Below are 61,562 nucleotides of genomic sequence, written 5' to 3'. Positions count from 1 at the left end.
AAAATAGGTCATTGTGAGAGATGAAAAACAGGCCTGTGAGAAACACAGACTGAGAAAAACAGCCTGAGGAAGAGATAAAAGTTAGCAGGGGGACTGGAGGCCCTCTGAGCTAAGGAATGCCTCAAACACTCACAAGACGAAACTATAGTCACGAGGAGGATAGTGTGGAGGTTGAAGCTGATAAGGCTGCCCGAATAACAGAAGATACAGCTGGAGGAGGCAGCCCTGTGGAGACAGGATGGTTCTGCTCTGGTGCATCTGGTCAAATTTGAAGGACCATCTGTCCAGTGAATAAACTTTGCTTCATTATCCACGAAATGCATATTAAAGTTAACACCCCTCAATATGCTAACAAAGACTAACATCATCATGCTAATTACATCATCCCATGAAACACCTTACCCCTCCCCATACATGGGATACGTAGGTATGTGGGTCGACCTAGGGGATGGACCCAAGGAGAGTGTGTATAAACCGAGGGGTAGGAAAGGGGGGGGGGGGGGCCCAGAGAGTGAAGTGACACGAAGAAGAGGGATGCCTCCTGGAACCCTCACTGGCGGGATTGATGCAGAAACCCAGACTGGTGATCTCTATTCCCTCTATCTCCCTCCTTTCCTTTTTCCCCTTTTTCCTGCACTACCATTAAGAAATGCAAGGCATACTGTATTGCTTGCCACAACTCGCTGTATACTTAGCCAATTATCACGTGTCCAATTAGTACACTGCGGGTAGTTAATAAATGTTTGGACTTTGAGACTTGTCTCACCATTGTCCGCTCCATTGGGGATTTACGAATCTGAGTCACTTGTCTCCGTCATCTGAGAGGGACGTGACAGTCATTTGACTACTTTGATTAATCACACTATGAGACAGTTTATTCTTCCTCTGCTGAACAAGACAAAAACTTCTCTCAAGAGGTAGTACTAACTCCACTGATTTATGATTTTGTGGTATCAATTAGATGAGATACTCATTAAATTCTTCATCCATTTGTTACAATGAACATACAGATTCTCAAATACACAAATAAAACACTAGACAGTAACTTTATAGAAAGATGCATATATATGCATGTAGTTTAGTCAGTACATAACTACAGCCATAAAGTACATACATTCATTGGAGTATTGATACATATGTAAGTCTTGTAGTTAGTGCAAATGCCCATATTTTACCTCAAATTTACTGCTAGAAAAAAACGGTTCCAATAACCATACATGGTGATGCTAACTGAAAGTAACAATAGAGCTAAATCAATAAAAAGCTATAGGTGTTGATACTTCAGTGACGACATCTGTGATGTGAGACTTAGAATTTCTAACCCGCTCACTTCTTCAATGGCTCCAGAAAATTCTTGCACCATTCACAAAAATACATTCCATAAGTGATAGAAATGGCTGAAATTATGTATTTTCATAAAGTTTCTATATTAGTGAAATAATAGCCTTCCACAATTCTTGGGGCGTAGGGAGGAACCAACTAGTTTTTTTCCTTTTTTAGGAAAACTTTATCTTCTTAAATGTCTCCTATACCTTAAATAGTACTTTCCTCTTTAAATAGGTTGCGATTAAATAAAGTATCAGTATACTTTATGTAGAACACATTTCAAAAATAATATGAATCTTGAACATTCCTTTTTCAATAAAGTGCAAAGATGAAATATTAAATTTCTCTCAAAAATAGCAAATATAATTAAAAGATGAATCCAGTTACACAGTATTAATGCATCTTTTTCTTGGCTTTGTGCTTCTTGTACTTTTGGTCATGCTCTCTTTGCCTCATTTTGTCATCCTCAATACTACTGTCACTGTCACAACTTTGCCGTTCCCTCTTTCTTTTAGAGGTGCTTTCATCCACCTGGTGCACTTCACAGTCACTTGAATGTGGCAGGGACAATTCAAAAGAACTCTGTGTGGACTTAAAATTTGCAGCTTGATTCTGATAGGGAGAAAAGGATAAATTTGAAGGCAGTGGTGAAGTCATCTGATAGTAAGGAAACTGTTGACCCACTGGACTCTGTAGTGTGTACTGCTGTGCTAAAAAATAGTTCATCTAGAGAAACAGAAACTTGAGTTAACACTGTAAAGAGCAAGTTCTGAAGAGTTTAATTTTGCATTATGGCTTACACAATGAAAACACTCATAATTTCTAAAATAACACAGAACGCTTGAGAATAAAGCTTATATATTTTATTATATCAACTAGTTGGGAAAAGTAGACAATTTTTTCATTGCAAAGTTAGAACAGAGACATAATCTGATTTAATATTAATCTGCCAGTTAGTCCTTGTGTAAGGTAATCAAATGTGACATTCCTTGCAGTGCCTACTGTTAATGTAAAGACATGCACATCTGCAATTTTTTTTAACCTGGTTTAACTAATTTTACAGTTAATGCGGAACAAGGTGTTCCAACAAGGCATAGTGAATCGACAGATCAAAGCACTTGGAAAAATGCAGTAAGTGCCCAGCTTATTGATACAGTCCCTAACGTATTCCAAGAGTCCCTCTCATACAAAATGCACAGCCCAAATACAGAAATCGAATTACAAGAGTCAGAAAAGAGCGGCTTTCTACTGACTGGCAGTAACAAGAAAAATGATGGGGAGCGTGTCCAAGTGTATGTGTGGGCAGACTCCAAGTGAGTAACCTGCCTGGCTCACCCCAATAAGGATGAGGTAGATGTGTGAAGGTGTTGTACATGTGATGAGATCACTTCCTGCTGGAGCTGCAACAAACTATCATTGGAGACTTACTGCAATACTATCCCTAGTAGCAAGCACAAAACGGGATTAAGTTGGTTGTGTGTGCTGCTCTGCTGTGTTTGGTCTCTCGGTGTTTACCTACTGCATTGTGACTGAGGAGGGAGTTCAGGGGTGAGCATAGTAGGGGAGATGGTACACTCCTAAGCCTTCCAACCACAAAGTCTGTGCAAGCACCAGCTCTTCTGAGGGCACAGCCTGGGAAGAGGGGAGGCAGACCACCACCACATTTCTGCTGCAGGGAACAGATGCTCTCTATTTTCCTGCTTAGACTGCAGGTAGCAAGAGTAACCCATGCAGACTTCACCCCTTCTACAGTTACAAAGGGCTGGCCGTTCCCCAGTCAGACTGGGTGGCAGCAGTCCTGTCCACAGTTGGTACCTCACATTAAATGCTGGGTTTCTTCAGTTCTACCGATCTATACTCATCAGATTCAGAAGCTCCATATGTTTGGTGATTAGGGTTTGGTCCACAGGTTGTCATCCGAAGAGACCAGTTCCCTTGCCTTGTGGAGTATCTCAGACAAAAGAGATTAGGACAAGAATGGCGCAGTGCACCAGAGGCTGTTAAAAGGGGAGTGCAGTATGGGTTCTCACTGCCTACTGCCATGAAAGTAAATCATGACTGTGAGAACTGCAGGGGCATGTAAAGGTTCAGGCCAGAAACCCTCAAACTGTTGCCCTAACTTGGGCAGTGGTGGTCTGTTGGGTGAGTTTTAGGTTTGGTTTTAGGACATTTCAAACTTCTGCTGGACATTTCTGAATCGAGTAAAAGAGCTAAGAGGTTCCCTGACTGAATTAGCTGTATATGAAGAAGCCATAGCTTGCATGGTAGTAATTTTACTAGGTTAGCTTGTCTCACCAAGGGGATTTGATTTGGAACACGGTACAGGAGAGAGTTCTGTCTGCAGACTTTTACATTTTTGGCCTCCCTAAGCTATATACCTTTAAGACAATCCTGCAGTAAGAAAATAGTTTGGTTTTGTAGATCCCCTGTTCTTATAGTACCCTTAAGTGCTAAAATAAACAGACCTAAACCGTCAAAGTTAGCAGCCTAAACCACATTTTGAGACATAAGCACTGATGTTTGCAGAAATGCAGAATACATTCAACTTCATAAAAAAGCTCCCAAATTTTTAACTTTTAACACAAACTCACCATTTTTTGAAAGCCTGAGTATTCATGAGGTAAACTATTGTTCATTGGAAAAGAAATAACAGGAAATGGAGGATTTCCATAAGGCTCTTGATACCTAAGAAAAACAAGCAAAAGTACAGAGACTAGACATCCACCACATACTGTTTAACAGAGTGCTGAGACTTAACTCTTGGGCTATAATGAGAAGATCCAAGAATTAACAAGTGGACTTCCATCAAAAACCTGATAGAACAAGGAAAATACACCCAAAGGCTCCATTAGAGTAGTCCTCACATGTACTTAAGTGCTGATGCAAAAGAGTTCTGGATTCCACCATGGGAGGTTAGGTTCCACAGAGAGTACTGTCACATTTGTAAATAAAAAATGTTGAAACATTGAAAACTACTGGATCTGGGGTGTCCCAATTTCCATTATAACAGGTTTATACCTATGCATTCATATGCGCATGACACTGCTTGTACATATACACACAAAAAATACAGATATAAACTTAGTGGGGTTTCAAAAGCTTATCTCCATTGTCAGATTTTTTCTCCCTAACAACTGCAAACATTGTTAGTATAAACACCGTATTTCAGTATTTTCTCATAGTCCTTTATCTTGCAGAAACAACTAAAGAATAGAAAATTCAAGCTAACTGAACCTCTGGCAAGCTAAACAAACATTAAAATTAACTACAGTCCATTACAAGTCATCACTAGGGATGCAATTAAAGCATGCAACAGCTGTTTTAATGAAAAGCCTAAAGATTGCTCTACCACATGAACTAATTTTCTTAAGATTTTTTAAAAATGATAATCATACAGTTCATTCACAAGTGATCTTTGTTACCTATATGAAGGTGAATATAAGTCAATATAGTTCTCAAAACCATGTGTAGGGCTGTTTAGTTCTGATGAGTGAGAACTCCCTGTAAATAAGACAAAAGCATAATGACTATTCAGTTACAACTGTTCAATTAAGTTAAAAAACACAAAAGTGTTCTGTGTCACCCGTAGTGTGCTAGTATATCTAAGGCAGTATATAAAAGTAAGGTGCTATTTTATGGCAGATAATCTATAGCATAATTTTACCGCTTGAAAACATTCATTTATCATTTATTCACTTACAGAAGCATAAATCAGGGCTGCTGGAGTAATCAAGAACAGAATAATTCCCATTCAGTTACAGACACGGGAGATGCTTCTGATTTTAAGAACCTCAGCCATTCTGCTTAAGCCCAGCAACTGCTCTGTACAGCCTTTGAAATAAGGAGTGTCACAGTGCATAGTGGGAACACGAGTCCTTAATGTTTGGGTTGCAAATGCTGCCTGACCATTATCTTCCTAGGTGGTTTGTTTTCATAAACATAAAATGATGTCACTCTGACTTGACTATATTCTTCGAACTACAATCCCTTCCACTTAAAACAACAGCTCTGATAACTGTGGCTTTAGTATAAAAACTATCAAACAGCTTGATAGTTGGGGCACTTACTGAATCAACTTTTCCTGCCAGACTGCAAGTTAAAGTCACACCCTGATTCCTAAATGTAATCTGGCATGAAAACCTGCGTTGCTATGTTTTCCACAGTGTGGTCTGAGCTGGCTTGCAAGTTACGCTGTTCTGATCCAACCTACTGTATTCTCTTAGTAAACAAAAAATACAAAGACTGAATCCTTCCCTATGCAAAAGCCACAAGAAATTTTTGTTTCCTAAAGAAAATGGACTGTAATTTGTTCCAACTATAAATCGCCATCTTTGTAAAAGACTGTAGGATTCAGAAACAGTCATTGGAAAAAAAAAACAAACATTTACAAAGACTTAACCATTAAGACTATTAAACGTACCAAACCGATACTGCACTTTAATTGGTCTTCCATACAAACGGATTCCATTCAGCAAAGCTATTGCATAAGGCACTGATTCTTTATGCTTAAAGCAGACAAATCCAAAAGACTTAGGTTTTCCTTCCTTGTCCTTACAAACCGTCACTTTGGTTAATGGTCCAGCCTGAAAGAAATTTGTATTATTTTCTCACAGATATTAACAGAGATTGACACTTCATTCTGCTTTGAGTATTTCATAATGATGTATATTTTGCCATAGTCAGAAACAGTGTAAGTTTCTCAGTATAAGAATCTCTACTTAATTTTGAAAATGTCTCTCCACATTCCCCAAGCTCAAATTCTAAGCCTTCTACAAACAAAAATCAGCTCTACAAACATTAAAAGGGAACCAAGCATCAGTCCATGGGTGATGTTTAATCCTTAATACAGATTTTTTTATTATTTTAAAAATACAATAGCTGCTGCAAGGTGGAAGACAGTTACTGACTCCATAGCAAAAGTTATCTTATGCATGTACAGCTGCTAATACAATTATAACAGAGGTTTTTTTCACAGCTAACATAACTAAGTGAACTGATAAGATCAGCTATGTAAAAGTGACCTACTACACTCATATGCTTCTATTTTACTCTTGCTGAAATTCCTAAAATGGGCAGCATCAACACTGTGGGAAAGCAAATGTGAATAGAGAGTAGCGCTTCTAGAACCACCACAAAACAATTTTCTGTACTGCCTAACCCTCATCAGAACCGTGTGGCAAGGAATCAAGAGACCTCATCAGAGGTCCTATCACCTCAAGATAACATACTGTGTTTCTGCCCCCCCCCCCCCCAAAAAACCCCCAAACTCCACCAACAAAACAAAACACCAAACCACACCCTTTGGCTCAAATATCTTCACTGAAAAGTTCTATCTCAGCCTACGTGAACCATTTTAATCCTTGTATAGTACTTATAGAACCAAATTAAAGCAGTGATATTCTATGAATACTGGCTCCATTTTCAAAGAGAAGGGTCTCTTTTCAAAGAAATGAAACTGCCATTTTCGTAATAGATATCAGATGATGAATTTTCTCTACACAAGACAGAATCCGTGTATTAGTCACCACATTAACAGTTTCTCATCAAAACAAACTCTGTCTGTACAGCTGATTTAGCAGAGTGAAAAGAAGTGGCCAACAACAGTCTTCTGCCATAGCTCAGGAGTGTTAAGGATGCAACAAAACTTTAGGAGGATGTAATAAACCAGATGAGCAATGAAGTGAACATAAGTTACAAAAAAATCCATCAGTAAAAAGAAAATTACTGAATGTCTAAATTACTCTAGTAGATGGAAAATTCATTGTTCTGACTCAAAAAATATCACTCATTGGTAGAACTGGCTGCCACTACTACTACTGATGCAATATGTACTTTTCAGTAAAAGTTGCTCAGAAGTCATCACCAGCTTCACGTAAACCCAAGTTAACTTGTAACAGCTTCACAGCAATTAAACTGCATAAACAGTTATACATTCAAAATAAACACACAGCATATGCTCAGATGAAGAAAATAAGCCATAGAAAGTAATCTACTTGATTATTCTGCATTTTCAACAATTACTGTCAAACAGTAAATCTGCAATTTGTCTGCTGTGAGCATTTAGTGATGATGTGGAGCCATCTCCCTTATTATACCCTTCATGTTGTCAGACTGAACATATTGAGGACTGTCACCTGTGATAATAATGTCTGATTGCTGTATGCTTTTGCCAGCTGTATATAAACTAATCCTCAATTAAATAAGATGCTTTTGCTGAAAAATGAAACACACACACCCCCCCAACCCTGGTAAAAGGTAGGGAAGTCATATAGACAAACACAAAGGATCAAAAAGAATGTACCATTTTTTATTATTGATGCGAAGGGAGATCAGGCTACACAGCAATAGATACTACCTATGTTGTCCTGTACAGAGAATCTTCAAAATGTTGATCTCGTCTTTCCAAGTATCTTGAAGTTTGCTGCGGGTAGTTGTTTGGGGTTTGGTTTGGTTTTTGCCGGTTTTTTGTTTTTAGAGAAGGGATTTCAGTGAGATCTTGAACATGTTTATTTCTGCTTGACTTGGCTCCTTAAGGCATTTTTGTTGTTGTTCTGCACTACACTGTGGTTTTTAAAAAAATTACATATACTGAGTCTTCTGATTATTATTTGTCTAATGAGAAGGATCTGGTTCTTCAAGAACTAGAAGCAACAAACTCAAGTCCTTTGAAGAGCAGTCTTTTAAATATGTAGTCTTCCTGTTCACAAATAAAAATATTAATAGTTTAGAAGTAATAATAGGAACTTGCTTGTAATTTGATGGGGGAAAAGCTACAGGTTAGGAGTGCATCTTTAGGACTATGCCATAGCAGGAATATTGAACTGTATGCTTTCCAAGAAAGGACAATACTGCAGTAAGAAGCAGACGCTGTTGCAGTAAGAGAAAGAGAAACCTGAGTGAGAACGAGATGAAGATAAGGAAAAATGTAAGTAAGTATTATTGGGATGACCTAAAAACCCAGATAAAAGTCAGCAGTTGGATGACTGCTGCAAATTACGCAGAAGGGTCATGCAAAACTGCATTCTGAGAGTGTCTGCTTATTTTTATCACTTTTGTACCTGAATTTGGATGGTATTACTCATGTCCCCTGGTAAGATAAGCTTTCTTAACTTAATATTTACAGTTAAACAGCCAACTGCTGCTTAGTATTGGAAACAGGTAGGAATACTGCATAGAAAATAAAGAGGAAAAAAAGCAGAAACAACTGTTTCTTAGCTAATTTTAGGCAAAAGTTAAAAACTGAAAGTTAGGAAGAGATGGGAACAGCTAAAAACCCAAAGGGCTAGAATATACCAAACAAAAAGGCCTTTCAGTGCAAATGGGGTAGCATGCTTATGTCTTGCCTAGTTAACAAGACAAATATCAGATTAATCAGTGGAATAAAACTGGTGAGTAGAAATAGTTCTGATTAGCAAATGAAACAGCAAGAGAACAGATGATTCTGTGCACCTCTTTTTTTTGCACTCTTTAATTTTGCAAACTCTCCAGAATGAAACAAGGTTCATTCTGAGACTGGGGAGAATTAGTGGATCGGTAGAAGCACTTTATCACCATGCTGTCAGCTAAACCGTCCAGAGACTGGGACCATTTAGCTTGACAGAGGCCGACTGAATCACGCCAGGAGGAAAAAAAGACAAAACCACAGAACAAACACACCATAAACAAATCCAGCAAAAGTCCATTATCAGCACCTGTTGTCAACCATCTTGAAATTTGATGCTTACATTAGTGATAGAATGCTCCCTCCTCTCCATAGCCTCCCCCCTCTTTTCCTTACTACTTTCAGGTTAAACCTAGCTTAGCCAGAGATGCTGTCAATGTGAGATCAAAACTGAAGCCAAGTCAGTGTCTTCACATTTTCTTTCTTTGCTGTTTTCTTTCCTCCTCGGCATACCTTATTTCCAAAGAAAGAGAATTAAGCTCAGGTTTGAAACAGGTCCAGCTACTCAGTGTTTTCCCACCACCTCCCTGAGAATCCCACTGATGGAATTTTTAATACCTTCCCAAGCATTAAAACATGACCCATTTCGAGATAAAGGTCATTTATAGGTGGAAATGTCTGGCAATGGAGCCCCACCTGCAGATCATGTCTATTGCCTCCCACACTCTGTTAAGTTTCAACGTCGCCCAACACATCTTCAGGTTTTCACTAATTTTTCTTAACCAAATTATTGATCAAAAACGTATTGCTCAGGATATATTAAAAAAAAGTGTAAAAAATATTTTTCGGGGATTTTGAAAGCATCTGCAAATTATTTAACTTCCTCACGAACTTGGGCCCATCTGCGGCACCGGGAGGGAGGAGACAAAGCCGAGGAAGGGGAGACGGGCGGGACAGGGACCGCTCCCGACCGCGCCGCGGGTCACGGGGCCGCGGCCGCAGGACGGAAAAGGCCCCCGTGGCCCGCCCTACGCCCCGGCCAGCAGGCGGCAGGCCCGGGCCGCCGCACCCCGCCCCGGGCCCCGCCGGCGGCGCCTTTGCGCCTTCCGGCCGCTCGCAGCGCCTCGCCCCGGCCCGGGCCCGCGGAGAAGGCAGCGGCCGCCGCGCCCGGCTGGGGCCCGCCGAGGCCTCCGCCCCGCGGCCCCGCCCCGCCCCCGGGGCCCGCCCGCCACCTGCAGGAAGAGCTCGTAGAGGATCTCCTCCCGCACGCGGCTCTCCAGGTTCCCCACGAACAGCGTCCGGTCCGCCTCCTCGGACCGCCCCGGCGGCGACATGGCGGCACCGCCACCGCCGCCGCCGGGTCCCACCGCGGGAGGGGGTGGGGAAGCGCCCCCGCTGCCGTAAAGCGCCGTGCCGTGCCGTGCCGTGCCGTGAGGGGTCGGGGGAGAGCGGAATGCGGCTCGGCTCGGCGCGGCGCGGCGGTTGCGGGTCCCGCTGGCGGCAAGACCCGCGTTTCGTTTCGCAGCGTGTTTGGGAGGCGCTGCCCGTGCGGTGAGTGGGTACCCGGCGGGACAGGCGCCCGCTCGTGCCGTTGTTCTGTGGGGAACTTCCACGTTTTAAGACGCTTCATTTTTTTTTTCTTTCGCGGGCTTCCCCCCGAGGACCGGAGGAAAGCTTTCCCCCTCGGGCCTACCCGTGGAAGCGTGTTGCCCAGAGACCTGACCTCGGGAAGAAGCGTGTGTGCCCCTGGGTGCGTGGATGCCTCGCGTCCGTGTGGAACGGCCGGCGAGCGGGGGAGAGCTGGCGGGAGGCGGCGGAACCTCCCGGGGCAGAGCTGTCGGGGTGCCCCTCGGCCGGGCCTTGCGCGGCGGGAGGCTGCGGCAGCCGCTGGGCAGGGCCCGGTGACGCGCTGCAGAAACCTTCAAGACCCTCAAGTGTTTCGGTCACCAGCATGATAACGCGTCGCGGTAGTTGCTAATAAAATACGTGTGTGAAGTGTTGGATGTCGCACCTTTCTCAAGATTTAAGAACTGGAATATGATTGCTATTTATCGAACATATATAAAATTATCCATGTTCCTTTTCTGGGTTAAGTGAAGGTGGCCCGTCCACCTCACTGAAGACTGGTGATTAGTGTCTTTTAGCAGGATAGATGATGCATCATGCCTCCGCGTTCCTTGTCATCCCTACATACTATCCATACCCTGTTGTGTCTCACTCGCCCTTTTGGCATCCCTGGGGGCTCTCCCCTTAGATAGACAGAAAGAAATAATCAGTTTATTTACAATTCATTAGTTCATACAGTTACAATTCATTAATTCATTAAGATCTTGAAATAGTTTAACGAATACCGGGTCTGGTTTGTGTAACTCATTTTGTTCATCTTTCAGCAGTGGATCCTGGAATGCTACCCAGTCTTTGTTTTTGGCTTCGTCCACCAACGTTTCACATAGTTGCTTATGTTTCTTAATCCTAGTGTCTTGTACCCAGTAATATGCAAGCAGGTCTGACAATGCTGACAAGATTTAATCTGAGTCTCTTGTCTGCCCCTTGCCAAAAATTCTCTTGTGGGGTAAACAGCTCTTAGCTGTAACGTCGTGATGAGCTTTCTGTGGGGAATCCCTCTATAATATTCAATCCAGTTGTTACTGATTTTATCCTTCTCAAAGTTGGAAGTTCTATGGCTCTGGGATAATAACTTGGTCCAAGTCACAAATTCCTGTTTTCGCCAGTTACAGGGCCTCGAAAAGATGACTCTTGGAGCGGGTACCTCCCATTCCGAGAAAGGTTCCTCACCGCCTGCTTCCTCCAAAATCACCATGACTGCTCTAGGGTCCCAAATAGATGGAATTTTGTCATTACCTCCTCTTGCTGCAAACTATAATCTTTGATATTCTGTCTCAATACCTTCTTGCCTAACGACCATTCCTATTGTCTCTTCTGAAGACTGCGCAGTTCTGTATAGTCTTTGAGCCTGTAAGCTAGGGATCAATCCTGAGACACTGGTAATACCCAGGCCTCCGTCCCGAGAGCTGGAATGTAGGATGGCATCACAGGTACATCCCCCTAGGTGCAACTGTTCCTTGACAGCAACTCAAATTAAGGGTTTCCAGGTACGTAGATTTTACATTGGCCCGGTCTGCTAAGTCAGTCAATTGTGGAACAGTATATCCTTTCAAGATGTCAGCTTTCTGAAATGGCTTCAGTGAAGCCTTCCCAATCCGTTGTAACCACCCCTTCACTTTTTCCAGTAGTTGTGGTGTCAATATTCCAGTCCATGGGTCAATACCTAGGCTCAGGTACTTTTCAGAGCTACCATGTTCAATCATATTGAGGGGAGTGCTGTTAATCGTCCATGAAGGACAGTCATTGATCATATATGAATTTTCCATAGGTTTGATGTAAAAGCCATGGTGCTTCTCCCCCTTGTGTCTTGACACCAGTTAGGTTACAACAGACCTCCAAAATTCCAGTATTTGTCTGCATTCCTTCCCATGATCTGCTTAGCAGTACCAAGTCATCTGCAAAAGCCGTAGTTGTTATATTTTTTGAGCAATGTTGGAACCCACATCCTTCCTCCTCGAAGTTACGCAGCAGGGGGTCCACAGATAAGTTAAATAAAATTGGAGACATTGGATCACCCTGTTCTACACCAGTCCAAATCCCAGTGTGAGCCAACTGTTCATTCTTCAGGTCAATACAGCTGTATTTAATACCAAAGTTGCACTTGCGTTATAACCTGCTGTTGCATGGTTGCTGCAAACAGGTTTCAAGCACATACACACATTTAACATTCCGTATGTATTTTTCAAGTGTTATTTTAGAAAGCATCACATTTTCAGAAGTCATCCTGATGACAGCAATGTGAAAAATATTAAAGAATTTTTCTTTCTCAAGTGTATATGGTGTGCTTTGCCTCAGTGCCCATTATTTTCTAATGGATCCTTACTTAGTGTCTTGTCAAGTCTATTTAGAAAGGGATTAGCAATTTACAGGAATTACAAGCCTCAGTGTAGAATACATAATGAGTCTTACATTTCTTCCAGCCAGTCAGGGTTTTTCCTTTTGTCATTTCTAGACAGCTTTTATTCAGTTAAACATGTTGAATTGCAAGGTGTGATTTCATCTTCCCTGATAGGGAGCAGGGCTATTAAACTAGCGGTTAGAGAGGAATTTTTCTGGGGAACTGGCTTGATTCGTAAGAGAAATGAGAATTGTTATGAGAAAGGGATTACGAAATCCTTGGGGGTAGAGAGAAGCTTAGAAGGGGAAATACATGTGACTGCAGTTGAGGATATCAAGTTTTGAGTAAGAATTTGATCTTAATCTTGAAAACCATGCTGTAATGTTTTTAGCTGAGGCTTTTGGGGGTAAACTGAATTGTAAAAGTGCCATTCAGTTACCTGTTAATCATAGTAATCTTAGACTGTAAAAAAATGAAGTTTTTATGTATTTTTTTAAACTTGCATACTTGGCCAGTTTTGTGGGGTTTTTAATAGCTGGCAGACTGTGGGCTCCCCCAAAAGCATCAGGGTTTGTTCAGGAGGTACTACTCCGAGGGTCCTGAGCACTGTGGGCGACAGTCAAAGTCCTGAAGAGGCAGTGCTGTCTTCCTCCACTGGTTTGCCTAAGGCACTTTTGGAACAGTTAACTCTGAATTTCAGTGCGAGAAGAAGTATAGCAGTGTGAGAAAAGCAGTGGACAGAACAATATGCGGTGAAGTGGGATGGGCAGTAGCTGAACTTTGAGGGTCTCACATCTGTGACTGTACCTGAAACTCAGAGTCATGTTGAAGGATTTACCTGTTAGTGGGATGTCAGTAGAAACTACAGTGTAAACAGTAACAGTAGTTAAGATTTATTCATTTCTAAGTGGTGTAAGTGCCACTGTTGGTGAACAAAGTCCCCTTGTCATAATGACAGAGGTGAGTCCAACAGGCACTAGTTCAACATCCTGATTGATTCCACATACTCTCTGGGAGTTGATTTAGTAAGTGAGTCTTTTCCTGAGACTGATTTCAGAGGGCTTTAAAACTGTTTCATGGGTTTTTATATCAACATGGGTGGCACTGTACTTTACTTACATGTGAGCTGGGCTTGGTTTTCAGTTCAAGGGGGAACTTAAAATTTCCTTCCTTTTCCCATTCATGTGTAAAAGAACAAGTGTTAGCAATTTATTCACAACTAGTGGCATTAGGTATATGTAAAGGTACATATGTAAGATTTCCCGCTAACATCAGGTGACTGGCTCTTGGATAAGCATGGTAGGTGTTTCACTAGGGCTATTACTGATTTGTTTCTAGTGGCATTGAGTTCTCCGTGCTTTAACTTGTATATGAATGCGTACTGTATACTGAGTGCATGCTGAGGCTGACTAACTGGTGGTTGCTTGGTGCACTAAGCTTTTTGTTGTAACAATAATCTATATTAAAAAGTAGGGAGGGGAAAGAGCCAAACTGACACTATGTCATTACTTGTTCTGAGTAATATGTAATATCAGTAGGGCTGTGCTTTTATAATAGTAGTTGGACAAAGTGTCAAAGATTTGAGATGAAGAGGGAGTGCAAAGGAATAACAAGAGCTGCCGTAGTGAACTTTACTTGGAGTAGGGTGACTAATTGAATAAATTGATGCAAAAAAGTAATAAAAGGTCACTGGTTAAGCTGAGTCAATTTTTATACGAGTAGACATACTGCATCGTCTTCTTGCTGCATTCAAAATGGAAAAGCCTTTGAAGAGACCTCCTAAAGGCCATCTGCTACAGAAGCTCATGTAGCACAGCTTTGTTGAGCTGCTCAGAATCATAAAGTCGGCTGAAGAGACCGATCACGTAAAAGTAAGTAAGAAAACAGACACACACACTCTCTTAACTGTTGTGGAAGGAAAAGAAGGAGACCTAGACCTTACGTTTAGAAGCACTGTGAAGGATACGCTATGCAAAAAACCATTTCTGGGATGTGTCTGCTTCATATTTGAGTGGTTATGGTATGTTTTTCTTTCTCCTGCAGTGGAAGTAGTTGGGGGCCAGATAGAGGCAAACTGAGCATCCAGACTTCTCACTTGAATAATACAGAGTTTATCTGCCTCTTTGCCTCACCACAAACTCCAAGAAACTGAAGTTTGTGCTCTTGTATATACCCAGTTAATTGGTTTTTAAATAAATCAACTGCACAAAAATAAATGTTTCTTCATCTGTTTTGTAGTTGGGGACACAGAGGGAATGAACTTAAGTGACATACCCAAAACCCAACAGGTCAGTGTCTGGGTGAGATCTGTGGGGCTCTGAGCTCCATCTCTCTCCTATATAACTGCTTTCACAGACCTCCTCTGGATTTAGGTTAGAGAATGACTCCTTGGGAAAAGCTCAGAAGATAATTTTGTACAAAATAATCCATGGAGGTGCAGTTCTCAGAATTATTTTCAAGTGCTTACAGAGAAATTCTTCTGTCACCAGAATGACTTTTTGTTCTAAGTTTCTTTTGCACATCTCAGTGCCTAACTGCAGTTGAGTGACACACTTAAAAAAAGAAATGTGGTGGGTCTCTAATGTGATTTACCTCTAGTTACTCTGTTTCCTAAATTCCACGTGTGTAACAGGGTTATCAGTAATATATAACATATCTGCTGATAGCTAAAGAGAGAGGGAAATAGATGAAAAACCAGTCCCAACCCTTAGAGACCAGAAACCACCTTACCTACTGAAGTCATTCAATAGGAGGAGTCATGAATTGCAGAAGCTTGAATACAGCTTTGCTTTCTGCTTCCTACTCTACATGTCACTTACTTCATTAGTGGCATTCAATTAGTTAGAACTCTAGCATACTGTACTTGATTTGCCACTTGTCTGTGGATATTACATATTGCTTTTCTCCATTTCAACATGCTGAAATTGTGTTTCTTCATCTGTTTGATATACTGGGTGGAATCAGGTAAGAACCATTAGCTTATTCTTTGTGATGTAGTCTCTCTGCTTTATTCAAGCATTAAAAATGAGTATTCCTTCATTTAAATTGGCCAAAAGATTAAATCTTGTGAATTATGCCTAATGGAGCAGACAACTAGTAAGGAGAATTTGATCACTTTGAAACTGAGATGTAAGTTTTCATTTTAAAGTAAATAGAACAAAGCCTGATACTTTATCTCTGCTTGTACTTTGCACAGAGACACACACAGGTATGTGCACTTTGTACGAAGTAGAAAGGTAATTGTGAACTAGTTTTAACGTATTAACGTAAGTTTATTGCGTATTGCTGATTTGATAGGTTGACAGGTTTTCCAGTTACGCCTTAAATAGTAAAATTTAGTTGTAAAAAAATCAGTGTGCACTTAAGATTTTCTCCTTTTCAACCACAGAAGATAGATACAACACTTACAAACGTACACGGGAAAGTTAAAATTGTATGTTGACTGAGTCAAACTGCGTATGTAACTGCATAACACCTAACTGTATGTTCTGACTGTACAGAAAAGTGTATGTGAGTACTCCCACAAGTGTGCATGAAGGGCAGCTGGGTATTCCTTCCAGTAATCAGTCAGAAATAGGAGTTTGAAAAAACTTCCCTTAATGACTCCTCGCTAAAGAATTCAAAGTACGAAATCTATTTATAGTATTTACTAATTCCACAGTAAAGAAATATTCTTTTCTCTATTTACTTTTCAAAGAATAATTGCTGTCATTTCACAGTCATAAGTAAATGAGTTGTTTCCCTTTGAAATTTCCCAGCTAGAAAATAGGTTTCATCAGTTAAAATAATTTCCTTGTGACAGATTTCTTACTCCCATGAACCAGACTGTGTCTCTGTTTTATGTCACTGTCATTCCACTGACTTTAGAAAAATTAATTCTTATTTCTGCCAATCAAATGATGAGAAATCAAAACATAAACTGATATGGAGGAACGCTTCAACATTTACAACATCTTAGCATGAATCTTTTCTATGTTAGAAATGTAGGAGTGAATTATAAGGATCAATGATTAAACTTGGATTTAAGAACAGTATTAGGCAAAAATGAGAGTTTCGTGTTCTAGCTTTGAATCTGAATAGCAAAAATGTAATCAAGTGGCTGTTATTGTTTAGCTTTGTACATGATGTTTGTGTAATAGAATTTCTATTCTAGTTTTATTGTCATATATCATTATATGAAATCTAGAGATTAAATGTGACACATTCTATTAGCATCTCAGTATCATGTCACATGTATGACATTTTACCAGGTTCTTGAATACTGTTTTCATTAAATTCAAGGCAACTGCAGCTGAACAGCTCTTAATTTCGGAACTACTTCTTGGATAAGTCTCAGCAATGAAACTGAGTTGCCTTCCTGTATCACTAGTTAGTTAATAACCTGTCCAGTAATCGCACTAAAAGTTACATTATTCAGTGTCTAAATGAGGAGAACTCTGATACTTATTTTGAAATATAGGTAATTCTGACTTTTCCCACATGTAATAATTGTAGCTATTGTCATCTATGATAAGGTGATGTTGGGCATGAAACTTTGGACAATTTGAAACAGGAAGTTTCAGGCCATTTCTAACACTCTGTAACTTCAACCTTGCTCTGCTTTGCAAATATCTATTATTTTTTGTGATGTCCAGTCCAGAAGTAACTGGTCTAGTCATCGCAGGCCTAGGCGTGATTGGTCTAGTTGCCTAAGTGAGTTAGTGTCTTTACCACATCTTTGCTGCGTCTTAAGTGCTGTAATTCACATTGTTTAGCTTTGTTTAGATCTGCACTATAGTATCAAATAATTTTTCAGATACCTTGTAACTCCCAAGCACTTGCCCTTCACAGCTTTATATACTGGTGAGGGCCCTGCGGATGCGGTGGATTCAGTTCTACCTGCTAGCTGCTTGTTGGGAAAAAGAGAAGAGCTAGAACTGCCTTTCCTATAAGCCAAAAATTCTGAGAAATTCAAGTTACATTTTTTATTAGTTTTTAGGAACTGAGTAGGCACTATTCTTCCTATTTTTGCTTCCTAGAAGTTGACTGAGTTTTGTTTTACAAAGTTCTTACTGACAGGAAAATTGAGAATGGTGCCGTCAATATCAGACAAAAGCCTTGTGTAAAGTAGCGTAACCCACTAGAAGTCAAGAGGCGGGCCCAAATTTCTTTGGCCATAAGCCAGCTGACACCATGGCGAAGGTGAAGATACCATACAGAAGAACTGTGACAGGCGTCAGCGTTGTACCCAGAATCCTGAAGTGGCTTATCCACACAATGTGACCTCAGCAGCCAAAGGATACTTTTTAAAGCATTAACTTTTGATGTGGATAAGCACATGGGAAAAATCAGGTCTTTTTAGACCCTTTTGAAAATCTCCATCCTCTTGTTGATCCTGGCTGATCTACAGCTTAACCTTGTATACCATAACTGTCCGAGTATAAAAAAGGTAAATACCACTGTTTTTCTTGTGCCATTATGTACATTGACGTCACAGGTTCTTATTTTTTCAAACTCAGGACAAGATCCTTTGTTTTTTCTTTCTCTGTTCCTTGGTAAGGGTGTCCTTATAGTGATCCAAAACTAGGGAAGGGTTCTGGGTCATCCCATACTGTCAGGCAACTGTTTCTTATTGCTAGATCAAACAATAAGGCCTAAGGATTGGCAACTTTGACACCCTGGCCAAAAGAGGAAGAAACAACCACAATGGTCTTCCTGTTTATACAACACACACTAGTTGTGAAAAAATTCTGACAACCTAAATTTGATGGTTAAACAAAGGATCTTATCAATGCTGACTACTAATTTGTATTTGTTATGGAGAAAATATATTCTTCATGAACAATTAATTTGGTATTTGAAGGGTTCAGAGGAGCACAGTGGTGTCTGTGGAGTCATTAGTTAAACTGTGGCTCCTCGTTGTTCAGTGCATGTTCTGACACCTCATTCCAAAGGTCTGGCGTGAAGAAAATGAAAGTTCTTCCATTTTAGTGGAAAAATGTGGAAAGAAAAGCGAAGAGGTGGTATTTCAGGTGGTGTAACACATCAGATGACTGTCTGATATTTTAATCTTTTTCAGATGAGGTGAAAAAATGTCCTGAATTTACAGATCTTAATATAGGCAATGCTTTGTCTGGAACAGAACTCCAAGTGCAGCTACTGCTATACACAAGGGGAAATCCATATTGTTCCGAGAGACTCATTGAACACAATGTTACTGCATCTGAGTACCTTAATACCTCCAAGAAAATTGTCTTTGTTATTCATGGCTTCAGACCAACAGGATCTCCACCAGTATGGCTAGGTGACATAAAGGAGCTTTTACTGTCTTCAGAGGATATTAATCTCATCATAGTTGACTGGAATCGTGGTGCTACAACTGTGAATTACGTAACTGCTGTTGAAAACTGCAGAAAAGTTGCAGAAATACTGAAGAACTATGTTGACCAGATGCTGGTAAGGCAGAGACTTGCACCTGTTCTGAATAAGTTTAAATAGCATAGTTTGAGTGGGAATGGATATTTAAAATATATCTAAAAAGAAGCCCAGTGAACAATATCAAATGACATTTCTTTACCAAAGTATTTACTAAATTTGCATGCAGTTATTATTGAATATCTTTAACTTCACCTGAGTTCTTATTTCTCTTTCACTGAAGTATGCCTGAGAGGGCATCTGGTTTCTTTAGCCAGCTGGAAGTTTTAAGTCTTCTGGGAAGAGTGAGTGCACCAGTGGGGAGGTGAAGTGAGAGATGTTCAAATAATATGCAGGATTAAAATTTTAAAAAGGCATTGCACTACTCTTTTTACTATTAAACTACTATAATTAAAGATTTTAAATGAAGGCAGGTGTGCATTTGGCAGTATTATTCAGCAGTTCTGTGGCATAAGTCTTTGTTAATGGTATTATGTTTTTAATTTATTTTATTGGAAGGATAAGGCAGGGGGAGAATTTTTTTTTCTTAGTCTATAGTTTTGGTTCATCTTTCTTGTATCTGGTAAATGTCTTCCTGTTCCCTCCCCTGCTCCCCTTCTAACTAGTGTGACATTTTGGAAGAAATGAGACTCAAGCTTCCTTTTTACATTTTTCTAGTCAAACAATTTCCTAATTACTACACTATTTAACTAGTACAGAATGACAAACTGAAAAAAACTTTGTAATTTCCATTTGTTTTTAAAGTTAGAAATTTAGAGGTACAATTTAGAGTATTGACAAAAAGTGAAAACTAAATCAGTCTACTGATGCCTGTTCTGTTAACCGTGTGTGTGGTTGTGGCTCTGTTTTCTTTTTCCCTGATAGGTGGATGGAATTTCTCTTGACTCTATGTATATGATTGGAGTTAGTCTTGGGGCTCATATAGCTGGTCTTGTTGGCCAGAAGTATAATGGCAAACTTGGCAGAATTACAGGTAAATCTTTTAATCCCAATCTACATATTCTAATCTACTTTGTATTGTTGTCGTAACTGTGAATCAGAAATATCGACAAATGAGAACTGACTTTTTAGTAACATACACGAGGAAAAATGTATCCCTGATAGAAGTTCAGAACATTGTGAAAGTCTGCCTTCAGGACATAAATTACAGCTGAAATTTTCCAACCTGCTTACCTCTAGTCTTTCAAATGACAATTGAATGCTACATCCAAATGCCACTTAAGTTAAATGATATGCTACCCAAGTTTCTGCCTAGTTGATGGAGCAAGTCAGGTCCCTCTGAAGGGAAGTTCAAAAGCTCTTGGTCAGACCACAGGAATCAGGCACAAGGCTTTAGTTTCAGTTTCAGCCATCTGAACATGGTGTAGGCTTTAGTACAGTGAGCTGTCTCATACAGGGAGCTTGAATCAGGTGTGCAACCTGTGTATGGATACTGCAAATTTTGCCTCATACTTGTTTACATTGTCAGCATTGCCATCTTCAGGAGAGGTGCGGTGAACCCTCATGTGGGTACATCTTTCAGGACTGCACAAAGTTTAGGATTAACTTTTAGATGCTGGAATCCACGGTGCTAATTTGAGTGCATGGGCTCCAGATACTTCTTGTGGTAAAAGAGCAAAACTCACTGCAGCTAGCATGTTGAGAAGGAAGCTGACTAAGCTAACTATCAGAAAAGGTGCTAAGAGGAGAAGGAGGAGGATTTAAGAGAGCAGCTGTTTTCAGGCTGAAAGAAAGCAGTATACCTCTCCTTGAGATTCATAGCTCCAAACCTTCTCTTCAGAGTACTTAAGTAATTTTTCTCAAAACGTAAGAGGAGCCAGTAGCCAGCCTTAAGAAAAGGAATTAGAGACTCCTCCCCTTTTCATACAGTAATCTGGAAGTCAGGACATTTTCTAAGACTGTGATAGGCTCCAGCTATATTCCTTTTATTAAGTATACTCATTTCTGCTTTACAAAATTCCCTAGAGTTTGTTGGCATTACTGGTTGGCAACAGACTTGATTGCAGTGCTAGGCTAGCACGTCTGTGTCTTCTCTGTACAATAACTGGGAGCTAGTAGATCTATGTAATTTCTGAACTCAGATGCCCACAGGTAAATGGAATTATATGAAATGTTTCAATCACCTTCTTAAAATTACAGATATCGATGAATAAAGGCAAAGATTGAGTAGTCCAAATACACAAGGCTCATAACCTGTTCTGTGAGTTTTGATACTTTTTCTTTCAAACAAGTGGAGCCAGTGGCCCAAACTGATGTTGGGAAAATGAGATGTAAAAAAAAAAAAGACAAAGAAAAAGATATTTTCTTCTTCACTGTTTGGAGGTTTCAGAAATATAAAACTTACTAGTGGACTAAAACAATTACCTTTGTCACCTGGGGTACTATGCATGTGTATTCCTCTCATTCCATGATCCTCTGTGGTAGTTTGGGTCTTGCTTATCTTGACCTTGAGAGAGAACCTTCCTAGACTAGTTCTTAAAGCCAGTTAAACCATAATACAAATTTGGATGATCCAAGGTCATACACTGTCCTTGGCTGTCAGTCAAGGAAAATGTAATTAGGAGCCAGTTAAGTGTAGAAATCCATCTTTGCTGCTTTTTCTTTTCCCCTCTGTCTATGCTTTTGTTGTCAAGAAAATAGGAGCAGAGCAAACCTCAGCTAACAATTTTGCTTTCCTGTGAGGGACATTACCATCTTGAAAATGATTAGGCTTCAGGGCTGCACAACAATAATTCCCTATCCTTAAAATTAATGAGAATACAGAGTGTTTGAATTTTAAATACTTTGCCAAATCTCCTCCTCCTTGATATAAAGTGCTTTTTATGGATCTCAGTTGGAATCTCTTTTGTCATAGTTGAATTTTGATTTGAGTATAAAATTTCCAAACCTCCTTCAGGTGCAAATGTGGTCAAAAATTAGTATTTCACTTAGTTGTATATAACAGTTGTTTTTCTATAAGTAATTTCAACACCAAATGATAAAATGATTGAGGCATGTTTGAAATTGTCTCTATCCAAGATGTCTTCACCTTGTGTTCTGGTGGTGAGAGTAGTTATATTGTGCATTTCGTTTTTATGAAGTACGTAATAGGTATGGGAAAAAGGAGAAAATTAATTCTCCAGATTTGATCCCTAATGCTGTTGGTTTATAATTTATCTGAGGAACTGGGAGATGAGCACAAGTAGTTAGGGAGAGCAAGAAATTCAAAGATATGGGTTGATGAGTCTTGTGTTAGGAACCATTGCTTTGCTTAGGAAGTTGAAGAATGGAAACTTGAGAATTGTGTTCATTTTTGTTTTGATTATTATTCCAGGAAAATGAAGAGTCATTGATGAATAATGCTGAAATGCCAGTCTTGTATATATCTGTAGAATACGTAATATTCTGTAGAATTTGTAATACTACTGGATACTACCCAGGATTTGTAATACTACTGTTATTTTCATTTAGGTCTTGATCCAGCGGGCCCTTTGTTCACTCGAGAACCACCAGAGGGGAGACTGGATCGTACTGATGCACAATTTGTTGATGTAATCCATTCAGATACTGATGGTAATAACATAGCCTTAACTTTCCTATTTCAACTCAAGTAAAGGCAGGAAAGCAAAAGAGAAGGGATAAGCTATTTCAGTAACATCCAAATAGTGCTGCAGAAGTATATTTTTTGTTATCAGGTGGATTCCTGTGCTGTTGCTTTCTAACAATATCTATACTTTTGAAATCATACTGTATCTTGTTATGCCTATTCATCAAGAAATTGAAATTCAACTTTGCTAATGACTTAAGCAGTGATGGGCTGTTTGTTCAGTTCTGACATGAGTAGCCTTGTTATTGAGTGAGGTTTCATGGCTGAACCTGGAACTATTGAAATAACTTTTATGTCCAACAGCTAACTGAAGGCACATGTAGATAACCAGTCATGAGTCCATTTAATGTCACACAAAAGTAGCGATTACACCACTGTCATTTATATCTTGTTTGTTACAGTATATTCCTTCTGAATATGAAAAAACCAATTCTGCACATTGAATAAAGCATGCCTATTGTATTAATTTATGATACTGCTATTTGCAAAATAGTTTAGCATAAACATCCTTCTGCTGTGCTAGTGTGTATAAACATAGAGATTGTAAGCACGTGATTATCACTGAATTAGTCCCTTCTGAGACAGCCAGTCTCAGCTGTATCACATTAATACACTACAGATTCACTGCTTAAAATTCTAAATCACATTATTGTAAGGTTAAAATGAAGAACATTGTAAAGTCTGCTTCACCGATGCTATAATCTCGTTTAATTTTTTTCTTAAATCCATAAGTAAACCTTTCAAACCTACCATACTTGTCCCATTATTCGTGTAGTTTCATATCAGTTTCTTTAATAATATTCAAAATTAAGCATTTTACTACACAAATTTATATGTGAAGCTGTAAAATACCAATTTTTGTAATGTTCCAATTATGTGAATAAAGATAATGTGTGGTAAAAAAGAAGGTAGTTCAGACTGAGCTAAATTTTGCTCATGGTCTTTCATAGGACAGATACAGATTTTTCTACTTTGATATACTGCTTATATTAGTGTAGCTCAGAATCCAATGTCATGGGCAAAAAATGGAATATCTTACTCTAATGAAAATTACATCAGGAAAAAATTTTGGTTGCTGGAGAGAACATGAATGTCATAAATTTCTTTGTGCAAATAATGTCTCAGCTACAGCACTGAATAGTTGCTTCTGTTCTTTCCTTTTTCTTTTGTGGCAGTAGGAATCTTACATAAATTTGTATACATTTGTGTACAGCATTTTACATGCATATAATTTTCTTAAAAAGAAAAACCCACAGATTTCAACTCATAACATGACTCCCATTTACAGAATGAAAGAACAGTATAATTTGAAAAAAATGTTAAGACCTTCATGTTATTTTGTAATGAATGTAATGATAAATAATTGACTGCATAATTCTGTTTATGTTTTTTTGATTCATGATGTTTTTACTTTAGCACTAGGTTTCAAGAAACCTTTAGGAACCATTGATTTCTATCCAAATGGAGGAACGGATCAGCCTGGTTGTCCACAAACATTATTTGGTGGTAAATAAAAATCTGTTCAATAAATGAGAAAAGAGTTTAAGATCAAATCAAAAAAGGTTAAAGTGAATTCGGTGGACACTGCACATATTTGGTAATATGGGAGCTGAGGGCATTGTATTCTTTCTTTTCCATCCCTACTCAGCAAATGAGAAATAACAGACATTTGACATCTTTTTTTTTTTTTTTAATAAAGATCTTCCTATAAGCATACATATTCCACCATACCATTATTACTGGTATGATGGAATTATTATATATGCAATCTGCATATAGTGATCATCATTCTTCTGTATTTATATATGGCTAGGAATGGGGGAAGATGTTTGTGTCCAAGTGGTTGGGACAGAATCACTTGCATATGACGTGGAAGGCAAGGCTTTCAAGTCTTCACTGTGTCTTAGGTTCCTCCTGGTTGGCAGTGATGAACTAGGATTTGAACAGGTCTTCTAGGCTCTAGGATGAAATCAGGTTTATGACATGATCTTCTGCTGCCTCCATAAATCTTAGGCAGGGTTGCTGCCCATTGTTTTTGTTTTCTCTTTTTGGATATGTTAATGTCTGTCTGTGTTTCTATTACTAATCTGCACAGTGCTGCTAGGAATTAGAGCTGCTGCAAAAGCATAGGACTTCCACTTGTGTGTCTGTGAGTACAGGAGAATCCCTTAAGACTCAGGATCATCTTGATCTGTACAGTTCTCATAGTTTGTATTGCTAGGAGAGGAAGGAATTTATTACCCCCTAAAAATAGAGAAAAGAATCTGTGAAGTATTCCTAATGGTAATTTTTCTGCCAAAATGTTCTACACTGGATGCAACAAGGCAAATTTCAACTCAGACTCGTGCCTTATAACAAAAAATTCTGTAAATTTGTTAGGATTTAGTAGACTATTTCTTACATATAAAACCCTGTAGACTTTTCTCTGTACCTGTAATATCCAAAATAGTCCTCAATTTGTTCTTGTGTGTGTGCATCCATGTTTTACACTTGGTGGTCAACTAACCAGAGAATAAGAGCATGGCTAACTAAGAATGACTCAGGTAAATGGGATTATTTTGATAACACCTTTTCATTCATGAAGAAAAAGGATTACATATTCTTTGTGTATTTCATTTTTTCTTTCCTGAAGGAATTAATTATTTTAAGTGTGACCATCAAAGATCTGTCTTCCTCTTCTTATCATCTTTGAAAAGAAGGTGTGACATAATAACATATCCTTGTGACTCTTACTTGGATTACAAGAGAGGAAAATGTGTTGATTGTGAAGCTTTCCAGCCAATGTCCTGTCCAGTACTGGGTAAGCATTATATCTGCTCTGGGCTGGCTGAGGTTTTCTGGGAAATCCAGACCAGCTCTTTCTGGGCCTACTCCAGAGATCGGTAGTATTGTGTTAAGGGTTCTGTAGCGATTGAGCACGTGCAGAGCTGCATAGTGTTTAAAGTAGTTTAAACTTTAGGGTTTTGTCTGCTTTATAGTTATCTGTTAGACACAGGTGCTGAACGTTCCTAATCTTTGATCATTATGCTTTCCAGTCTGAAATGGATTCACAGTGTATTTCTTTCTACAGAGAAGCTGCTTGTACTTAGTTCATTACTTTAGGTTTTCACAGTGTGTTATCATCCCTAGAGTACCTCTGGTTTTTATTTAAGAGTAATAATGTTTATAGCAACTTCATGGTTTCTCTGGCTCTTCTTTTGGAATCAAGCTTTTATTTGGAGGCGTTTTTAGTTGTTTGGGCATTTATTGCTTTTAGAGAGGATCTGGAGACTGTTTGAAAAGAGCTATAATAGTGTGAGCATTTTCTAGTTGGTGGGGTTCTCTTAAGAATGGAATTTTTAAAATATTTAATTAGAAGTTAACTTTCAATTTGTACCTTGTCTTTTTTACTTCCTTATATTAGGATGTACACCCTAATTTTATTAGTTAAATCAGGTTTGAAGAAAAAGCATGGATAGACATATCTCTATGCTATTTTATAATAAAACCCAATCAACAGGGCCTTATAGTAAAGGGGAAAGACTCCAGGACTTCCCCAGCATGGTTATTAGCCATGCCTGATGCACTTACACAGAAAGCCTGAGCTAGAGGTGGAGAAATATTTGACCAGTCATCTGCCACCTTTTTTTTTTTTTTTTAATAACCATAAAACCTATGAGGAAATTGCAGGCAGCTGAATCTGGGAACTGAGAGAAGCAGCATCATCCTTATACTGCAGACTTTCCTGTCTGCTACCTTGCAGTGGCAGCTCTGCAGCCTGGAACTAGCACTTGTTGTCTAGTCGAGGTAAAGAAATCAAGAAGGAGAGAATAGCATCAGCCATTTTAGAAACAAGGACTATTATCAAGCCCCAAAGACAATAAGCATAGAATTGGATAAACCAAAAGTTCTTTCTACATTATATCCATAAGTTTAGGAGGTTCACAGATTATCTAACATTTTATTAAATAATATCTACAATTATAGACTAAAGGGTTTAAAAATATTTGCTGTAATTATTCAAAAAAGAAAGGAAGAAATTTTACCTAATGTGAAACTGTCCTGTAACTGATCTGTGCAAATATGTGGGCTACTTTTTTGGGTTTGTTTTTATTACCTCTGCAGGAGTTTATAAGTACTATTTTTTGGAGTTAGTACTCTAGACTAGCTTCCAACTATTACATTATGACAATTTTAGGGATACTAATATATTAGAAGAATGAAATACTTGCATACTACATTCTATTATACTCAGGAGATTCCTGCATTTTCCAAGTCAATTTACTTTCTCAAGGAAGATTTAAGAAAATTAAAGCCAAATCTGTCACTTCGGCTGAGTTTCTTTTGTGTAATTATACGTGTATCATGATTTTGCTAAATGTCTGAAATGAAATATTTAAACTTTGGATTTCAGGTTATTATGCTGATAGATGGAAAAAACTGTTAATCTCAAAGAGTTCACCAATAAAAGCTTATTTTGATACCTCGGACCAAGACCCATTCTGCAGTGAGTGACTGAATATGTACATAACAAACTTTTTGAAATGTTATGGCTGGTTTTTGTTAGCTGATCTGGAGTGAAAGCATGTTAAAAGTAGAAAGTTATTGTTAGCTGCTGTGTAAAATAGTGCAATAAACCATGAGCTAAGTGTCAGTTCACAGACTGGAGGAAGAAGAATGATTGTGGCAGAAGGGTAAGCAATACATGAACTGAGAAAACAATGTGGCTTTAAAAGTAATGGAATGGACTACTAAGAGGAAGAACAAAACCAGAAAATGAGAATCAAGTGACAGGGAAAATGCTGGACTGAGAGAACGTGCTTAGATGGGATCATTGCTGCTATTTTCAGAGAGCACAAATGGGAAGCAAGACTGCTCTGGGTGGGGGACAAAAAGGAGACACCTCTATGTTCCACCTCAGGAGGAGAGCACCCCACAATCAACTAAAGCTACTCCAGCTTTTAAAAGTCCATGTCTCTCTAGGAGTAAAACAGTGGAGGGAAAAGTTAGCTGACTGTTTCAGGGTTATACTCTATGGGAATGAGTTCTCATGGCATGGGCTTTAGCTGCAGCACTTTGGATATCTACTTATCCATGTAGAGGTCCAGTTTGGATTCTCATACAATTTCTGGTTTTATTAACAGACTTTATCACCATAAACAAATGTTAGCATGCTCTTCTAATGGCTTATGTTCAAGGTTCTTTGATTTGGGGTATGGGGATAGGTTTACAGGGAATTCAAGTGAAATCAGGTTTTCACATTAGCTTTTTCCATCATCTTGGCAAGTTTTGTGACCAGGGACTGAATATCTCTTTTTATAGTGGTAATCATGTTTACTTACATCACTGTTTCTTCCAAAGGGCCAAGGAGAGGTTAACGAAGATGTGATGGATTTTACATAAAATAACTCTTATTCTCAGTGGTGTTTCGGCTCAACCCAAACTGGCTACCACTGTTCCCCCCTGCTCCTGTCTGCTTGGGCTTTGCTCTTCCGTGCTCTCAAGTCTGCACAGGCCACTAGGTCTTTCTCCTCATTCATTCTTCTGGCAGAAAGATACGGCTTTGCTTTCACTCTCACACATGTTAAAATCTGAGCATTCAGAAAAAAATCCAACCAGGCAGAATCCTTATGATGGAAAGAGTACATTGCAGAAGGAAAAGATTATGTATAGTGTTCTGGGATGGGGATGGTAGAAGGGAGAAAAGGGGGAGAAAATTACCAAACATAGGAGGAGACACATGGAGAGGAATAAGAGGTGTTGTAATGACAGCATAAATTTAAGGGAAAATACGCAAAGTCAAGAAGAAGAATGAGTCTACTAAGCAAGTCTCAAAACGAGGGTATTTATTAACTAAAGCTGTATTTTAATTCTTAGATATTTGAAAACATGAGGAAATAGAATTAAACAAGAGGTCTTAAAACTAAGTGAAACTGTAAACCTGAGCAGGATAAGTTTTTCATGTGGGCTTGGTCTTTTAGAAGAGAATGTTAAAAAGTAATGTGGGAAAAAAAAAAACCCCGACGTTTCCTTACTTGGTGAGTAGGAAAGCTGTGTTTGCTCTGGGTAGCCCTAGCATGGTTACAATACTGGTGATGGTTACAGAAGTGTGGTAGAAGGCCAGGTCAGGGTTTCCGAGGACACAGTGGAGCAGGTCAGCTCCGTGCCTGTGCATGGAGGGTGCCAGCCCCAGGTACCCAGCCTGTTTTCCTGAGGCCATGGGCCCTCCAGGGGAGGGGAAGAAAGGCTGAAGCATGGGAAAGCAATCAAATCCATCTCCTCTTCCTTGAACTTCCCCATGCAGTTTTTCTAGTATCCACACAGAAGTTTTGGCAGGTAGACTTCTCTGAGGGAAGGGTGCCTGGAGGACCTGTGCTGCTGCACCTGCTCAGGCTGGGCAAGCAAGGCATGGGAATAATGTCTCACTTCATCTTTTACCACCTGATTAATCTGGTCACCTAGCTAACTGCCCACTTTGCCTATACATAAAGTTTGTGCTAATGATGTTCTTCCTCATTCCCTGCCAATGTACCGCAGCTGTTTTCTGGACATGTCACTTTTGTGGGTAACATGATGGTGTAGCTACACTAATAGCTCAAATATCCCCTCTTTGCAGAGCTTGCCAAAACCTGAAGGTGCTAGATAGCGCTTGATTTTGCAGTTTTTCCTTAGGCAGGTCAAAATCTTCATGCTAATTCTGATGGTAGCTTTCTGATGGAAATCCTTTCCATGTAAGAACTGGAGGAAATGGTGCACTACTTACACAGAACTCCAGGACATAGCCATTTGGTAGAAGCTAATTTTTGTCAATAGCCTTCTTATTCTGCTTTGACTTGGTAACTTGTAAGTAAAGGGTCACTATTCCTAGCATCACCAGTGAATACTTTTAACAGGGTGATAGCAACAACTGTATCCTGTTGAGGTCATTCTTTAAATCTTGTTATTTCCTATTCCTTTCTGCAGTGTATAACTACTTACTGGATATTACTACCTGGAATAAAGGCATTAGGAGAGGTTTCATTAAAGTTAAAATAACAGATTATGCTGGAAACATAGTAGAATCAGTGATGAATAGGTATGTTGTACTTTGTCTCTAAATCTTTTTTATCACTTTATAGGACTAATTTTCTGAGTTTCCTAAACCTTTTAACTTGTTAATTTGTAAGTCAAAAAAATATCATGAGGTTGTTAAGACTTGGCCATGGCTCCTTTCCCTGTATATGGCTCAGTGTCAGAGGCAATGCTCCTCACACTGAAATGATCCTCTCTCCATTTATGAACTAGCCCAGGTCCTTGCATGGTACTGGTTTGAATCCACTTCTAAGTGTCTTTGTTCTGAGTGCTCAAAATCAATATGTCTTGCAAGATTTCTGGTTTTAATAATAATGCTTAACAATAATGAATATTACTCATCTAACAAAACCCTGATTAGAAATAATGTTTTTCTTTAGTGAAGCTTCAACATTTCAGCAATATAAAAGAGTCAAAATGCTAACTGGATTTTACCGAGACCTTGACAGCATATCAAAAATTTCCCTGACCTTTACTACGAAGACTTTAATAGGCCCAAAACACAAGCTTAGGATTCTCCAGATGAGGCTGAAATCTCTTAATAATCCAGAAAGGTAAGTTTTTGTCATGTATCAAAGTTGTGTATCAACAAAACTGCTCAGGATGTGTATTTCCCTCTATTGATTTTTTAAATCACGTATCCCTAAATGCATGAATATCCTTCTCATCCTACCTAGGATCAAATTTATCACAGGGAAGAACTGCTCTGTACATTAACATTTAGTGCACATCACCCCTGTGCATGCAGAAGTCACGTGTGCTGCTTGTTACAGCAGGCTGCTGCTGCTGTCTGGTCACAACCGGTTTTCAAGGACCACTTATGTAGACCAGCCTGACTTACATCTGCATGCTTAAGTTCTCTTCCAGAAGATAAATTTTATTATGCACTTCTCTGATGTTAATCATGTGTCCATCCACATCTTTTCACACTCAGATATGAAATGGAGCACTTCAGCTACTTGTGTGACTGGAATAGGTTTTTTGGTCTTGTTGTTGAAGGTAAAGACCTTCCAAGACCAAAATATAGTCTATGCTTGTCTAGATTTAAAATGAAATCACCTGCATTTTTTGATAATTAAGTGTTGTTACTAAGCTTTTATTAATTATTTCTGGTTTTAAATACTTCAACAGTATTACCGTATGTTCATTTTTTAGATCTCCAGAGTTACTTGTACAATAGCACTAGCAATTAAATTTTACATTTGCATCTTGTGAAAATAACATATTACATGGAATAAGTAAGAAACATCCAGGAGCAGCAAGAGTATTTTAGAGTTGTTAATGTTTATTTGCTTTATATGAATGGCAGATTCAACAAAGTCAGAATTTAAAATAAAACCTAATAATGGTTATCAAATAAGTAATGAGTGGGAATAATATTACAATATGAGTAAATTTTAAGTCAGTATATTTTGTTAAATTGAGAAATAACATTTAAGGCTTTTTAATTTGGTATATGATAATAGTGTAGTAGGAATTGGGTATGATACTTTGTAAAAATTATGAAACCTTGTTAAAATAATCTATTTCATATTGCCTGGGAAAGAGGAGGAGGTGGGCGGTAGAGACTTAGGAAGAAACAGAACGCTTGGCAATCAAAATAGTACTTCAGAATGTATATGCATTAGACTTTATTAACATATTGAAAGCCATAAGTCTCAAGCTCTCAGGTGAACCGACATGATTTTATGTAAAAGCATTTGGTGATAAGAGATAGTCAAGGCTCTAAATCATATTGCAATTTTTTTCCTCAACCCAGCGGTGATAAATCAGAAGATACATTTCATGCAAGTGTTCAGGATTTTTTCAGATAATGATCTAGCAGATAAGGAGGATTTTCAGTGAACAGCCCTTATTGGTTTTGAGTTTTCATTCCTGTTACTCAGACTCTTGTTAGTTTTAAAGTAAGATGCACTTGATTTGCTTTAATATAGGATCCACTGAAGTCCTTCATGCAGAGCCTCATCACATGGCAGTCATATAGGCACATCAGGTACTTTTAGATAGCAATGGAAAATAGTGTATTGAATCAGCATGTGAAGGTAATTTAAATGCAGATGTTACAACACTGTTGGGTGGTATAATTACATAATTGCTCATTGTAATTATAACTATATTTACCTTATTTAGTTACATATAATTACAACAATTACTTGAATACAGGATAATCAACTAGAAACTACATTAAAAATATTCAAATTATTCATATAACAAAGTAGTGGGTGAAAAACAGGGGACAGGTGCAAGGATAAAAACAATAGGAGTCTCAGTCTCCCCAGATCTGGGTTAGTAGCAGGCAGTGGGATGGGACTTTGGGGAATATCACTGACAATTGTCTACTGGGCTGGTCCATTGTTCACACAGGTGGTGTGTGAATGTGGGAGTGTTAAAAGGTACATATAATTTTCAGACTCTGGTCTCTGAGATAAATCATTCCTACTCACCCATAAAGCCAGAAAGGTTTCCTATCTTGTGTGTGTCCAGGTGTCAGTTCTCCCAAAAAGCTTTTGAAACTGTCAGTCAATTCAAACTCAGCTGATGGGGACAGTGAATGTGTCAAAGCTACTTAGCCCAGCAACCTTTGGTTTTTTTCACCAAAACTAGAACAGGAGTAATAAAAAAGACAACCTTATTAATACCTCTACCGAACAAGAATGTGTGGCATGCATTTGCTTTTTAGTAGAAAGCAGAGAAGCCACATGTGGTCAGGGATTATGAAAGCCTCACCTAACAAAAAAATGATTTGTGTTTTGCTCCTGTCGATGAACTGGACAACCTACTCCTCACTCAGGGCTACTCTCCTATAAGGCATTCCTGGTACTCAATAATCACAAGATTAGATGGATTGCACTTCAAATGAGATACATGATACATGTGTGGGAACCATGTGTTTTTATTTCTAGTATTCATCATTATGGTTTCTCTAATGCAAATACTGAAATATTTTTCTATTAATGTTAATGTTAACTTTTGTGTTGTGTACATCTTTTTCTACTTTTGTAGGCTGCAGCTGTGCAGATATGATTTTGTACTGATGGAGAACACCGAACTGACCTTCAAACCTATCCCTTGCCCAGAGAGGGGTATGTGAAGAGAGAGCTTCTACTAACTTAATTTCTCGTAGAGCAGTGACATTTTGATTCTTCCTCGGGATAAAGACTTCAATGAGAAAGAAAATGAGATAACTTAGATGTATTTTCAAGAGTCTACCTGGCAATATGCATTACTTGCTTCGAGTGCCTTAGGGTGAAATGAATGGAAAAGTTCAGATATCCATGTATTTGGGAAATTTGAATAAAGTAGATGTATTGTGGTGGAGAACATGCAATGGTCTATTCACTATTATTTGTTAGCGGTGAAGCGACTGCTGAATTAAATATGAATTATCTGCATAATCCTGGCACATTATTTGTCAAGTCATACATATATTTAATTATTTATTATTTGTAATGGCTTTTACATGGAAACATAATTATCTGTCTACTAAGTGAATTTAATATGCTGTACATGTAATCTACAGATCTAATACACAGCAGTTTTGCTGTGCTGTGTTCATTGGATAAATGAATTCACATTTTCTCATTATATAATGTCTCAGTCTGAGAACTGGAGCAACAAGATTTGTGAGCACATATGTAAATTTGCTATATAAATCAATTATTTTTATGCTCATTGTAGATGAATATTATTGCCACCATTCAGATTTTTTTTGTATTAAAGCTATGGACAGGGCAGCAATGTTTTGGATATGAAGTAATTCTAAAGTGTATTCTGAAGAGAATGACTTAGAGATGAAATAAATGCATTTTCATTCTGTTTCTGTTTGGGCCTCCTGGAATTAGAGCTGCTGCTCAGGTTGAGATTGATGTCAGATTTTCACCTATTGGAACTGAGCAGGAATAAGCCCTGCATAAAAATTTCTTCCTCCAGTTCAGGAAAAGGTTTTCCAATGCCAGATTGCCTTTCCTGATGCTACTGATTGAAGATCAGATATGTGTATTTTTCTTCCTTAAGGGTTGCCTTATGTATTTAACTCTGGTTTCTTGTGTAAATGTGTCCTATGCCCATGTTGTCCTTTTCCTTTCTTTCCTACGACCCCACTGTCCCTGCTCTTGTCACCAATACTTGGTTGAACCTTTTAACCATATTCACCTGAATGTCAATGGAGTGGGATGTCCAAAACCTATGAATTGTAAGTTTTATTGAAAGTCAACAGCTGGGTTAGAAGGAAGATGGAAGATAGTGTCCCAAGGAAGGGAAAGCAAGTTATAACTTCGCTCTTTTCATTACAAGAGGCAGCTCCGGCATGCTGGTCAGTATGTGCGAAGCTCTGAACCAGCCATCACACGTGCTTTTACTTCTCTAGACACAACAAAAACATACAGAACTGTGGACAGACTTGGTCATGGACTGACTTTTAAAAAAATATTACTTATTTTATAGAAATGATAATTACATTCCATAGGATTTCTCAGGTGGTGACTTTCTCAGCTTTATCATTTTACTGTATACTGCTTTGTTCCTTTCCTCTGGAGGAATCAGTAGAGATACACAGGAAAAGACATTTTTGTCTGCTTATATGCATGTGTGTGGAGGGGTGTGGGTTTTTTTTAATTTCTCCTCTCTTTTTTTTTTTAAAAAAACTGCTGTTATTCTGCTTGTTTTCATTCTGCAGATTTTTGTCCAGTCTTGCTCTCATCAATCCTAGTTTCCCCTTTAGAGGTCTCTGAGCCTCCTTCCTTTTATCACCTTGCTTCCAAATACCTCTTTTAAATCATTTTAAAAAAGCATAAAAGGTAATCAATGTTTCCTTTTAATGTTGCTTTATACAATTTCTCTAAAGTTTTATATTTTTATATGTTTAAAAAAATATTTTTTAATCTTTTATATTCTCACTTTTTTTTTTTCATTGATTTTATGTCCTGCTGAGAAGAACTGGAGTACAGAGGTATGAATATGATTTTTGGCTATAAACTTTTGTTTTGCTTGAGATTCAATTGCAAGTTAATATCTGGAAAAATTAATGAAATTATATTAGCTCTAAACTGGTGACATAAAGGATAGATACACTGTTCTTTCCCGTAATGGAATTGAGTGCTTGTTTATTACTGCAGCTATTATTTATGTAGTTGTCAAATGAGTGGTTTTTTCCCCTATTTTGTGGATTGTTTATCTGTATGAACTTGATTTTCAACAGCTTACTCTATTTAAAGACAGAGACACATAAAAGTCTACCTTTTCAGCATTTGCTGGGGTTGGCATTTTCACTATGAACTATATCCTTTGCCATTTACTTGGTCCCAAAAGTAGCATAGAACTCTGGCAATGCAGCCCTTGGAAAGGAGAACTTGCATTAGTATATGCTTTTAGACAGTAGTCGTAACTCAAGTACAATGGACTACTAGCCTCCTGCATCCTTTATCTATCATGAAAAGATACTGGTGAAATGGTGGCTACACAAGCAGTTGTGATACATTAAGCTGTGGGGTAGAGGATAAGACACGAGCAAGAAAGTGTGCGGAATTGAGGACTGAGATACCTTCCTAGAATTTTTCCTGTTGCAAATGCATGGAATAAATGTGAGGTAAGGTGCAGTTCAAAAGATACAAGGAGGCATGCAGACATGACTGACACTGATGCACAGTGGTGCAGTATAAAGGTAACGATATTATTTTCACACATTTTAAACATACCTATAAAAAGGGTAAGACAGGAGTAGTGATTTGTTGCCTTGATTTGGGTAAACTTTTGGTAAAAAGGAAAGAAGCAGCAGGGTTGATAAGGAGGTTCCAGTAAACAACATGAGACAGAAAGAAACATTTTTTTTTCTAATTTCCCATTTTAGTTGGTAATTTCCATTTTGTAAGAGGAACTGTTCCAAGCAGTGCATTTCCAACACATAATTGCACTGCTCGAGTGGCTAAGCACTTGGACTGTAGGCTCATGTCTCCCGGCACCAACAAAAATGTGCTGTAATTGTTCAGAAATGCAGTGCTTTTTATGGCTCACTGCCACGTGCTACTTTGTGCTAATTCTGTCAGCTCCCTCAGGCTCAGCAGAAGATGGCACAGGCAGGCAGAAAATGAAAATCTTCCAGGGAGTTCCCTGTTCTGAAGCAAGTGGTGACGGTAGTTCAGTGGAGCTCACTTCTGCATCAGAGCTGAAGAGAGGTTGGACTCGTTACTGTTTTGCATTCTCTGTCAGAGTACAAAATACCCAGTAACGTTCTTCATTTTACTACAAAAAAGTGTACATATGTTTTCGCTGGAAAAATTCAGAATGAGCTAAAAACAAGCAATCAATTTCCATTGAGAAAATCTAAAATGGAGAAATAGGTCATTTCAGACTAGTTTGACTTGGAATTAAATATTTGCTTTATACAACTACCCTAAATGCTCTGATTTTCTCCTGGTTCAGTATTTGTCAATAAACACTGGCTTGCTGGGTGGCCTGGTGATACTGTTGTGCTTTGGTTTTCTCGCCTGTAAAATGGAAAATTGTCCAGCCAAGAAACACTTCCCAATTTGCCATGATAAGTTTTGTTAACTTTATTTTAGAAGTTTGCTTGTATCTAGTGTGTTTAACCGTAAGGAACAATCTCTATACATGTGAAGAAAGATATATCCCATGAGTAAATGTAGGCTCTGTAATTAACCAGTATATTGTAGTAATACCAATGGGATCTTGTATATACTTGTAGTAATGAACTCTAAATAATTTCTCTCAGATGCAACAAGCTTGGGAGATTTAATGCAATATTTTTATTTAGCGTTTAGTCACAGGGAGATGAAACTATTGACACGTTTATAAAATTAATATAAGCTTGTTTTTCCTGTGTTTGTGTTAGATCTGATTAGTATTTGATAAATTCATCTTTTCTTTTAACTATACTGTTTCAAATGACATGACAGTGAGAATATGTCAAGAAGCTCATTAAGTGCTAGTAGTCACTGGAGTAAGCAGTAGCTTACTTACATGAAAGCCAATGTATAATACAGGAGATGTTCACTACATCACTCGTAATTCGCAATAGATTGAAATGGTCTACATTAAAGATATGTAGAACAAGACCATTTGCTAGTTTAATTTCAGATGGCTTTATTGATTTCAGTGATGCTATATACAGTTAAGGCTGTGGTTTATGATCTCTGCCTCAGATAAGGATTGATTTCACATTGGGATTACTTATTTGTATAAGGTGAAGTGCAGATATATGTTGGTAGAATTAATGGCTAAGTTTATATGCAACTAAGTGGAAAGTAATTTAGTAGGGAGATGCTGAAAAGAGGTCAGGTATCTTTTTAGAAAGAAGAAAGCCCTGTAAAAACATGTGCTCTTTTTATGCGAATTTTGTAAATGGAGTTGTAGGTTACTTCTAAAGGAACACTTCAGGGTAATTAATAATCTCGTGAGACATTAATGTCTGGATGGCAAGTGATGGACCAATATAGTGCAGCTGATATGAGTGAGAAAGGAAGGATTCAGACATGGGGACATAAAGAGGTACTAAATCAGGATTTAGGCTAAGTCCAGTCACCTTCTGCATTTGACAGCTGTCACTGACAGCACTGAGTGGGTACCTCAACTTATTTTTTCATTTGAAGTTTCCAGGATTTCTTCTGAGCATATCCAGATGTGTGCATCAGTTTTAGTGCTGAACAGTTTGACACTGCCTCCTAGCTAATCAATACCCCAAGCCTAAGCATGCTTACATCTCCCCCTTCAGTCTGACGGGCATGTCTGGTGCACATCTAATGCTTTGAACTGAACTCCACACAAAGTTGAGACAGAATCTGTCTTCTATTTAAAAAGTGTAAGGAAAATGTTATGCTACTGCTCCCTAGAAGACACAGTTTGTGCTTAAGAGACCCTGTTTGGAGTACAAGTTAGTCATCCATGGCATAAGGGAGTTTTAGGTCTACATCTATGGTTTCCAAGGGAGTGCTGGTGTCCTCATGCTGTAAACCATCCTGGGCTGGGCCACTTTTCCCCCTTGAAGGTGTGCTGATGTGCAGAATGGGACCAGGATTGACTAGGCTAGAGAAAGCACAGGTGAGCTCAGCAAGAAAAGTTCTTCAGGGGCTGTTAATACGTTTTTTACATTAAATAGTCAATGTGTAAAATTGGCTAACTCTCAAAAGTCTGTGTTCAGTTGTTCTCAGTTCCAACTGAACTGTGTGTCCTTTCTCAGACGGCGAAGAAGCAGCCTGTATGCCTACTGCCACAGAGCTCTGGATTTACTGCAGCTGCCAAAGAGGCTCTGCACAGGCATCAAACCCAGTTTAGCTTCAGCCCTTGCATCCTTCTGTGTACTGTAGGAGTGTAGGAGAGAAATACTGATTAAGAGCTTTATGACCTAAAAAAGTAATATGGTAGTTTTTAGATAAGCTCAGCTCTTAGGTCCCTGATCTGCTGTGACTTCAGTGCGGCTGGAGACAGTGGTTGTAGCCATCAAGTAGCATGGCCCATGAAGAGAGGACTGGTAACCTTAACCGTTAATGTGAGACTTGATTACTCAGCATATGCTCTAGCTCTAGCAATTCCTCAGACAAGCACTGTTCTGGTCCCACTGACTGACTCCCCAGTACTGATCAGAGTGCATTAGGTGTGCTCCTGGAAAGCATCTTTCAATTTAATGTCATTTGAAAGCAACCCACTCTGCATGATCTGAGACTGGTCTGCAATGCAAACTAGGATGTGGTAAGTCAGGATGGTCCTGATTCAGACTAAAAGGCTTATGCAGGTACTGCCAAAATGCTGTGGATAAAGGTATCCATGCAATGGGTGTACCTCAGAATACCAGACATCCACTTGCTTCCTGCTTGACTGAGTAATGGAGAGATGGTGATTTTTATCATGTTTCTCAACTGCATACAGTTTACACATTAATTGCATAGTGTATTTAACCTTCTCATATCTATGTTTCTTGTATTGTTCTGAATATGAGTGTAAGGAAAAGGGATAATGGTCCTACTAATACAATGTACAGAGAAACAAAGGATAAACTATAAATGGAGATGAGAAAAATGTGTTATTTTAGAAGAAATGAAAAAGTTGTCAGAAGAGGGCAGCCTTTTCACATAAACTATAAACCAACAACAATACAGAAAACCTCTTAAATTATTCCTTTCACTATAGTTAAGCATGCCAGCGTGGGGTTAAGCTTGTTAAGGAAACTGCAACATGCAAAACTTGATCACAACAAGAATGCTTCTCTTTTGTGCTACCTTCAAAGGACAGAGGCCTGGCTTTGTAGTAGTAGTTTTTTCCCGTCACATTCAGACAATAGAGTTAGAAATTATTTTAAGATGAGTCAACAAAGGGAAATGTGACAATTTTTTTTTTTTTTTTTTTTTGGTAATTAAAGGTAAATGAACTGAATACTTTGGGTATTAAGGACAAAATACACTTGCCTAACTATGATTGCAGAGAGGTAAGCCAATATTTAGATTAAGAACTAACACAGCACTAGTAAATTAAATGAATGCTGCTTTATTAATGTATTCTTAATCATATCAATCTGTCTCAGTGTTTATTCAAATACAATATGTAGTCAGGAAGACTGTTTCAAATACTGAAATTGATATCACAAGCAATTGGCAGACTACACTGGTTTTATACAGAACTTGTTGCAGTCAGTAGAATCCAGCTGCAACTATTCTGTAACTATTCCAGTGACTATATCACTTCAGTGGAAAAAGAGAAACCCTAAAATTTGAATGAACATCATTTCTGAACTGATACAAGAGATTATGAAGATGAGGTTGTTTTAATTTCTAACTCCCTGTGGCTGTGTCTCTTTGTGAGTCATTTAGCTCTGAGTAGGTCAGGGCGATGTAGCAGGAGCTCCCAAACTGTCTAGGTAAGACTCTATGAAGATCACCACCAGTGTAAGTAGGCATACTTCGTAAAAATTTAACACAAACATGACAGTCACATGCATTATGTGTCAGTATCTATCGGAACTTTTCCACATTAAGACCTTTCCTCAAATCTCAAATTAAAATGTCCAGCATCTCAGCAAATCTTATTAACTCAGCCAGTGTTGCCAAGTGACTTCAAGACCAGAGGTATCTCACAGCCAGTAGCTCAGAGCAGAGGCAGAGAGAGTTCTTATCTACCTGTAGATACTCAATCTACTGTCTGTGGAAAGGTAAAATGTAAAAGATACAGGCCAAAGAGGAAGACTGTAGTCGATTCTCTAGTAATACCTTAAATCAGCAGAGTTCCTTGAACATACAGGGATTTACACCAGTAAAAAGTAACCCAAGTGTTTTTGGACCCCCTCTTCCAAACAGCATATGCAGAATATCTATCTGTTGTGTTCTAGGAATGGGAACCCCACCTGCTAGCTATGCAAGACTATGCAATTTGAACACATTTTGTCTGTTCAGGAACAGAAAGGAAAGGGAAAAAAAGCAAGGCAACTGGAAGATTAGGAGTCTTGACTTTCCAGTGGCTTAACGTGCTTGTGTATATTTAAGATGGGAACTTTGCTCATTTTAAAGTGCTTCTAACTCAGGTTGTTATTTCCTTTTAGTTGATATGTCAATGAATCCTGCAAGATGTAAGATAACACAGCCACTTCTTTCAAAAATCTTCAGTGAATGAGATTCTGCAGCATTTTAAGAAAACACTCTGAAATTAGGAGCATTAGGCTACAGTGATGATTATTTTTTTTTTTAAGAACTGACAAGGAATAACTCCTGCACATAGTGGTATTAGGTTTTTCCTGTGTTCAAGAGGAATCTATTGCACTTATCACAGAAATAATCTCTTGAAATATATCTTAATTAAAAAAACCCTAGGAGTCTAATTGAACTGGCTTGATGTTAAAACTTTCTACCTCAGAATGCTTTGTCAATTAGGAGGAAAGTTTCATGAATCAGAGTAGATTCTTGTGGCCTTCTGAAAGGTGAGAGGGAGCGGCAAATGATTTCCAAGAATGAATTAAAAAACCCTAGGTAGATGAAATAAAGAAATGTATGATATCAAAGGAAGGCTAGTTTGGCTTTCTCAGTGTTTCAAAACAAAGTCAGATGTTGGCCAAGCCAATATGAGAGATCCCAAACCTCTCACTTTAAAAAATATAAACCAGAAATATCTCCAGTGAAGGAAATCATAACTCTAGAATTATGCTGCAGAAAAGGCAGTGGGAATGAAGGAGGTGAAATCAGAAGAATCATCAACCTTATATCTGAATATTTATTGATGCAATTCTGTAACTCCAAGTCTATTTTAATATGTGTCAAATGTCAAGAAAGCCCCCAAAGTTTCTTAAGGCTTGGAAGTCTATTCTGAGTGGAAATTTAGGTTTAGGCACTTGGCTGAGTGAGGACTTGACTTCAGTTAATGAAGTTTTTAGACCTTGATTCAGTAAAGCACTTAAACTCCAGGTGATTTAAGTGATTAGCTGAGATGAGAATTAAGTAAGCACTTCAAAAGGAGCCTACCTAATTCCAGTCTCAAGCAATTATTTTTTTTTTTGCTCAAAGATCAAAGATTTTGTTAGTGCTTAAAACTGTCATAAAATATTTAGTTTGTATATAATATGCATATTATGCCTTTGTTACAATTAAGAAACAAATACACAGCATAAGGAAGGAGCAAAGGGTGTCTAAAGGCTCTACCAATCTTCTCCCTCCCATCCATCTACTCCATGCTCCTGGATGCTTTTAGCCTGTGGTTTCCACCCTTCAGGCAAGCCTAAGGAGAAGGCAGAGAGTTAATGATAGCATGGCATACTGCTCAACATGAGGTACATGCATTGTCATGTACAGGATGCCATGACACACCCCTATTCCTATAAAATTTAGCAAGATATCTTTGCTGTGGATGCAGAGCACATGGGGCTTTAGCTTTTCAGTTCTTATTCAAAACAATTCTTTCACTTTAAAACATTTCATTTCCAGCTGATTTTCCTTAAAGGAACTGCACTTGTGGTTTGAAGGTGTTGTGGTATATATAATGCATATTATCGTATTTTAAGATAGCTGAATTTTGGATATTTCCCAGTGTTTTGACTAGCAAAACACATGGGATCCTGGTAGGTCCACATTATTGAAGAGACACATATAAATTGAAAATTTTCCAGAAACAGTATGACTCTGCCTGTCTGTTAAGATCTGTCTCCTTCTGAGCCTGGTTGAGTTGGAGGTAGTAGACTTGTGGAATGGCTGGAAAACAACGGACATATTATGAGCGATCCAGACCGAGTGGCCTCACTGTAACAACAGGCTGCAGCTGTGTTCAAGGACATATGCAAGGCCGAGATAGATTTAGAAACTACATACGGGGCCAAGAGATAAGGAAGTTGGACTGAAACAATAAGAAAAACAGGATGCTGGCGTAACAAGATAAGGTGTGTGAACACCACACCGAGGCCAATCGTAAAGGATAGGCGAGCGCGTGGACAAGTAGTTTTAGCCTATTAGCAGTCAGGTAGCGGCGCGTGTGCTTTGTACTAGTGTATAAATTGCTGTGTATCCTTTAATAAAGTGGCATTAACTTGATCACATTGGTCGTATAAGTTGTGTCCGGGACTTCCGCATCATCATAGATTTGTGTACTAGTCTAGACTTGTGTACTAGACTTGTCTATGTATATGCATGCAATAAAAGCTTCAGCCCTCATATAGGTTATTTTAGCTTGTCAATAGGATCCCTAGGTCACCCTTGATTTTCAATAGCTGGATCTGATTAAAAAGAATGAGGTTTTTTTTCCATTCTCATTTTTGTATTCCTTTCTGAACAAAAAGAGGAGAAAGACTGTTCTGGTCAGCAAAATTGCCAGATTTACTTTGAAATCATATGTCTTTATTGTGGAAAGAATACTTAAGAATTTCTTAAACTAGAACCAGTTTTTAAATAAATATAATAAACATATAATATAATATATAATGGTATAGTGTATATCTCTATAAAGTGAAGGACTTCTGCTGATTTATATTGTATCTGGTCCATCTGCCCTAACTTCTGCAATCAAAAAGAGTATATATATATATATTTTTTTTTTTTTTTTAATGTCTCTGAATCAAACTTTTTTTTCTCCCGTGCTATTACTATCTTTCTGGTTGTTCTTTGAAGTACCTACATCTATATTTTATTAAATATGATAAACAGGAAAGAAAAGGAATATAATTGGGTGGAATGAGTCCAAGAGTTTCACCAACTGTTCAGCAGCCCACACAAGAAGATTGTGGGTTGTTGGGGTTTGTTTTGAGTGGGGAGGCTCGGAGAGGTCAGGTGGGCAGGGGATATGCAGATAGTAATCTTTACTGAAAAAAGAAAAAAACAGAGGTTTTATCCAATATGTGCAAATAAGTGTGAAGATCTGAACAGAAGCTGACCTCAAGTGCTTCCCTGAGGACTGATAGACAATGTAGAGTGATGTGAACAAAGTGCTGTCAGTCACTGGGAGAACTGGCAGATCTCTGCTGGTAACCCTTCAGACTTTTGCCTTTCCTGCAAATGTAATTGCTACCCAAGCTGCCTGAGCGTATTTTGATTGGTATCAAAGACCGGTTTAAATTGCTTCAGTTAAACTGTGTCACCTTTATTGGGGTAGGTTAGGAAGCTTGTAGATTTGAGGACACTGTAACTACCAGATGGACAGTGGTGACAAGTCTCAAAGAATGGAGCCAGAAAATAATGCAAATCTTCAACCTGATCAGCAGGGTAAAGTGAGAGAAATAAAGAAAAATGTAGGAAGTCTTTCAGAAGAAGAGATAGTCAAAATAATGACAAAATCAAGCTCTGGAACATGCTCCAGGAAAAGGAGGGAAATGTTTGGGTGCAGTGTTATCTGAATTGCTATGAAAGGACGTGTCCACTGGGGGGAATTTGTTCATAGACATAGTTGCATCCTGGGCTGAGCCAGATGGGGTTCGTTCTAGTTCAGATGAGTGGGTTTTAAAGTCAGAGCTGGATCCTGAACTGTCTGTCAGCTGAAGAAGTGTTGCCTCCAGTAAGAGCTGCTCTCCATCCTGGTACACTCTTTACTGGGAGCCATGCCACCCAAACTTGGCTCAGCGGGCAGCTCCTCCTTCCCCTGCCTACTCAGGCACAGAACAAGAAGTCCCCATCCCTGGAACTGCTTGCAAGTCTGGCAGCTCACCCGTTCCTGCACCTCCCTCCAGCAGCGATTTTTCCTCACAACAGAAACAACCCACAGGACCACAAATGTTAGTTTACTGCTTGGTTCTTAAAGGTGATGCTCAGTGAGAGAGTAAGCTTTGTGCTTAAAAAATAGAAGTGTCCATCTTGCAAAAACAACCCCAACAAACAATAACATTATTGAGATTCTTCAAAGTGAAAGGGCTGAAAAGAAAAAAAATGAAGCATTACAATATCTACTCCTGAATGGCTTTCAGGTCACAATTGAAGGACTGGAGCAGTGTGATAGCTAGTGCCAATACTCCTTACTCCATGTCTTCTCTGCATATTATGCAGAAAGCTCCAAGTTTGTTAGGTTTTGGTTACTAGGTCTTGAAGTATTCAGCAGTCAGTGGAAATATGGCTGATGATTGCAATGGGCTTGGGTCAGCCTCCCACTGAAAAAGAAGAAAAAGAACAAATGAAGAAATTATATCAACATCAAATCTAAAGCCAATGAATGGAAAAAAAGATCTGTAAACACATATGTCAGGTACAATGTTAATAAAACTTTGAAAATGCAATCCATTTGAAAAAAATAAATATAACTAGAGCTCTTTCAGTAGTTTTATACCATTACCTACTGGGCCATAAACATTGCACTTGGTTTCTGCCTCATGCAAGAGTTTGAAGAAGAGATAGTGCTTTACGGCATACAAATCACTAGAAAAAAGATCTAAGATTGAATAAAATAAGCTTGAAATGATTCTTTAGATGGAGACGAAGCTTTTGCCTACAGTGTTAATATATTACAGTTTGGCATCTCTAAAATATAGCTGTGAAGAATGCTGTGAACCTGCTAATTAATAAGACTCTTTTCCTCAGACATTTCATTAACCTAAACTTTTTAGTTTTCTGTAGATTGAATGCATGCATGCCTGTTTTTAACCTTTGTACAATGACTCCTAATGTTATAATTAATTTCTTCCCACTAGCAAGAGGAGAATATTGGGTTCTAGAAGTAATTCAAAATGAGTCATGCATAATTTATACTGATCAATATTGTTGAATATAATATTTTATTTTCTCTGATGAGTTTTCATTTCATAGAAATAATGTATTATCAAAACCATAGAACTCTAACATTTAATTTATCATTTAGATTTAAACAATACACAGGCAAGTATTTAGAAGAGTCCAGAGGAGACATAAAGAGTTAAAAATACATTGCTTGCCCAGGTAAGATCTCCAGTTACCCAGACTATGTCCAGTATCTTCTATCAGCACCCTGTGTGATGCCTTTTTATTTATGTAGCACAAAACCTGGGGTTTTCTGCAGAAGGGTCACTTCTGGATCCATCTGTTGCACATCTGCATAGAAGGTGAGAATAATCAGCTGAGAATATGATCCTCAAGCTAGAAAATATTGTGCCATGTGCATGGTGGGGATGGAGTAATGACTACACCTGTCTCCTTTTGATCCTGACACTCCATCACTGCTAAAGACCAGCTTGACTCCTCAGTTTCCCCACCTATTTGATCAGAAGAGGAGTGTATTTGACAATTCACACTGAGGACTGTTGCACTCTGTGGGAGGTCAGAAGGGAGCAAGGGGGAAATTTTCCCTTCTTACAAGACCAGGCTGGTCACGTTTCTTTGTTTTGTTCTTTGATTTTTCTCCAACTGTATCCACAGTAGAGGAAGAACCACAAAGGTTTGGTCATCCAATAAACCAGGCTGGAAATGGGCTGGCAGGAAGAGGGTGAAAGGCAATAAAATACCTATTCTCTATGTGGCTGTAAGGTAACAAATAACAGTCATCGGCTCTCCTTTTGTTTTAGGAGGGACTGAAAGACTGCCACCATGTCAGTAGGCTGATGAACACCCTCCCAAATAGGATGAGGCAATCACAGGAGAAACAATTTACTGCTGAGAAATGATCCCAGATTTAATGAAGCTGCAGCCTCATTAAACTATATCCCTTGCATCTTGTCTTTCTTGTCTTTTACCTTATTTTCTTCCTTCTTGGTGTTATTGCTGATGCCATCGCTTTGCAGAGCTCCAGGAGGGGAATTTGCTAGTTCGTTGGTCAACTGCATTCACAAACACCTAAAGGTTGCATGTCGGGTTGCAAAGCTGATGCTAGATGAAATGGAAGTACTGTTCTGTAAATAACTCACCTGTGAAAAGCCATCAGTTAATTCACACATTTTTCATTAATGGTTTAGGTTTTGTTTCCTGTGACAGATGCAGTACTAAATATAACTAGCTAGGTACTTCTTCAGCACAGATATCAGTTGATGTGAATTTTACTAGTGATTTAATTCCATGTGGAATTAGATTTAAGTCTTCATGAGAATGAGGCTTTTATTTCATGGGCAAAGGAGACAAGAACCCTCTGTGTTTAGGACAATAAAAGACACTTCTGCAGCAGTAATTGTTTTAGGTGTGGTAATTAGGAACTTAATACGTTAGTAAAAAGAAATGTGAAGGAGGTGGATCAATACTGGTTAGAAAAAGGGTGTAGTAACTGTTGTTGATGCAGGCTGTTGTTTTCCATGTTTTGCATGCCTGTGATCAGGTGAGGCACAGAAAGAAAGCTTGCAGTAAACCTCCATAGGCAAAATAAACCCTGTCTTCTTTGTTAATGTGACAGGTTAATGTTAAAATATTTGGATTTAATCTTGGCAGTTAGTAGACCTAAACTTCTTACTTTAAACAATTGATAGTAGGTGTTCTTACTCTATTTTCTTCTTCTGTAGCGCCTTTGGTGAAGCAATTTCTCATGTAGTACCTGTATATTAATTTCATCACAACTGGAGAATTTTAAAACAAAAATGTTGTTATGACATCCTTTCCCCTCCTTTTGCCAAGTTTGGTGATAAATAGTTTTTCAGGTATTCAGTCATGCACAGACTGTTTTGAATTCATGGTATTTTTCAGTGTGCAGATGGCTTTGGTTTTCCTGCTTTAGTATTCATTTTGTTATTCCCCTTGTGATTGTTCTGGCTTAATTGATGTTTATTGTATAGCACTCTCCTAATTATATGCTTGAATATTGCAAAGTTTAGGTGTTTGAATGTCTATTATGTGTCTATCCTGCATCTCTTCATAATTTTTTTTCAATGTGCTTTGACACTGCAGTCATTCCAGAAAATATCATTAAAACTATCCTTAATGCCTTTTAATTTGTTCAGGGTGGCACTTCAAGTTCGTTTTCTTTGTCATTCTTATTCTGTATTGCAGAATGGCAAGAAGAGTGAGCAAGCCAGTAATTATCTATTTTGTATGCTTATGTTGTGAAGTATTCCATCCTGAGTGTTTTGAAGATTTATGGATGCGTGCTTATTCAGAAGTATGTAGGATTACAAATTTTTTTCTCAAGAAATGGTCTTGTGCCTGCATTGATCTGCTCAATTCAGATCATGTCTCACCTATTTTTTTCAGTATTTAAAAATGAAAGACGCAGAAACTCCTGTCTAAGCGATGCTCAAACTATGGTTTCACTATAGGGCTGAATTGAATTGAGAAACAGACTAGCTTGAAAATAATGTCAACAGAAGCAGAAAAGAGCTTTTGCAGACCCATCTTAATTTGCAGATGTAGTTCATAGCATACCCTCAAAAGTAGTCATTCTAGCTCAGTAGAGCCCTGGCTGTTGTGGCTCCAGTTGCCTGTCCCAAAGCTAGCTAGTTTCAAGGTCATGGTACCACAGCTGTTGAATGCACTGGGAGTTGGGAAATCCTTGCTGTGGTTGGCGAAGTTTGCAATCTCACCAGTTGAGTCCGGCTTCTGCTGAAGTGTCACTTCAGCTTAAGTGACACTTCAGCACTTAAGCTTTCTGGTCCAACTGCTTTTCTTAAATTGAGAAGCTGATCTGAAGCATCCCATTTCCTCTTCTTTTTTTTTTTTTTTCCCCTTCCCTCGTTGTGATTTATTGCTTTCTAATTTCTGTCAGCACACTGTTAAAGGGTGAACTGGTCAATGGAAAAGTCTTTTAGCTTGTTTTTACCACTCAGTTATCTCTGAAACATTTTTAACCCAGCAAATTGCAGAAATATGTCTCATTGCACTGACTTCCAACCAGTTGTGTGGGATAACTTGGGGAAGATTAGATGAAGCAGGAGTATGAGAATGGTCTGGTTTTGCTGCAAGAAAGAAACAGGTTTAAAAGCACACCTTTAGTCTGCATTTTAGGTTTTCTTTGAAATTATTACAGCCAGGTAAACAGTAGGAGTTTTGTGAATCTATACAGAGATGCCTGGGTAAGTGCCTGTTGTAGTGTTCTCATTACAGCAGACACAGGAGGCATATTTCCAAAGAGTATAATGAATCTTCTATATTCAGAGGTGTCTATTCTGTATATTTTCGCCTTTGTTTTTTTCCACATGAAGATAACCTTAAATTGTTCTGTTGGTTTTAGAAATATGAGTAACAGAATATTTCTGTTATTATGACATGTTAGTAGGAGTTATTGCTACTCGGATGTCATGCAATAATAAGAAAAGAACATAAAAAGAACATAAACCCAGAAAGAAAACAAAATAAGATTTTAACTTCAGTCTACCATGACAATGTATCATTTTCTGGAGCAAATTAGAAAATTTATCATCAGTAAATTCCAGTTTAAAAACCACACAACTATAGGAATTCTTATTGAAGCCAATATGATTATACATAAATGTTTACTCTAAACACTTTTTTAGCAAGAAAACTGTCACAATATAACTATGTGTGTAAGCAAACAAGAGCATTCAGCAATGATCTCGGAATCTGCCAGTTCAATATACTTCATTGTGCAGGTATGTATGATCGGCTGAGTTATCTATTAAAGTAATCTGATTATCTATATAAGTTATGGTCTCACGACATTCTTCCAGATCCAGGACATTGCAGCTAGCAGAAATAACAGTAGATCTACTTGTCCCTGGATTTCACTCTTACCAGTTGGATTCCTTATTAGGTGCTTTACTCATTAAATAAATAGCCTTCATTCCCATGTCCATGCTTTCCGTATGTGAAAGCTTTCAGTATCAAAGTACTCTCCCCTTCTGCAAACTTCTATTAAAACGAGTAGGAATTTTGTCTGATAGCAAAGCACTGGGAAGGGCCTTATCTGAATGTCACATAACAGCTGCTCTTATCTTTCAGACTTCCCAGACTGAATTGCTCTGCAAGAGTTTTCTAAGTTAAAACTGAGCACATAATTTTCATTTTTCAATTATCTGTAATACATTGGAGGAGTTTTAATTCTGAAAGAGGAAGAAAGCAGAAACTTTTTTTTTTCAAGTAGGTATTCTTTTTATCTTATTAGAGCCATACAGAGTGTTAAAACAAAAGGATCAGAAAATATAAAACAAATTCCAAGAGACTGATCATTATAATCAGTTTTTTTTGAAGTGCTAAAATTATCAATGCAAGCAATGACTAGCTCTGATTACATCCACTTGCATTAAGAATTCATAAGCAGTACAGGTTTATGAACATGAACAGTTTAACTAGAGAAGTTCATATTAGAAGTAATGTGGTTGATTCATTAAATGTATATGCTTTTGTTTTACAAAGTAGAAAGACTTTTAAAAAATACTTTAACCTACAGACAAGGAGAATAAATAATAAAGAATGCAGTAATCTGGAGAAGAGTTCAGAATTTGGGAGTGTAGGAAAAATATGATCTATGAAGATACACTATAAATATTCACGTATATGCATTTGTGGAGAATACCATTCAGTAGAAAAAGCTGCAGGAAGAGTCAGCAGTGTTTCATTGTGTAATCTTCTTGTACTATTTTCTTCTATAGAAGAAAAAATTCTCCTGTAATCTGGAACGAAGTAGTATGTGTTTGGAAGGAGAAAGTAATTGAGGCTCATTTACAGAACGACAGGGAAGGGGGGGAAGGCAGCATTTTGGGAACATATTCTGATTCTCCCTGCTGCTGGTGCCAAGTTTCTTTTGATACTGATGGCTTAAGACAACAGGGCCATGGAAACCATAAGTAACTAAGAGTTTGTAGCATTTTCCTCAGGCTGCTCCCCAGGACAGTTTTGTGGCAAATCCTGCAGAATGAATCTCCATTGACTCTGTACCTTCTTCATGGTGACACCTGTCGGCAGCCAAAAAGTGATGTGATTTAGAGGTGCTGAGACAGTTGTTGTTGCAAGAGCTGTTGTATTATGGGATCAGAATGACTGCAGGGAAAAGAGGCAAGGACACTAAAGGTGTTCGCTAATGAGAATATACTATATATGTGTATAGCTAAACGCAATAAGCTGTAAGCTGTTTGCCTCCTTTCATGAATTAATGTACAGGCTTGCTGATTTGACTGAGTCAAATCCCAGGCCAGGAGTTGTCCCTTCAAGAGGAAAGGTGCTGTATTTTCTGTCTCCCTTGCAAAGGGACTATTGTGGTTTACAACATTGGTGCCAGGATGCCTACATGCTGTCCCCCATTATCTTCATATGATCTGTTATGCATTAGAGTAGAAGTTACATGTGTTTGGTAAGAGCTTGAAATCATCCTGGTTTCAGGTACTTGTCATACTTTCATATAATAGTTTTTATATGAAGTGTAACTTTATTTCGTCAAGCTAATTTTATACACCTGATATTTCTAGGTGTATATATAATATACCTATAATATCAGCAAAAGAGTCTGCAGAGGTGCAGCTACCAACAAAATAAAACTGTACATTGCATACGGGTGAGTGATAGGCTTCTATTTGTCGGCCTATGTTACAGCATAGGCCTCTGTTAACCTATGTAGGCCTATAGCAAGGCTTTGGTAGTCGTTTATCTGTTTTCAGCAGTGCTTATACCTGGGGTATCATTCTGTTTGCCAGCACTAGGAAAAGATTTTCACCCTCCTAGTCCTGTATCCCTGTGTCTGACTGTGGTTCTCGCTAGCTGAGTGAGGAGACTAGATCAAAACCATGTTCAGGAGGTACCCTATTGCTCTATATCATTGCTGATATTTTTTGCCTTGGAAGCCACATCAGATGCCAAAATTTCCAGAACAGGTTTTTCTGCTCTAGGCTACGATGATAAGGAGCAGAAACTCCTGAAAGCAGTTCAGGAGTTAATTAATAATTTAACTAACACTACATAATCTCCTAGCCTTTCTAAGGAACAGGGGGAGATCTCAGCATTGTTTCCCTAAGGAAGGAGGTAAGGGCACCCTACCTTTTCTTTTAAATAATGTTATCAATGTTTCTAGATAGGACTATCCATAATCAGGGGGGGAAATAAAATGCTAGTGGTAGAAAGCATTGCCCAGTGTTTAGAGTAGTGGCCCAGGAATCCAGAAATGAAGATTCAAACTCATAGCCACGGTCAAAATGTTCTCTTCGTCTGCCTCAGCTCTCCATCTGTAAAATGAATAAAAATAATGTTATTCCTCTGCTTCCCAGAAATGTTACAAATGCACTAAAGCTTGTGAAATGCTGTTTAGACATGGGGAATGCAAAAGTATAGAAGATGGAGTTCCTTGTGAAAAAAGGTTTTTGCTATTAAGGAATTCTCTGTACCACTTACTTTACCTCCAACAATCAGTTTTAACTGATAGTAGTTTAGTACTAGAGCTTTCAGACATGTCTACCTTTTTTTATTCTATTACAAGTGCCATCAACATTTCCAAGTTAGACCAAGCTGTACTAGACTTGATGTCAAATTAAGACTTTTACCTTATGACATTCCTCAGCATTCTCTCCCTTTTGCAGTGAGCAAGCTTATAATGTGTCTGGACATACTGTTAATGTAGATGGTTTACCCTGAAACAAACTTACCTCCGAAAATGCTTGACCATCTGTAATCACTACAGTGTGGATTTAACTTTTTGTTGCACTGTACTTAGCAACTAATGGAAATAGTAACTTGGGGTTAGTTCCCTTTTGCTGCTGGTGTAACCTCATTGATCGCAGTATTTACTAGGAGGAAGTTAATCAGCACTGGTAAGGGGGAAATCAAGCCTGTAGCTGTTCCCACCTCAGAGGAGAGAGTCACCAGACTCAGAGCAGCTCTGCTGAGCTGGCGGGAGATCTCTGCAATTCCTCGCCACCTCTGTTAATTGACTCCTGTGCTGGGGAGGGCAGTGGTGATAAGCTGCCACGGACAACACAGAATCAAAGCTTTAAAAGCCTAATAAAATACTATATATGCATCAGCTGGTTTCACTTGGGTGAAAAATTAGTGTCAAGGCCCTGATTACCTGAGCCTGGCTGGGCAGGGCACCACCCTCACCCAGGCTGCATCCCAACCCCATCCCCTCCCAGGGGCTGCCTTCCCAGACGGGCCACGGCCTGCGGCGGTGCCTGGGGATGGCTGGACTGTGACCAGCCCCAGACACCTTCCCAGGCCTGTCTGGCCTCGCTGGAGGCTGAGGGAGGGCACTGCAGACTCTGCCCCATGTTGCCTGGCACAGTTTTATTCACCATGTTTTATACTCTCCCCGTGTATTGTAATGTCATGGACTCCTTGCAAATAATATACCTAAGGATTTGATAATTTCAGGAGGGTATATTCAGACTGCTTCCTAGGTAGCAGTGCCTTGATTTTTATTTTTTTAACCTATTCCCATGTAGGGGGGAGATGGCAGCTAACAGGTGAGGAACAGCTCCCTTGGATCCATGCGGCCATAGCTGGTAGGAGAGATGTGTAGCTCCTGCCATGAGTCATCAGTGCAGGGGGAAGCACACGCCACGAGGTGTGAACAGCCTGGCTCCGAGCTCGGCAGAGACTTAGCAGCTGAGAGCAAGACCATCATCTCAGCTACTTGCCGTGATAGCACTTGACATCGTGTTCACTTTCCAAATACTTTTGTGAAGAAATATTCTCTGCGCAGGATATGAATTGGAAGCAAGAACATTTCTGTGCCTCTGTGCAATTACAGAGCTGCTTCTGTAAACAGGGGTAGCAGAAATAATTTTTAATGCTTGCAGGATTTGATGGGTGGGTGCTCTGGTGGCCTCACACACAAAATCTTTGTGATGGGACATTCTCCATCAGGAATACTGAATGAGTACAGTTGTCTGTGTTTGGTCTGGTACCACATGGATTTAAAAGCTAAACTCTACAATCAAATAATGGCTTAAGGAATTGTTTTGAGAAGATTGTTTTGGACTGTGAAGCTGGTTTATATTTGTCTCATGTTTTAAGGTTGTTTGGTAAACTGTTTCACACACATGAGCCTTTGTACTGCAGTGGGCACCCAGCTCATTGTTTATATGATTAAATGAATAGATCAGAGATCCAAATATGCTGAAATGCTTCTCCAAACAATATGCAGTCTAATACTTTCTACGGAATTAAATAAATGTAAGACTGTCACTTTAAATATATGGAAATCTCTTGACTTTAATGATACAATTGCAAGACTTTCCTACAGCTGCAAAGCACACTACTAATCTGGAGTGAGTCTTTGAAGTGCAAATTGTACGTTTCCCACCAAACACTTGAAGTAGGAGACGGGAAACATCAATTCACACTACTGACAAAAAAGACTCCATTTTGTCACAAGAAGAAAGGTTTTAAATTTGCAATTTTCATCTACAAGATAAGGTGTTAATGAATTTTATATTTTATCCAGATGGGTATGTAAATTTCTTTTGAACTTTGTTACAGAGCATTGACTGTGCAACTACTGAAAAGGGTGGAGACTGTAGTCAGTTGAGGGGGAAAACATCTAATTTACCTTGTCATGTTCTTTTTTCTTGTTCTTTCATGGACTCTGACATGGGAGCCTTGTCCAATGCTGTGACTGAAATCAGTGGAAATAATCTTCTTTTTTTTTTTTTTTTTTTTAAAAAATAAATTTCAGATCAGGCAAGTGTTGGAAGAGGCAGAAAATCTCCTTTTGAGTTTAAGTCAGAGTAGACAATGTCCAACACTCTTACCAGTTTGGTTTTCTTTAGATAATAAACCACGTTCAGTAAATTAAAAGACATTTCTTAGGGGAGAGGTGGAAGATTCCATATAAATTACTTTGATCCTGTGATCCTGCAATGGCAGACAGTGAGTGTTCATCTAGTTTCCCTGTAGAAGCAGAATAAGAGCTGTAGGACAAGAGTTAATTTCCTAAAGACAGATCTATTTTAACAGTTAAAAACCCCAAACTGTTGAACTATGATGTACAAAAGATTAAAGTCATTAAGTTTTAAGTCATAGGTGGCTGCATACATCTGTCTCTTCATAGTAATGCAATCCCTGAAACATTTACAAAATTTTGCTCTGGAAACACTCCTCAAACATGAATTCTATCTCCAATGCTAGGAATTTTTCAACTGCAGATCATTTTCTAAGAGCAAAACTGAGTCCAACCTAGATCTATCTCATCTATGGAATAAATCACTGGGACGAATTTCATGCTTGGCTATAGCAGCATAAATGTAAAGTAGATTCATTGAAGTCAACTGGGTAAGGGCAGATTTATTCTGCCATTAGTAAGAAGTGATTTGCTGGAAATGTTTGCTTTTTCATTCCCTCATTGCTACAGTTTCTGTACCAGTAAAATGTGTAATAGTTATTATTTGGCCTTAGTAGCATTCTAACAATTAAATTTGAAGGAGGTAAAACTTACCCAAATCAGGCATAAACAGTTATTTTAAGTGCTTCCTTCCTGTAGGTTGTGGATTTCCTAGGAGGATGTAGATTATGGTGTCAGGCTGCTTCTCTGTACAACCATTACTTTGAAATTTAGCTCTAATGTTTACGAAGATACTATGGTCTTAGAGACAGTAACTTCTGCATTTTGTGGCAGTAGGTGCTGCAGAAGAGACAGATACTATTAGCTCATCCCAAGGGAAAGAAAGGCTGTGGGGTGAGCTTAATCCTTGCTAAGTACCAGAGAAGCAATGAGGGAGAAAGGTGTTACCAATGCCCCGCTCCCAGGAAGACTTCTTCCAGAATTCAGATGTAGTTATTACACATCAGAGGGCTCAAATATGAAGTAACATCATACAACACTTGGTTTCATGAGCTTTGTTGTTCCTCTAAATCAGCAGATTGGTAAATAGTAGCTTCTCTGAATTAATATTATCTTCTTTGTGTAGCTGGGGGAAAACAAGAGCATACCAGAGAGGAGGTGGATCACTGCAGATTGCAAAAGGACTGTTTGGGTAATCCATGCTTGCAAAATTATTCTCCCTATTCTAATAATATGTGCAAACAGTAGGTTTCCTAGCTACCAGCAGCACTGGATTTGGGGGTCTGTTGCAGAACAGGGTAGTGGGGGAAGAATCCTAAGAAACTTCAGCCTTCACCTCTTTTTCAGGCCAAAGTTTATGGCAGTGGCCATTAATGACGGAGTCCATTGGAAGAAAAGGGCAATGGAAAAATATTTTTCACGCCTACCTGAAATAAGCTAGATATTGACTTTGTGATGGGCATCTCAAGAATGGCCATGTCTGTTAGTATTTATCACTGTAATAGTTATCAAGCCTGGTAACGCTATACTTTTTCTGTCACAACTGGTATCTCTATTACAGCAAATACAATGGATCAAACTCCCAGCATTAATTCAGCAGATTGATAGTGTACTTCAGTTTATTGCAGTCTTACTGGTCTGCAATGTGTATCTGCCCTTGTGACTACCTTCTCTTCTTTGGAAAAACACTTTCAAATTAGCAATTTATTACTCAATGCACTTCTTAAAATGTCATATAAAATTGAGTTTTAATAGACGCAGTTGGTAATAACCAATGACCTTTTAGGAGACATTGTGCCAATAAGTGGTTACAGACTATCTTGCCTGAAATATCTGCAGTGATCTTATACTTTCTCCAAATATCTGAATAATTCCTTCAGGAATTTAATGAAAACTTCACAGGCTAGTAGATAGGGCAAATAGTCTCTCTTGCCTTTTGATTGTGGCATCTGGAAAGATGGTTTTTGCAAACAGATCGAATGTGTAGACTAAATTGTATCATTTTATATGATGAGAGACCATATACAGAGTCATCTAATATAGGTTGTGGCTGCACTGAGATTTTTAAAGTGAAAATTCCCTTACGCCAGCCACCTGTGGTGGGTTTGTCTGCCTACACTGAGTGGAGTTACAGATTTGCCTGGCTGAGCACCTCCCCTGAGGTCCCCCGTGAGTTAATATAGCTAAAGCTTAAGTCTGCTCTGCCATGGTTAGATTGTTACAAATATCCAAATTAACTAGATTGAAGTTACATGCAGTGCAATTACTGTTTGGATTGTGTTTCAGGTGGACATAGTAAGAAGGATTCAGCTATGGGTGTCTCTATGAGAAGTATCAGTTTATGTAAGTGGAACTAATTGTGTGAATTTAGCCTGCGTAACTGCCTTGCTCAGTAATGAAAAGAATTTCATTAGTTTAAAAACTGTTTACTGAAAAGGTGACACTGGGACCAGCTTATATCATAAGCTGTCAGCTGCAAAACTTTAAGCTTCATTAAAAGCTTGGTGTCCTGTGTAGCACATTCGACTTATTTGAATGGTGTCCTATGAGACAACTTAAGAGAGGAGGGAATTGGTCTCCATATGATGTCCTTCAATTCTGTCCCCAAGCAAGGACCTTGACCGAGCCTGGGGAACAGGTTGCTGGGCAGGCAAAAAAGGATACAGGAAAAGAGAAAATACATAGACTAACTTAGTAGGTGTTGTGGGTTGATCCCAGCCAGTAGCCAAGCACTCACACTGCTGCTTGTTCAATCACTCTCCCCCTCCATGTGATGGCATAGGGGAGAGAATGGGAGAGGAAAAAGTGAGAAAACTCATGGGTCAACATAAAGACAAGTTTAAGAGGTGAAGGAAAATGCTAGGGGGAGAGGAACAAACAAACAAAAAATGATGAAAAGGCAGTCATGAACCACCTCCTGCTAGCAGACTGATGCCAAGACAATCTCTGAGCAATGGCGCCCTTGAAAGCCAACTCTCCCCACACGCCTCCTCCTCTTCCCTCACCCCAGTCCCTTCTTCCTGTGCCCCATGATGTTATGGGGCATGGGAAATCCCTTTGACCAGCTTGGGTCAGCTGGCCCAGCTGTGTCCTCCCTCCCAACTTCTTGTCCATCCTCAGCTTACTCACTGTGGGGAAAAGGAGAAGGACTTGACTCTGTGGAAGCTCTGCTCGGCAATGACCAAATTATTGGTGTGTTATCAGCCACACAGGCTGCTGTGAAGAAAGTTAACTCCATCCCAGTCAAACCTAGTACAGCAAGAAAGCATGGTCAGGGTAAAAAGAAAAGATGGGTATCTATGGTGAGTTTTTGATATTTCTGGAGTAAGAGAAACTCAATGATATTTGTCCCTAATTGAGTCCTGTATAAATAAAAGGGAAAGTCAATGCCTAGTTATTGATGTTTTCTAACTCAAAAGTATGAAGTAACCAGAATTTTAATTGCCAAATGATCCAGTGAAGATGACTTATTGAAAAGCATCTGCAAAATGTTTTTGGAAAGAGTTTCAATACTTTTCTGGATATTTTTAGGTTTTGTCTGCGGAGATCATTCTTCATGTTTAATATAAAGTAAAACATCAGTTACAGATGCAAACTGTTATGTATGGCTTATCCTGCCTTTGAGGGTAAAGCTTTTTGTTTTAAAGGAAACAGCCAGATTTATAACAGAGTGCAAGTTCACAAAAAGTTGCCCGTGCCCAAAATCCTTTTTACATAGGACACGTAGGTTATCTATTCAGGATTGTGCAACAACTTCTTCAGTGGGAAAGACGGTCAGTATTTTTTTCACTGTTTAGTTATAAAATGTGTTTATAGTGCTACATCCACTACTTTTGACAGTCTAGCACAAATAATTGTGTGATAATTAATGGCTTGCCAAATAGCTTTGCTTTTTTTTAAACAAAAATTTATTCAAAGGGAATTTTAAGCAGGCACTTTCAATGTTCAGTTGAAAGTATATCTTGGCAGACACTATTTATCTGCCCCACTACTTGAAACATAATGAACAAAGTTTGATACACTGCGGAGAGAGAATTGAAAAAGAAGTGCAAAACACTAAATGGAAGTATTGAAATGCACTGAACTCAGTGACATGCATTGAAATACATCATATTACAAATAAGGTGACAGTGGAGGAAAGGTTTCCTAAACCAGCAGTAATACATTTGTAGCCAATGGAATACTGATTTTTTCCATCAGAGGCATAATCATGCACTTCAGGAGAGCAATATAAATCCAAATGAGACTATCATCTCTAACCATAGACACTTCTAAATAAGGGGGGGTTGTCTAAATGTGCTCCAAATGTTAAGCCCTTGCAGTTACTTTTAATGAAGTTGAATCTTGGTGCAGAATTGAGGTTGATTGATTTATTTATTTTTGTGATGAAATAACACTGACATTTAAACGCTCTATCAAGATACATCTGATATGCATGGTAGCCATGACCCAACACTAATGGTTTGGTCCTGCAGCCCACTGAGTGAATACATTTCTCTTAGTTTAATTACAATGAAGGATGAAAACAATGAGCAGAATCAGTTTTGTCTACCGCTTTTCTTACATAGATACAAACTTCTGGACTTCTGCCTTTTGGGTTAGTACCATTCCTACTATGACTGACAACCGGAGAATGTCCTTTGTTTTCTCCATTTTTAATCAGAACAATTCCGATTTGTTAAGTGGCAGATTAACTATCAGGAATTCTATGTTCCATGACAGCTTCTGCTATTATTATAGGTTTTTTGTTTGTTTTCTTGTTTTGAGGTTTTTTCCTTAACTTTCACTGTAACTCAGCAGCTCTGTATTTCAATTTCTTGCTTAATAACACACATCTGTCAGAACTGTGGTAAGGTTGAAATCCTTAATGTTAATAAAACATTGTATTACATTGACAAAATCATGGAAACTATGTTAGTATAATAATGAAAGTAATGGCATCATAGAAATAAACCCCTCAATATTCATCGGGATTCCGACTCAGATTAATCAGCATATCAGTTAGGTTTTTTTGAGTTGAAAAATCTGACCTAAATACTTTTCCTATATTCAACCATATCAATTCATCAGAGTTCAACTTCCTGATTCAAGGTCTGGATTCCTCATTGTTTGGCAAAATGTAAGAAAATTAAGAGGAGGTGTGGATGGTGGGATGGTTTCTGAGTGTTTGGGAAGGTCTATATATGACCCTCATATATATGAGACTGAAATGTCACAGTCAGAGGAACTGAAACTAAATATGAAAGTGCTAGAGAAGTTGCTTAACAAACATGTCTTTTTGATACTGCCCTACTTTAATAGCAGAGAGACATCAAGATGAAAGAGGAACTGTTGCGAGGGGTGTAAAACTTAACTTGCACAACTTCTTAAGAAAAGGAGCAAAAGCTTTAACATGCCGTCATGTGTCTTCTATAAAGAATAGTAAAAAGTTTCCTTTTCCCAGCATGTAGTAAGAAGATAGATGCAAATAACAGAAATAATGGTTACGTTCTCCACCGCTGATTTGACTTTTTTTTTTTTTTTCATTAATAGATTAATGTGCATAAGCAGTACAGACACTGCCATACCCACTGTAGTGACAGGTAACTGCAATTAATTTCTACCACCTCATACAGTTGCATTTCCAACCAATGCTTTTACCTTCTGTTTCTTTTACTAGTGGTAGTTTTCAGGAGATGTTTTCCTTGCACGGCCTTCACTCTACTTTTTCAAAACTGGGCTAATGACATGTAGAAAAGAACTCACTGTGGGTACTTGCTGCTAAAGCCCAAATTCCTTAAATTTTTTGTAAAATACAAGCACTGAGAGTTAGAGAGCATACTTGAGTCAACCTGAGTTAATATTGCTTCACAAGAGGCAGAAGTTAGTAAAACATGTTTGTCTGTAAAATTCTTTTTCCCCACATTAGCATTCTAGTATTACTATGAGCCTTGCATTAGAATGATAGCATACTTGGAATTGAAAGATTACTTTCTTACCAGTCATAACCTCAGAACAGAATCTTTAATAATAAACTATTCTGAATCACTGGAATGTATTACCATTCTGTCATTAGTAGCTCTCCTTTTGTAGGGCTGTTCCTAGGGTAATGTTGAATGAACAGCATTTTGAATACAGCCTTTGGGAAGGTTTACGTGTCTTTCGTGTTTGTGCTACAAAAACAAGTGCACCTGTCTCCTCCTGCTTTGTATTATTTTCAAACTTCCATGTGTATTGGAAGTAGCTATGTCCATCCATATGCACCTACCATTGTTGCAATTTATACAACAAAATAAGAATTCAGGCATGTTTTTGGACACAAATAGCAAAACTACTGTAGCAGCTTCTGTGCAGCTGAGTCGCATGAGCCTGTCTAATCTAATTTCAGAGTTCCAGTTGCTCTGAGGTCAAGGAGGACAGCGAGCGAGATGGAAACAACAACAGCAACAGGGAAAAGTAGGAAACCGTTAACTGATTGGAAGAGAGGTGTCCATCTCTTGGTCAGAGAGAAACCCTGATTAAAATATGTCAAGGGTACAGCTGAGAAGTTGTTGGGAATAGGAGAGAAAAATGCCTTCTCAAACACTGTCATGTGAAAGGGAAAGGTTAGAAAAATTGCCTGAAGCAGTATAGAATTATTTTTTTGATACGAGGGACGCAATATTGCAGGCTTATACAATATAGCTGAATACTAGCTATAGATAATGATATAGGTATAGGCCAATGTTAGAAGACAAAAAGAAGCTGTCAGAGTGGTTTATATAGTGGATTAAAGAACTGAGGAAATAGTATTTGTATTTTCCCTGCTGAGCCTGGAAATCTGCAGCTATTTTTACAAGGTTTCCATAAAGATTCCTCCAGCTTTAATCTTTCATAAATATATACTCACAAGAAAGAAGGGTAAAGTCTAAAGCTCCTATGGTTCTTCTCTTTGCTCATCTAGAAACTTTTCTTCATGGAAGGTGAATGGAATAAACTCAAACCTCTCAAAAATACTCTGAGTGGATTGTGGGATACCAATTGGTTCAAACCTAAGTGGCTGCTGGGTAGGGCTGAGGATGTGAACACCAAAGAAGAGCAGAGGATTGGTTCACTCTCTGAATTTTTCACAAACAGTTATGTTCTGCCCTTTCCCCAGAGCAAAATGTGAACTTCCAATTCTGCTTCCTTCAAGGATAGAACAGCCAGATGCAAGATAAAGGAGGTCAGCAAAGCAAGGGAAAATTCAGGAAGAGGAGGATGCAACTATCATGCATTCAAAGCATGTGCCCTTCACACTGGAATTATTGAAAAAGCCATTTAAGATTTCAAAAGGTACAGATATTGCCAAGTGTATGATCCCATGGTACTTTCTGTGGTACCTGTGTTCTTGTTTTTTCATTTTGGAGGCTTCCCTGTCCAGTGTAATTTAAATTGCTCAAATTACAACATATTATAACTGACCCTGAAAGGCTACTATGCTAGGCAAGGACTGCTGGAGAGTAGTTTGTTCCAGACTGAAAGTTTCTAGGTGCATCATCAGCACCTGGGGAATCCCCAGAGAGTTGTTTATGTTTGTGGCTGTCCAGCTAATCCGTCCTTATATAGAGACAGAGCATAGGTGCTATGGGACAAAACCTGGCTCAGGACACCCTTGTTCAGGTAGTCTGTCGAGCAGTCTAGTCACACATGTCCTGACAGTGGGCTGTGCCAAGGTGAGAAGAACACACTGCCTTTGCTTGTTAACATCAAGGCAAGCATCAAGACACTATAGCACAGAAATCAAAGTCATGAGAGTGATTTTTACATACATTTTAAGGTCCTTTGATGTGCAGAAGGAAACATTCAGAAGAAGCGTTGCTATATATGTGCTT

At 38.6% G+C, this 61,562-nt stretch overlaps 2 protein-coding genes and 1 long non-coding RNA gene across 9 annotated transcripts; 2 read left to right on the top strand and 1 right to left on the bottom strand.

Moving 5' to 3' along the window:
- Positions 1-916: 916 nt before the first annotated feature.
- RBM11 (RNA binding motif protein 11) lies at positions 917-10,266 on the bottom strand. Of its 7 annotated transcripts, none has more exons than XM_074813547.1 (6): positions 9,940-10,078; positions 7,628-9,220; positions 5,747-5,909; positions 4,749-4,827; positions 3,918-4,011; positions 917-2,052 (listed from the first exon to the last, which is right to left on the bottom strand). In XM_074813547.1, exons 2-6 carry the CDS (start codon positions 7,628-7,630, stop codon positions 1,720-1,722), a joined length of 672 nt encoding a protein of 223 aa, XP_074669648.1. In that variant the 5' UTR covers positions 7,631-9,220; positions 9,940-10,078; the 3' UTR covers positions 917-1,719. The 7 variants fall into 7 exon arrangements, with proteins under 7 accessions (XP_074669648.1, XP_074669658.1, XP_074669666.1 ...); XM_074813557.1 differs by having other exon boundaries at positions 7,628-8,023; positions 9,940-10,076; XM_074813565.1 differs by lacking the exon at positions 9,940-10,078 and having other exon boundaries at positions 7,628-8,023; positions 8,983-9,769.
- LOC141918724 (uncharacterized) lies at positions 10,142-10,707 on the top strand. Its single transcript, XR_012621802.1, has 2 exons — positions 10,142-10,258; positions 10,369-10,707. It is a non-coding gene; the product is annotated as an uncharacterized LOC141918724 (long non-coding RNA).
- Positions 10,708-15,199: 4,492 nt separating this feature from the next.
- Positions 15,200-33,537, top strand: LIPI (lipase I). Its single transcript, XM_074813518.1, has 10 exons — positions 15,200-15,635; positions 18,730-19,106; positions 19,950-20,058; positions 22,536-22,637; positions 24,088-24,177; positions 25,304-25,471; positions 27,065-27,157; positions 29,614-29,725; positions 30,102-30,275; positions 32,725-33,537. Exons 1-10 carry the CDS (start codon positions 15,587-15,589, stop codon positions 32,810-32,812), a joined length of 1,362 nt encoding a protein of 453 aa, XP_074669619.1. The 5' UTR covers positions 15,200-15,586; the 3' UTR covers positions 32,813-33,537.
- The last annotated feature ends 28,025 nt before the right edge of the window (positions 33,538-61,562 follow it).

The sequence above is a fragment of the Strix aluco genome, chromosome 2 (assembly GCF_031877795.1).
Source record: "Strix aluco isolate bStrAlu1 chromosome 2, bStrAlu1.hap1, whole genome shotgun sequence".
NCBI classification, from domain to species: Eukaryota; Metazoa; Chordata; class Aves; order Strigiformes; family Strigidae; genus Strix; species Strix aluco.
The sequence above is the reverse complement of the archived record's forward strand: the minus strand, read 5'-3'. Positions and strand labels throughout refer to the sequence as shown.

Bases quoted from the DNA above. Each gene is read 5' to 3' on its own strand.
- LIPI (XM_074813518.1), top strand. From the start codon at position 15,587: ATGCTGAAATTGTGTTTCTTCATCTGTTTGATATACTGGGTGGAATCA. The intron at 20,059-22,535 runs GTAAATCTTTTA...ATTTTCATTTAG, and splicing joins CAAACTTGGCAGAATTACAG to GTCTTGATCCAGCGGGCCCT. The intron at 25,472-27,064 runs GTAAGCATTATA...TTTGGATTTCAG, and splicing joins AATGTCCTGTCCAGTACTGG to GTTATTATGCTGATAGATGG.
- RBM11 (XM_074813528.1), bottom strand. From the start codon at position 10,041: ATGTCGCCGCCGGGGCGGTCCGAGGAGGCGGACCGGACGCTGTTCGTG. The intron at 4,828-5,746 runs GTACGTTTAATA...TCTTATTTACAG, and splicing joins TAAAGTGCAGTATCGGTTTG to GGAGTTCTCACTCATCAGAA. The intron at 2,053-3,917 runs GTGAGTTTGTGT...CTGTTTCTCTAG, and splicing joins ACTCAGGCTTTCAAAAAATG to ATGAACTATTTTTTAGCACA.